The following is a 72,089-nucleotide window of genomic DNA, read 5'->3' as shown; positions in this document are numbered from 1 at the left end:
ATATATATTTAGAAATATTATTTCAATCATAGGGGAAAAATTTTAGGATTTTAACATTGACCGAGTCATCGCCAACGGTCGTTTCGTAGTTTATTCGTTACGAGATAAGTTTTTTATTAGATTTACCAACATAACCACATATTAAATTTAAACTTGTTAGAACAACAAAGGACGTTAGTTAACACCAAGTCAATCAAAATAACACTTTTATTCATTGAAACACATGTCTCATTAGTATTAAACGTAGCCGGGTGTCACAATTACTTCACAACATCCATATCAAACATAAACGCCACAACGGATTAATATATCCCTCTCTATACGAAAAATAATAACTAAATAATAAAAATTTAAAAACATGATATTTTATATTCTTATATAAAAATATATTTTACATTTTTTTGAATGGCTAACGTTACTCTCTCAAACTCCTATATTTACAAATAACTCATCCTGCTTGGGATTGAATCCAAGACCCCCCCCCCCCCTAAGAGGCAAGAGCCTCTACCTAGTGAGCTAGCCTCACTTGACAATATATACATATATATATATATATATATATATATATATATATATATTACATATAAATATTTTTTGATGTGAAAGTATAGATAAACATTTAGAACACGTGTAGGTCGGGTAGCGTTTTTGAAGCTTATTTCATTGCTGGCTTGCACAGGATACGCTTAGGTGGGTTTTCACAATCCGTTTTTGTTATTTAAAGTAGGGGAATTACATGTTTGGTACAGGGTATGGTAGCTGGGGATGGAATCTATCGGTCTATTATGTGCGCATAAGTTTATCGGTTTGAGCTCGGATGCCCTCGTGGTTTTATTTTATTTTAGTGACCAATAGTATGTCGAGACCACATAACAATCGAATAGACCCATTGGGTATAACAAGCCTTGACTTTACTTATTCGTAACCTTGAGTGGAATATTTTCCTACTTGTTATAGGTCACCATGTTGTGCGATGTGACGAGGCAACTTTGTTATGGTTTGGTCACGGGCTTATGTTTTAGCACATACGCAATGGTTTTGGAAGACTATGATTTGATCATCATGATTTCATTTGTGTCATTTAAACCATTTAAACCTGTGAAACTCATCAACTTTGTGTTGACATTTTAAGCATGTTTGACACATGGAGTCTTTGCATTCATCAATAGATGGTGCTTTAGGCCGGGGTGTTTGTATCTTCCGTGTATACTTTGGTCGTACGAGTCAAAACCCTTTTGTTATGTTAAACATATGTGTTGGATAATATTTGAACAATTTATCTTTATTTGGGTTAAGTAGACCTAACTCGTTACTATGGTTTGTAACAATCTAAATACTTTGGGAGCATTATAGACATTTTATTCGTTACTAGATGTTTGCAAATCGGATGCTTGGAAACCTTTCATCTCATGCCTCGTGGTTCCGCCTTCGGCAAGGTGTGACGGATTGGTAGGCTGAACTCGTTACTATGGCTTGTAACAATCTAAATACTTTGGCGTCGTTATAAATATTTGATTCATTACTAGATGTTTGCAAACCAGATAAACCATTCATCTCACGCCCCGGCTTCGTCGAAACCTTCGACGGGGTGTGAGATAATATGTCTTGGTTAATAAGAACGTTTAGTTATACAAGATACATGCGGTATCAGACGGTACGCGATCAAAACCATAAACTAGGGTTTTTAGGCATTTTAATTTAATTTTTCACTCATATACATTTAGAAATATTATTTCAATCATATGGGAAAAATTTTAGGATTTTAACATTGACTGAGTCATCACCAACGCTCGTTTCGCAGTTTATTCGTTACGAGATAAGTTTTTTATTAGATTTACCAACATAACCACATATTAAATTTAAACTTGTTAGAACAACAAAGGGCGTTAATTAACACCAAATCAATCAAAATAACACTTTAATTCGTTGAAACACATGTCTCATTAGTATTAAACATAGCCGGGTGTCACAATTACTTCACGACATCCATATTAAACATAAACGCCACAACGGATAAATATGTCCCTCTCTATATGAAAAATAATAACTAAATAATAAAAACTTTAAAAACATGATATATTATAATCTTATATAAAAATATAATTTACATATAAATATTTTTTGATGTGAAAATATAGATAGACATTTAGAATTAAATTCCTTATTCTGTGTGCCATCATGAAATTCAACAAATTCAAGATTTGGTTGAGGCACATCATGAAATTCTAGTAACAACTCCAGGTAAAACCCACCAAAATAGAACAAGATTTAATGCTTTAACAACATATATCTATAATATGTAAACTTTGGTTATTAATGCTTACACATAAGTTCATCTCAAACATAATATTAAGCTACAAACGCAATTAGATTTATAGAAACAATAGTTTTGATCCTCTATATTATTGACCAATTTGTCCTTAGCGCATAATAAAAGATTAGCAAATGAAAAACAAAAGATACACACACAGATAAAATAACATAAACAATTAATTTTGATATAAACGAACATATTAAAACAAACAACAAAAAGAATAAAAATACAGAAACTGAAAGTAATGTAACTAAAAACACGTACAAATCTCAAAAGTCAAAACTAAGAATTCAACAAGGCCTGCAAGGTCCAGCAGCAACGTCTAACAAAATATGGGCGCTGATATATTATATTCATTAACAGAAGTATAAATACAGCAACATCCTTTGGCACAACACACACACACCATCTAATAATGGAATTTCTTATAATAGTGAGTACTCTTCTCTTATCTTACATACTTATCTCGGTTTTGGGGGTAGGCAAACCCAAGAACTTACCTCCAGGCCCAACACGGTTGCCGATCATAGGAAACCTCCACTTGCTGGGAGCGTTACCGCACCAGTCGCTAGCAAAACTAGCCAAAATTCATGGCCCGATAAGCTTTTTATTAGATTTACCAACATAGCCACATATTAAATTTAAACATGTAAGAACACTTTTATTAACACCAAATCAATCAAAATAACACTTTTATTCATTGAAACACATGTCACATTAGTATTAAACATAGCCGGTGTCACAATTACTTCACAACATCCGTATTAAACATAAACGTCACCCACGGATTAATATGCCCCTCTCTATGAAAAAATAATAAATAAATTATTAAAAACTTTAAAAAACATGATATATCATTTTCTTATATAAAAATATATTTCACATATAAATATTTTGTGATGTGAAAGTATAAATAGACATTTCTTATTCTGTGTGCCATGCATCACAAGTTCTTACCCAACTATTCAACAAATTATACCAAAAACGGATTCAAGATTTGGTTGAGGCACATCATGAAATTCTAGTAACAATTACTCCAGGTAAAACCCACCAAAATAGAACAAGATTTCATGCTTTAACAACATATATCTATAATATGTAAACTTTGGTTATTAATGCTTACACATAAGTTCATCTCAAACATAATATTCACCTACAAACGCAATTAGATTTGTAGAAACAATAGTTGTGAATGGGGTAAAAAATGCATCCTGAAAATCATCACTTATCTTTTTTTCATTTGAAGATTTGTCCTTAACGCACAATAAAAGATTAGCAAAGGAAAAACAAAAGATACACACACAGATAAAATAACATAAACAATTAATTTTGATATAAACGAACATATTAAAACAAACAACAAAAAGAATAAAAACACAGAAACTGAATGTAATGTAACTAGAAACACGTACAAATCTCAAAAGTCAAAACTAAGAATTCAACAAGGCCTGCAAGGTCCAGCAGCAACGTCTAACAAAATATGGGCGCTGATATATTATATTCATTAACAGAAGTATAAATACAGCAACATCCTTTGGCACAACACACACACACCATCTAATAATGGAATTTCTTATAATAGTGAGTACTCTTCTCTTATCTTACATACTTATCTCGGTTTTGGGGGTAGGCAAACCCAAGAACTTACCTCCAGGCCCAACACGGTTGCCGATCATAGGAAACCTCCACTTGCTGGGAGCGTTACCGCACCAGTCGCTAGCAAAACTAGCCAAAATTCATGGCCCGATAAGCTTTTTATTAGATTTACCAACATAGCCACATATTAAATTTAAACATGTAAGAACACTTTTATTAACACCAAATCAATCAAAATAACACTTTTATTCATTGAAACACATGTCACATTAGTATTAAACATAGCCGGTGTCACAATTACTTCACAACATCCGTATTAAACATAAACGTCACCCACGGATTAATATGCCCCTCTCTATGAAAAAATAATAAATAAATTATTAAAAACTTTAAAAAACATGATATATCATTTTCTTATATAAAAATATATTTCACATATAAATATTTTGTGATGTGAAAGTATAAATAGACATTTCTTATTCTGTGTGCCATGCATCACAAGTTCTTACCCAACTATTCAACAAATTATACCAAAAACGGATTCAAGATTTGGTTGAGGCACATCATGAAATTCTAGTAACAATTACTCCAGGTAAAACCCACCAAAATAGAACAAGATTTCATGCTTTAACAACATATATCTATAATATGTAAACTTTGGTTATTAATGCTTACACATAAGTTCATCTCAAACATAATATTCACCTACAAACGCAATTAGATTTGTAGAAACAATAGTTGTGAATGGGGTAAAAAATGCATCCTGAAAATCATCACTTATCTTTTTTTCATTTGAAGATTTGTCCTTAACGCACAATAAAAGATTAGCAAAGGAAAAACAAAAGATACACACACAGATAAAATAACATAAACAATTAATTTTGATATAAACGAACATATTAAAACAAACAACAAAAAGAATAAAAACACAGAAACTGAATGTAATGTAACTAGAAACACGTACAAATCTCAAAAGTCAAAACTAAGAATTCAACAAGGCCTGCAAGGTCCAGCAGCAACGTCTAACAAAATATGGGCGCTGATATATTATATTCATTAACAGAAGTATAAATACAGCAACATCCTTTGGCACAACACACACACACCATCTAATAATGGAATTTCTTATAATAGTGAGTACTCTTCTCTTATCTTACATACTTATCTCGGTTTTGGGGGTAGGCAAACCCAAGAACTTACCTCCAGGCCCAACACGGTTGCCGATCATAGGAAACCTCCACTTGCTGGGAGCGTTACCGCACCAGTCGCTAGCAAAACTAGCCAAAATTCATGGCCCGATAATGTCTTTACAACTCGGTCAGATCACCACGCTCGTCATATCCTCAGCCACTGCCGCGGAAGAAGTACTCAAAAAGCAAGACCTTGCTTTCTCCGCGCGTAATGTCCCTGACGCGGTGCGTGCCTATAACCACGACCGACACTCCATCTCATTTCTCCATGTGTGCACAGAGTGGCGCACCCTCAGAAGGATCGTTAGTTCCAATATCTTCTCCAACAGCTCTCTTGAAGCCAAGCAGCACTTGAGGAGCAAGAAAGTTGAAGAGCTAATAGCATACTGCCGGAAAGCTGCTCTTTCGAATGAAAATGTGCACATCGGTCGTGCTGCATTTAGAACCTCGTTGAATCTTTTATCCAACACTATTTTCTCCAAGGATTTAACAGACCCGTATGAGGATTCAGGTAAAGAGTTTAGGGAGGTGATTAGCAACATTATGGTGGACTCCGCAAAGACAAATCTTGTTGACTTATTTCCAGTGTTGAAGAAGATTGATCCACAAGGGATCAAGAGAGGAATGGCTCGTCACTTTTCCAAGGTTCTTGGGATATTTGATCAGTTAATTGAAGAGAGAATGAGAACGGGCAGATTCGAACAAGGTGATGTATTGGACGCGTGTTTGAAAATGATGCAAGATAACCCAGACGAGTTCAATCACACAAACATAAAGGATTTGTTTTTGGTGAGTAAATATATTGTTCATTTGATGATCGATATGCATGATTTCTTTTGTCTCTTGTTTCAATGTTAACGTATAATTTCATTTGATGATCTAGGATTTGTTTGTTGCTGGCACTGATACAACCTCGATTACAATAGAATGGGCAATGACAGAACTACTACGCAACCCACACATCATGACTAAAGCTAAAGAGGAGCTTGAAAAAGTTATTGGTAAAGGTAGTATCGTAAAAGAGGATGATGTATTGAGGCTACCCTACTTATCATGCATAGTGAAAGAAGTCTTACGACTGCACCCGCCATCCCCCTTACTTCTTCCACGAAAAGTTGTGACACAGGTGGAACTCAGTGGATACACCATCCCAGCGGGCACACAGGTGTTTGTGAATGCATGGGCCATAGCAAGAGACCCAACCGTATGGGATGACTCACTAGAGTTCAAGCCACAACGATTTTTGGAGTCTGGGCTTGATGTCCGAGGCCATGATTTCGATTTAATCCCGTTTGGTGCTGGACGAAGAAAATGCCCTGGTTTACCACTTGCAACACGTATGGTCCCTATCATGTTGGGCTCATTACTCAATAATTTCGACTGGAAAATTGACACTAAGGTTCCATATGATGTTTTGGACATGACTGAGAAAAATGGAACCACTATATCCAAGGCCAAACCTCTGTGTGTTGTTCCAATACCATTGAATTAGCATCCATTCATCTTGTTGAATATAACTCAAGCTAAAGACCAGCCGCTTGAATGAAATCCATCATTATTTGAATTGTGATTAAACGAATAAGGAGAGCCGTTGATCATGTCGCTGTTCGCTTCCCAGCTAAACTCTAGGAACATTTGTTTATTTTTTGTCTTATTATTTGTTGTTTTGGTCTTTATATATTGAGTAATTAACTTTTGTTGATCAATAAAATAATCATTTCAATTCTCTGCATTGTTCTTAGTTTGTGATTATAAGTTCTAAAAACCAACATCAGAGCTTAGGTTTTATCCTAATGAGAAGAATGAAGATCTTTGAAATTCAAGAAATGGTAGATAAGTCACAAGCTTCAACAGTTAATCAGCTCATACTAATGGACGTTCAAAAAGAAAGATGCCAAAGCCACGGTCTACTATTTTCTGGTATTGATGCTGCTAACACTTTGGTTAGAGTTCCAAGGTCATTCACAAGTGCATGTTGCATGGATTAAAAAGGGAGTTCAAAAATCCCTCGATGAATGAAGGACCATATAATAGTGGAGAAGTTACATAAGAGTCTACACCAAGCTACTTTAAGTTTCGAAGAATATAATTTTGACACTAAAGAACAAGTTCTGTCTCGAGTAGTACGTGCACCATGATTCCAAAAGAGAATCAAGAGCTGAATCTCATATCAATAATAAGAATAGCAGAGTACATAATGATCTCCTTTATTAAGGAGATGGAATCTATTCAAGGGTAACAACCTAACTAACTGTTGGACCGATTGCCATACATAGACTGACGAAAGAGAACACACTGTTTTCGGAAGGATAAATCCCCTTAATACTTTTGAGCAATTTACGATTACTTTTGAGCATTCTCTGTGAAGGTCTTCTAGAAGCCAACTGTCTGATAAACAGTAAAGCTCCACATATGGGATCACTTGTTCTAACTTCCCTTGTTCGTCTAGATTGTTCCATAAACAACCGTATTTGGGTTTTGGCACGAGTTTACCAGAATAAAGCCAGTTTACTAGTCGAACTAGCTCGTTCCAACCAAGATCGATCTTTATAGTTTTGACTGGCTGCAAACAAATGATATATGATGAAACATTTTAATGAAAATTTAAAAACTGAATTCCAATTCCAATAAAATTCGCAAAAACTGATCCGAGCAAAGCTTATTCGAATTCGGATCACCAAATTAGCAACAAGAAAAAAAAACAAAAACAAAAATCTATAAGTATTATATAAAAAGTAATTGATTTTGAAGCCCAACTCAATAAATCATAAGTATATATTGTAGGAATCCGTTCGTGCAAAATTAAATAAAATTCTTTATTAACTTGAATTACAAGAACAAAACAAAATGAAACTGAAAGAATACAAATACAACTGAAACAAACAAGAAAAACCGGAACAAAATTCCGTACAGAAACACTGTTCGCAGCTGGGGATCGTGTTGAACACGGGTCCCTTCAAACAAATTTTGTGTCTCCCAGGAGAACACGTTTGTTTCCAGGATACAACATGTTGATACATATTATGTGGACGCGACTCGGTTCGGCGCGTCTCAACTCGACTCGGTTAGGTTCGGCTCAAGCCCGATGTCACGACATTCCTCCGTCGTGCGCCCCAGATTCCTCCGTCGTGCGCCCCAGAGAGTTCGACACGCGAAGCACGGAGAGCCGCGAACCAATTCCCGATGACACATCACCATGACATCATCATGATGATGTCACATGTTGATTAATCTTTGCAATATGAACTTTCAGAGATCATTTACGTAAAAGAATGCATGTTGGGCCACTCATGTTTTGGGCCTCGTTCTACTTTGGGCTTAATTGGTTTGGGCTGCTTATATCTGACGAAGTCTTCATCATGGCGAAGTCTCCTTTGAAGAAGTCCTAAGGTTCGTTGAGAATGGAAAGTGATGAAGGTTACAACCTTCGTCACATATGAAGGTTCGACACATCTGTTGTCGACGAAGGTTCAATCTTCGTCGACTTCCTGAAGCTTTGTCGCACATGTGTAAAGTTCATCGATGTGTTCTATTATATAAACAACAGACTGAAGACACAGATAGTTAGAGAGAAGTATGAATAGATTTCGGAGCGAACACACTGTAAACACACACACACTGAGAGTTTATGAGAGCATCTTGTAAACACCGCATTGTAACCGTTTCATAGCATTAATACATTGAGTATTAATTGTTGAATCTTGTGTCTTACGTGTTCGTAACTTGGTTTAACTTACCCGTTTGGATTCCGCACTCTCGGGTTTGTCAGAAAACAGGAATAGAGGTTGACTCGATCCTCCGGGTGGACCTACAATTGGTATCAGAGCATTAGCTCGATTCCTTGTTAAAACCAAGTTTGTGTTCTTGATTTTTCTTAGTTTTTAATGTGTTTTTCTTGAGTTTTGATCTTTAAAGTTCATACATTTACTAGAAAAACGTTGTTAAAATCTTGAAAGTATTGGGTTTTTGTTGAACTTTATTGCAAAAGTGTGTTCGAAAGGTGACTGGAATATTCATCAAGATCATCATATCTTCAAGTTGTTCTTGTTTTTGTTTTTGATAATATATGTGTTTGATCCTTATTGTTGAATTATTGTGATGTTGTTGATTATAATATTGATTGTTTGACATTTGTGTACACAAGCATGATGATGGTTGGTTGAAAAATATGGCTGAAAGCATGATAGCTTGAAAAAGAAGGCTTTGTGTCAGAGGATAAGATTTGAAAATCTCTTCTTGTCTGGTTCATAAACGAAGCTTTCTGCGACGAACTCCCATAATCAAGTTGCCATAATCTTCGTCGCATGTCATCATTGACAAACCCTTAACAACCTTCGTCACCTTGTATTTCGTCGAACCTTCTAACCTTCGTCGACAACACATCATTGACGAAGACTTTAACCTTGGTCGACACCTATTTCAGCCGAACCTCCTAAACCTTCATCATAACTATCTTTGACGAACCCCCATATACTTCGTCATACATATCATCAACGAACCTTACCAACCTTCGTCGACATTTACTTGATCTTTTTTAAACAGAAGCTTTCAAAATCATATTTAACTGTTTGATTTGATTTTCTTAACCAGGTACTCTTCATTATATATTTGAAATGAATCCGAGTTGGTGGGGTACTCCGTCAACTGCATAGAGCAAGTATATAAACACGCGTTTATCTCCGTCATGGGCCGAATCTCCCGCACCCGCATCTAATACGGAAAGTAAGTATACAAACACGCGTTTGTCGCCATCATGGGCCGAATCTCCCGCACCCGCATCTTCGCAAGCGAATCCAATGTCGACAGGTCAATGGGCGTTTGTTTCAAACCAAACTCCAAGTATTCAAAGTATACTCCTAAGCAAAAGCGAGACCGGAAGTCTAAATCGCCCACCGAAACTGATGCACATAAATGAATATCCTGGATGGGTAGATAGATTCCATACATATGTCCTTGGGCAAAACATGGAATTGTGGTTATGTTTTATTACAGATTTCGATTAAGCTCTTGAGGTTGCCGCTTCAACTGCCGCTACATTTGCAGATCTTACGGAAGACGAGAAAAAGGCATATGATTTAGAAAAGAAAGCGTATGCTATTCTAACTCAGGCATTGAGCAAGGAAATATATCATCAGTTTGTCAGCTTCAAGACGTCAAAGCGATTGTGGGATGCATTGAAGACAAGGGGTCTAGGAAATGAAAAGTCACGTCAATTGCGACATGATTTACTCAAGAAGGAGTTTGATGGCTTCACGGGTATGGAAAATGAATCTTTGGGAGATATGACAAGTCGATTTCATCACTTGCTGACTGAATTAAGTAATTTTGCGGTAGAAACAACTCCAGCACAGGTTGTCACAAAGTTTGCCAATGCACTGCCACCTCAATGGAATGGTTTCTTGGAAATCCTGAAATACAATGGCACATTGGCTACGACAAACATCAATGACTTCTGTCAGCTCTTGGAGAACAAAGATCAGGAAGAAACCCTAAAGGCGAAAAGGGTTCCAGTGCGACAAAATCTTGATATGTATTATGGAACTTCTAGCACTTCTGCAATACCAGTGCGACAAAATCCTGATATGTATTATGGAACTTCTAGCACTTCTGCAAGACCTGCTTCACATGTTCCACTTCAAACGGCGTTTGTCACAAGCACAGATTTGTATGGCAATCTGATACAAGTTCCTGTAAAGCCAGCTCCAACCACTGATTTGTATGGAAATCCACTTCCTGTTCAACAACAAGCTTGTTATGGAAGCACATCATCTGCTGGTCAGCCATCAAATTCAAATACAGTACGGCTTGACACGTCAAACTTCTCCAAAGTTAGCGTTGAAGTACCTAAAGATCATATGGAGATACTAAACACATTGGTGAGCTCGTATTGTGGGTTGATTGCAGGGCAGATCGGAAACATCAATCTAACTCAAGAAGATTATCAGCAGATCGATAAAGAAGAGATGGATATGATGGACATCAAATGGGCTTTCGCTAGTGCTGTTAGGCGAGCTAAGGACTTCATGGAATGGACGGGTAGAACCAGCTTGGAAAGCAAGAAAGATACCAAGTATGGGTTCGACAAGCAATCCGTCAAGTGCTTTAACTGTGGTGAACGTGGTCATTTCAAGCGTGAATGCACAAAGCCAGCTCAGCATGGGAACCAGAATCCTTTCCGAGGTCAAGGCAACCAACAGAATCAGAATCAAACCAGGAATGACGATCGCACCTTGGTCCCTACAAACAATCAAGCAGGACCATCGAACACCAATCAGGCTCTTGTGGTGCAAATAGATGAAGGTTGCGACTGGTCAATGCAATTAGGCATTGGTGATCAGGGAGGAGCAGCTTGTTTTACTGAAACTGCTAAGGATTTGAAGCACGCCAGTGATGGAGAATCTTCCGCCAGTGGTGGTGAATCTTCAGATGAAGAGAGTTCTGGTTATTCAAGGAGTTCAGATGAGGAAATCTCACCCTCAGGCGAAGATTATTCTGGTGATGTATCTAGTGGGAGAATCGAGGCAGATATTGATGAATTGTTAGGAGAAGCTGCAGTAAGGAATGATAGAAGATCTATTCTGGTGGATCAAGCTGCTTATTCTTCTTCTTCTTCTCTTCATTCAGCCTTTATGGCTAATGGCGGCAGTTCATCAAGCCAGGTATGTGTCGATGAACCAACTGTTGTTAATTATGATAATTGTGCTAGCTTAAGTGATAAATGTGCTGATTTGGATGCGAATATGAAAATAGAAAGGAATTAAAGAACAAGTTCTGTCTCGAGTAGTACATGCACCATGATTCCTAAAGAGAATCAAGAGCTGAATCTCGTATCAATAATAAGAATAGCAGATTACATAATGATCTCCTTTATATAGCTAAGGAGATGGAATCTACTCAAGGATAACAACCTAACTAACTGTTGGACCGATTGCCATACATAGACCGACCAATGAGAACACACTGTTGTTGGCAGGATAAATCCCCTTAATAAAGAAAGAGATCGAACGGAAACTCTTTTCTTCTATAATGAAATTTCGAATAACATCTGTAAAAACTAGATGGTTCAACGAGTACCGATGCTTTGCTTTGGCGTAGCATTCACGAGTATCTCTAAGGTTTTGTGCGACATCACTCTACACAATATGCACTCACAGCTATATACGCTAATAATTCCATTAAAAAACAAGATTCTAAAGACCATGATATGATTAGAAGATTTTGTACTATGTTTTTCCTGTAACCAATTAAAGATTTTGTGTAGATTTGTGTTTTTCTGGTAGTTTGGGCCATATATTCATCACATTCGCCGTTGTTTTCATCCTTAGGAGTCGTTAATTAATGAAAAGAACAACAAGTCACACTTCAAACTGTATTAAAACTTTTATGAACATGTGTATATAATCATTATCATTTGACAATCTAATATATGCTCTAGAAATTAGCAATGGTAGCAATACACAATTTTTGATAGTTTAGGGTTTAAGCAACCCCGTAGTTATTCCGTTTTATATGTAACATGTATCACTGTATTTAATGGCCTCCAGAATTTTAATGATGACCAATTGCCATACATACATAGACTGATGAAAGAGAACACACTATTGTTGCAGGATAAATCCCCCTATGACAGAAAGAGTTCGAATGGAAACTCTTTTCTTCTATTATAAGATTTCGAATAACATCTGTAAAAACTAGATGATTCAACGAGTACCGATGCTTTGCTTTGGCGTAGCATTCACTAGTATCTCTAAGCTTTTGTGCGACATGACCCTACACAATATACACTCACAGCTATAGGGTTGGGTTCATTTCAGAACTCTAAAGAGTTGCAGAGCTTTCAGGACTCTAAAAACAATCATTTTATATATATTTTTATATATTTAGGGTCTTTTTATAAATATTATATGTATTTTTACGATTACATACATGTTAAGAGTTGTTTACATGTGTAATAGCCAAATTATACATATGTGTAATAACTAGTTACATATATGTAAAAAAAACTAGTTTACGTATACATATAAAAAAATGATAAAGTTACTCTTTACATGTATGTAATCATAAAAATACATATAATAAATGATAAAATTATTCTAAATATAAAAATATATAATAAAAAGATTGTTTATTAGGAATTCTGCGAGTTCTGGAAATTTTTAGGGTTCTGAAATGATCTTCACCTCACGGCTATATGTTAGATATTTTAGTGTAATCGGAATTGACTTGGTGATCAAAGCAAATAGTAATACACAACAAGTAAGTTAGGAGGTGTGGGAGTGCACGCTTACTTGAGTTATTATAATTCGCAGTGTACGGGCGGAGCCCGTACTTTACGGGGGTTCCAAGGGTGCAACGCCCCCTTGTCGGGGGTCCGGAGGCAGCACCCTTAGGAGCAGTTCGTAGGGGCGGCAGCCCCTGGCGGGGTCCAAGGGGCAGATCCAAAATACGCACACCATAACTTTATTGATTAACAAAAATAATGAATTAACAATACTAATGCAACATGATAATGAAAACACCATGAGATGAATAATTAAAAACAGTTAACAACATAAATAATTAACAAAATATAACATCATTATGAAAACGCCATAATTAAGAAAACTAATGTTTACACAAATTAACAAATAGTAATAACTGATGTTTACAAATACTACTAAATAAATATTCAAAACTAATCAGATGTAAAACGCCAATGATCGTAAAAATATAAGAAATATAGTAGATCCCAAACAACAATTAAGAACTCCTTTTAGCCATTGATCTTTTAATCAATGGATGAAAATAGAATTGGGTAGAAAATGTAACTAAAAGCAAAATTGAGAAAAGTTTAAATTGTTATAAGGGTATAATCGTAAAAAACATTTATTGAAATTGAAAAGCCAAAAAATATCCCTAAATTCTCTCTAACTTCCTAATCACCTGATCCTCGTTTGTTTGTTTTTTATTACTCCAAATTTGCACCATGGTTTTTAGGGGTTTTTTTTCAATTCACTTTGATGGTTTGATTGTTACGTTTATAATCAATAATTTATGTAAATTACATATATGCCAATCAATATTCAAGTAAAAGAAAGTGTAAATTACATATATGCTTATTTACATATATGCTAATATATGTAAATTACATATATGCCAATATTCCATTAAAAGAAAGTGTAAATTACATATATGCTAATATTCAAGTTTATAACATATGTTCCATATGTGTAATAAATTATATATGTGTAATAAGTTAGTTTACACAGATGCTTATATTACAGTAAAGGAAAGTATAACAATCATCAAAACGATAGTCATTGAATTACATGTAGATTAAAATTAAAATATATATACACTATGTGATGAAGTATAAAACTATTAATCTATTAAGATGTAAATAAGCAAAACCTTTATAACTAAGAACTTACAAATATGAATATGATAAAGTGTGGAAGTTAATGTAGGTCAATCTCAAGAACACTGTGCATTCATACTTATCCGGTTTTTTAAATGTTAATGTGAGAAAAGATAGGAATTACTTCAAACTAGGACTTTTGAAATAGTGAGAAACCACGAAATATTAAAAAAAAATAATCTGGGATGTGTGAATTTTGGATAATGTGTGTAATTGAATATAGTTTGTATTTGATTTGTTTAGATCTAGATATGAGTAAATATAGGAATTGATTCAAAATCAAACTTTTGAAATTGAGATAAACCAGGATAATATAAGAAATGTGATAATTTTTTATGTGTAAATTTACTTTAGTGCCCTTTATTAATAAAACAATGAAAAAATTAAATAAAATTAAATGAGTGGTTGTAAAGAGTTCTGCAAGTTCTCTAAATTTTTTTGGTTCTGAAATGATCTTGATCCTATATATATATATATATATATATATATATATATGGGATAGATCATAAGAAAACTAGTTTAAATGAGAAAACCAAAAAACGAGCTAAAAAAGCCTAAAATACATACCAAAAAAAAATTATTTTTATAAAAAAATCACAGCTTTTTATGCATGGAAAAAAATTTCAAAAAAATAAATAAAAAAAGGTCTTTTGTTGTATTGCACATGTGCACTATTACAGATATAGTGCACGTGTGTAGTACACATATAATTAGGGCTGACAATTTTACACGAATACACGACACGAACCTACACGAAGTTAACAGGTATCGTGTAAAGCCTTAACAGGTATCGTGTACCAAACAGGTAGACACGAGATTACCTGTTAATTTTCGTGTATAAACAGGTTAAATACCTGTTTACCTGTTAATACCTGTTAGTACACGATAAGAAATTAAATTAAATAAAACTCATTAGTCATGTGTGTGTGGGTTCCTTAATTCCTTTCTATTTTCATTCCTCATTCAATTCAAAAAAAAAATAAAACCCTAAACTCCCTTTGTAACTCTCAGATAGCGTGTCGTGTTCGTGTTAACAGGTATTAACAGGTAATTTTCGTGTATAACCGTCGAACAGTTGTGTTAACAGGTAATTTTCGTGTATACCGTGTCGTGTTCGTGTATGGGATTTCGTGTATCGTGTCTTATCGTGTATGGGTAAACACGATATGCCAGCGCTACATATAATGCACATGTGCAGTACAACAAAAAAAATTAATTTTTTTATATATAAAAACTAACGATTTTTTTATAAAAAATTGTAAGAAAAAAAAAATTGGTATGTTTTTTAGCTTTTTTTAGGTTTTTTTACTTAGTTTTCTAGTTTTCTCATTTATATGTAGTTTTCTCATGATCTCCTATATATATATATATAGGGGAGGGTTATCTTGAGAACGCTAAATATTGCGAGAACCGTGAGAACGAATGAGAAAACCAATCAAAATCAATTTTTTTAATACAAACCTCATTGTAATCTAGATACAACATCAAAAAAAGAATTTACAACATCAAATAATTTATTTCTCCTTTCAAAATCACTCTTTTTAGATTTTTTACACATGTGTAAATATAACAGATTTACACATGTGTAAATGGCAAACTTACACATGTGTAAATTTTCTTTATTTACGAATTCACGTAAATTTAAACGTGTAAATTAAATTTCTAACATTGTATTCGAATAATAATGATAAGTGTAGAAAAAAAATTGAATTTGATTCGTTTTTGACCAAGTTCTCGAGGTTTTTTCATTTGTTCTCACGGTTCTCACAATATTTAGCGTTCTCATTTAAACCCTCCCCTATATATATATATATATATAAATTACTTCAAATGAGGCATAAAACTAACCCTTTTTAAGTACTAATGTTGGAAAAAGAGTGTTTTTGTCTTCCTTTTGTATTTTCAGGATTAAATGAGCTCAAATTAATAAAAGAGGCAAAAAGGCAGCTAAATCTAACATAAATACAAGAAAAGGAACATAAGTGGATTGCCCGACCCTCGACAGCATCCTCCCAAGCAAAACAGAGAAGGCAGAAGACTGAACACGCCCCGTGCTCAGCCAGCACGGGGCCGTGCCCAAGAAGCAGCAGATAAGACAAACCTATAGAGGCTTCTATTGCCCACCACGGGGTCGTGCCCAGTGAACACGGGGGCGTGGCGAAAGTACTGCAGGCGCATTAATTGTAATTGCGAATTACAATTAATGAGGAGAGAGATTGTCAGACAGGCACGGGGCCGTGCCCAGCGGACACGGGGTCGTGCCCAGGCTTCGGTTCAGCCTATAAATAGGAGTGCTTGGCTTCATTGCAACTCATCCCTTGGCACACCACCTCTCTCACACTTCATCCACCACCCACCACCATCACAACACCATCATCCACCACCATCATCCATTGTCCATCATAGAGTGTGTGAGTCATCTCGGGATCCAAGATTGATCGTAAGAGTTCTTGACAATCAAGGCCATGTTTGCCTAAGTCTCTTACATCACTTGGTGAAGACAAGTGTTTAGTATAATACTTTTTATTTTTAATCTTTTGCACTTTTTATTTGGTTTTGTATTAATGACTTTAATAACTAATTGCTTATGTTGAAGGTGACTTTTCCTTATCGTTTGTCCGTGGTGTCTTGGCATTATCTTACTGTCTATATAAAATAAAAGATTTTCACCATTCATATCTCCACGGTCTACATGGAGGTATGTTGGCTACCTGGTCGAGGGTTAAGGGAACGGTTTGGTAGGGGTCTTGCCCTTGTTCAGCGTTTAGAGGTCCTGCAAGGGACCTGGGTCAAATTTAGTAGGATCTCCTTCAATACCCAAAGGTATTGGATGGCGGGGATCCAAACTCTTTGACCCCCTCATAAGTTAATACTATTAATACTATAACCCGGCTATTTAGGACTGTATCCCTGCTGACTCAGACTACTTAGTCGAGGGTAACGTCACCTCCAAAAGAGGGGCCTACCATAATTTGCATTAATAACTTAATTCATTATTTTTCAATAATCCGACCCTTTAGGATTGTATCCTTGCTGACTCAAACTACTGGGTTGAGGGTAACGTCTCCTTCAAAAGAAGGGCCTACTACAATAACTAAGATAATATCTTAAACAAGTGCAAAAGTGCGAAAATAATCAAAGGTTATACTAATACACGAGTCGGATCCAAGTGATTCATCTTGTCTATCTGTTTTTTTTTTTATTTTATTTTTTAGCATTTAGTTAGTTTTCATTTTCTTAGTTTAAAAATCTTTTCTAACATTTTGATTTGGTTAGACGTTGAGGATAAACCGGTACTAAAAGCTCTTGTGTCCTTGGACGACCTCGGTATCTTACCAACACTATACTATGTCCACGATGGGTGCACTTCCCATATGTGTGTTTAGTGTTAGTAAATATCGTGTTTTATAAATTTAAAACTTGGCTAAAAGTGTAAAAAGGGCTTAAAATATACATCTAAAATATATACACAATAGCACGCATCAAGTTTTTGGCGCCGTTGCCTGGGACACAAGGATTTTAAGAAAGTTAGGAATCAACGGCCTAATCATATTTTTATTTTTCTTTTTAATTTTTTAGGATTTTCTTAGTTTTTCAGCTTCTGCAGAGCTCAGCACGGGCCGTGCCTGCTGAACACACCCCCGTGCTCAATCATTGGAACTGGCAATCTTGTTTTAAGTCAGACAGTAAGTTGAACACGGGGCCGTGCTCACTCAACACGCCCCCGTGCCCAAGATTCACTTACTGAAAACAGAACCGTTAGATCCCAGCGGTTGGTAATTTCTGACACAAACATGAGTGATGGTAATTCTTTTTACTTTCGGCACTCTTATGGTACGTGGTGTCAATTATGTGGAGGCGAACATAAAGATTAGAATGTTACTTTCTAAATTATAAGCCCCACTACATAGACCCACCGTCTCCCTATAACCTTAAGAGGGGCGAAAGTAAAAATAATCACTATCTCTCCCTCGAATGCGCCCAGCCAGATATTCTAGGAGAAATGCTCCTTGACGAGTTATTTCAACTAGAAAATCTAATTTTAAATTGGTTAAAAGAGCTTAGGAAGGATTTCATTAATCCACCCTAAGACGATGACCATGAAGAAATGTTGGGATCGCATTCCAACAACCTCGTTGCTCCCAAAAATACCTTCATACCTAGCAAAGACTTGGACGATAGTCGTCCCTGTGCCGATTGTGCCGTGAAGGACTCTCCATCGACTTCGTTCGGTGCATACATAGACCTGAGCGATTCGGCATATACCTTCTTTAACGAGAGCCCGGAAAAGGGTTGGACTTGTCCACCTAGAATAAAAATAGGAATTACCCTCACCGACAACCTCTTACGTTCTCGCCTTAGTCTAGGACAATTAAGGTATCTTGGGCACTTTGGGGTTGTTCCAACCATTCAGGAACCACCCGATACGATTAAGTTCCTTAAAAACTAGACAAACTTCATAACCAGCCTCTCGACACGGGGCCGTGTCCAGCCAACAAGCCCCCGTGTTCACCAAAAGATTCCCTTCTGACCCTTACGTCAGAATACAGACAAACTGTGTCAGAATTCTATCTGCACACGGGGCCGTGCCCACTGAGCACGGGGCCGTGTCCAGGATGCTGTCGTTTTCTATAAATGCAGCCAAGAATTCTACACATTTGGACCAACTTGGGACAGAGATTTGAAGGAATCTTCTCTCAACTATCCTAGGTATGTTCTAAAAGAAGGTTCCAACAACCCATCTTGTCCTTTCCTCTTTTAAACATTTCCTTCTTCTTCATCTTTCTCCAAGAACCTCCATTAAAGTTTGAATTTTCAAGCTTTGTGGTAGGGATTGTTGAGTTTTGTTCAAGGAATCTTAGCAAAAATATGTTGTATAACATTGTTTTAAGTTACTAATGTTTAAAAAGACCCCACAAGTTCAGAAAATAACTTAAAACTTCAAGTTTCCTTGCTCCAAAACTTTGCAGAAAGATGAACACGGGGCCGTGCTCAATGAGCACGGGGCCGTGTCCGGTCTACTGTTTCAGCAAATAAACTATTTTCAGTTTATTTTTCGTAGAATGTCGAGTGAAAACAGCGAAACATCTTCCGTACATTCATCAAACAGCCGAAGAGGAAGGAGGCCCTCCATTGAAGCTACACTTGTGCACTATGTCATAGCTTTAAGGGAGGCTCTCGACGAAATGACGTCAGTAGAGGAGGTCCTAATCGACCGTATTAACGATCTTACGGTGGGACTTGAGAGTAGCTTCCAAGAGATTAACCTCTTGCACCAGAGGTTAAATATTCTTGTAACACCCCCGATGGAACCGGTCCTCCCTCAAGAGGATTGGAACCTGGCGCTCGAAGTTAACAACCCTACCGGGTGGGACGACATTCCGGGGAACCTCTCATGGAGCATCAACAAGAGATCCCGGTGGAAATCGCAACTCCTCAAACTAACGCTAATGAGCCCTCTTTTCTCCTTCCAAGGGAGGTGGAGGAGTGGCTCGCCGACATGTGAGGAAAGCCACACCCGGAAGAAGGATTTCTATAAGGCCATATCTAACCAAGACTACTAGCTTCTTGGAAATTTTGCTAATTAAAATAACGTGTAGGCTAGAACTCCATGCTTTAATGCTTCTTGTGTTTTCTTATCTAGCTTAATATAAATTTAGGACTATGTAAGATCTCTCTATGGTTTTAATGGAATGATGGTTTTAAGGTTTGAATGGGTCATAATAAATAAAACACACTCATGGTGGTAAAGGATGATAAGGGAAACGAGAAACATGGCCCCATGCACAAGAACAAGGCCACCTGACAACAATTTCTCCATTACAGTAAGTTCAGCACGGGCCGTGCCCAGCCAACACGGCCCCGTGCTGAAAACCATGCAGAAAAATGCCCAGTTCAGGTAACTGGACACGGGCCGTGTTCACCGGACACGCCCCCGTGTCCAGGCTTCTATTTATTTTCTTTAATTATCGTTACTGGCACCTGAACACGGGGCCGTGCCCGGTCACCACGGGGTCGTGTCCAGCCTGCCAGTAACATAAATTTTTGCTTTTAACACCATGTTACACATTCAATCAACCTAAAAATTTATTTTTGGGACACATTGAGGACAATATGTAATTTAAGTGTGGGGGGATGCTAAAACCTTGAATTTTGCAAGGCCTAATAACAAGCCTTACACAAAACTCTATTGGAACCGCTAATCACCCCAAATTTTTTCAAAAAAAAAAAAATTTACTTGTCTAAAGTTTAAGTTGGGAATTCTAAGACTAATAAGGTTATATTTTTACAAATTTACAACCGATAGCGTCGTGAAAAAATGAACCAACATAAGAAAATTATGAAACGGCATGACAAGCTTAGTTAAAATTCGATTATATATGCTTGATCACATAAAAACCCATTCCCACAAAAAGTGAGTTTTGAGCCTTTATTGAGCATACAAATATACATCTTTACGCTAAATGCTCATTTTTCGTTTCTTGTGTGAATAGCCGCTTGGTTCTTACGACTCTAGAACTTGCCACGACAATTCATTCCCGGTCCTTACCAACTTAAACCCAAGTAAGTAAATGATGGAGGCATTAGAACTAACCCTTTTTCTTTCAAAACCATTATTTTTATTTTTATTTTTCTTTTCACCTACCCAAAAACTCCCCCTAGTTAACCCCTTTGAGCCTAAACCTTTTCATTTCTTAACCCAAAACCCTTTTTACCCACCAAAAAACCTTTTTTATTTTTACCCTTTTATTTTAGTATCAAGCTAGGTTTTCGTGTGACTAAAAAAAAAAGAGAGAGAGAGAATTTTACAATGAAGTTAGAAATAAACAAACAAACCTCCTAAAACAAAAGCTTGTTTGAAGAAATACTTCATTGAGAGTATAAAGTCACTAAAACAAAATGTTTTACGAAAACCGACGCTTTTTACGCTTTTCGCCCTTTTCTACTAACCACTAACCCAACTACCCACCTTTAGCCCAAGCCTTTACCCAAAAAAGTCCTCTTGATATTTACAAAGGTAAAAAGTTAAAAAGGAGGAGGATTGATTGCTTGGCAAGCCTATGGTAGGAATAAGTTCCATGCCGCTCTCGAGTGATTTACTAAAAAAAGACACCTTCGGCCGAGTGTGAGTGATTTCTCCCGTGAGGTATGTGAACTTGTATATATATGGAATTTTAAAAAGGCATGTTTTGCCCAAATAAGTAATTTCTCTTATGAAACGTTCTAAATAAATCATAACGAATAGGATTGTAAATAAATAAAAATAAAACCCAATAAAGATCTTGGATTCCCGACACTCTATGAGAAGCCAAAACCTTCTCTTCTACCCATTCCATTTGGGAGTGTAAGCCATATATTAAAGAATTTTTCTTGAGGACAAGCAAAAATTCAAGTGTGGGGATATTTGATGTGTGTAAAATGCAACATATAAATTACATCAAATGAGGCATAAAACTAACCCTTTTTAAGTACTAATGTTGAAAAAAGAGTGTTTTTGTCTTCCTTTTGTATTTTCAGGATTAAATGAGCTCAAATTAACAAAAGAAGCAAAAAGGCAGCTAAATCTAACATAAATACAAGAAAAGGAACATAAGTGGATTGCCCGACCCCTCGACAGCATCCTCCCAAGCAAAACAGAGAAGGCAGAAGACTGAACACGCCCCGTGCTCAGCCAGCACGGGGCCGTGCCCAAGAAGCAGCAGATAAGACAAACCTATAGAGGCTTCTATTGCCCACCACGGGGTCGTGCCCAGTGAACACGGGGGCGTGGCGAAAGTACTGCAGGCGCATTAATTGTAATTGCGAATTACAATTAATGAGGAGAGAGATTGTCAGACAGGCACGGGGCCGTGCCCAGCGGACACGGGGTCGTGCCCAGGCTTCGGTTCAGCCTATAAATAGGAGTGCTTGGCTTCATTGCAACTCATCCCTTGGCACACCACCTCTCTCACACTTCATCCACCACCCACCACCATCACAACACCATCATCCACCACCATCATCCATTGTCCATCATAGAGTGTGTGAGTCATCTCGGGATCCAAGATTGATCGTAAGAGTTCTTGACAATCAAGGCCATGTTTGCCTAAGTCTCTTACATCACTTGGTGAAGACAAGTGTTTAGTATAATACTTTTTATTTTTAATCTTTTGCACTTTTTATTTGGTTTTGTATTAATGACTTTAATAACTAATTGCTTATGTTGAAGGTGACTTTTCCTTATCGTTTGTCCGTGGTGTCTTGGCATTATCTTACTGTCTATATAAAATAAAAGATTTTCACCATTCATATCTCCACGGTCTACATGGAGGTATGTTGGCTACCTGGTCGAGGGTTAAGGGAACGGTTTGGTAGGGGTCTTGCCCTTGTTCAGCGTTTAGAGGTCCTGCAAGGGACCTGGGTCAAATTTAGTAGGATCTCCTTCAATACCCAAAGGTATTGGATGGCGGGGATCCAAACTCTTTGACCCCCTCATAAGTTAACTACTATTAATACTATAACCCGGCTATTTAGGACTGTATCCCTGCTGACTCAGACTACTTAGTCGAGGGTAACGTCACCTCCAAAAGAGGGGCCTACCATAATTTGCATTAATAACTTAATTCATTATCTTTCAATAATCCGACCCTTTAGGATTGTATCCTTGCTGACTCAAACTACTGGGTTGAGGGTAACGTCGCCTTCAAAAGAGGGGCCTACTAAAATAACTAAGATAATCTCTTAAACAAGTGCAAAAGTGCGAAAATAATCAAAGGTTATACTAATACACGAGTCGGATCCAAGTGATTCATCTTGTCTATATGTTTTTATTTTTATTTTATTTTTCAGCATTTAGTTAGTTTTCATTTTCTTAGTTTAAAAATCTTTTCTAACATATTGATTTGGTTAGACGTTGAGGATAAACCGGTACTAAAAGCTCTTGTGTCCTTGGACGACCTCGGTATCTTACCAACACTATACTACGTCCACGATGGGTGCACTTGCCCATATGTGTGTTTAGTGTTAGTAAATATCGTGTTTTATAAATTTAAAACTTGGCTAAAAGTGTAAAAAGGGCTTAAAATATACATCTAAAATATATACACACTAGCACGCATCACATATCATCAACGAACCTTACCAACCTTCGTCGACATTTACTTGATCTTTGTTAAACAGAAGCTTTCAAAATCATATTTAACTGTTTGATTTGATTGTTTAAACCAGGTACTCTTCATTATATATTAGAAATGAATCCGAGTTGGTGGGGTACTCCGTCAACTGCAGAGAGCAAGTATATAAACACGCGTTTATCTCCTTCATGGGCCGAATCTCCCGCACCCGCATCTAATACGCAATGTAAGTATACAAACACGCGTTTGTTGCCATCATGGGCCGAATCTCCCGCACCCGCATCTTCGCTAGCGAATCCAATGTCGACAGGTCAATGGGCGTTTGTTTCAAACCAAACTCCAAGTATTCAAAGTGTACTCCTAAGCGAATGAAATCCATCATTATTTGAATTGTGATTAGACGAATAAGGAGAGCCGTTGATCATGTCGATGTTCGGTTCCCAGCTAAACTCTAGGAACATTTGTTTATTTTTTGTCTTATTATTTGTTGTTTTGGTCTTTATTGAGTAATTAGCTTTTATTGATCAATAAGATAATCATTTCGATTCAATGCATTGTTCTTAGTTTGTGATTATAAGTTCTAAAAACCAACATTGCTTCATCATAGCTTAGGTTTTATCCTAATGAGAAGAATGAAGATCTTTGAAATTCAAGAAATGGTAGATAAGTCACAAGCTTCAACAGTTAATTAATCAGCTCATACTAATGTACGTTCAAAAAGAAAGATGTCAAAGCCACGGTCTACTATTTTCTGGTATTGATGCTGCTAACACTTTGGTTAGAGTTCCAAGGTCATTCACAAGTGCATGTTGCAGGGATTAAAAAGGGAGTTCAGAAATCCCTCAATGAATGAAGGACGATATAATAGTGGAGAAGTTACATAAGAGTCTACACCAAGCTACTTTAAGTTTCGAAGAATATAATTTTGACGCTAAAGAACAAGTTCTGTCTCGAGTAGTACGTGCACCATGATTCCTAAAGAGAATCAAGAGCTGAATCTCATATCAATAATAAGAATAACAAAGTACATAATGATCTCCTTTATATAGCTAAGGAGAAGGAATCTATTCAAGGGTAACAACATAACTAACTGTTGGACCGCTTGCCATACATAGATCATAGATCGATGAAAGAGAACACACTGTTGTTGGCAGGATAAATCCCCTTAATACAGAAAGAGATCGAACGGAAACTCTTTTCTTCTATAATGAAATTTCAAATAACATCTGTAAAAACTAGATGGTTAAACGAGTACCGATGCTTTGCTTTGGCGTAGCATTCACGAGTATCTCTAAGCTTTTGTGCGACATGACTCTACACAATATGCACTCACAGCTATATACGCTAATAATTCCATTAAAAGACAAGATTCTAAAGACCATGATATGATTAGAAGATTTTGTACTATGTTTTTCCTGTAACCAATTAAAGATTTTGTGTAGATTTGTGTTTTTCTGGTAGTTTGGGCCATATATTCATCACATTCGCCGTTGTTTTCATCCTTAAGAGTCGTTAATTAATGAAAAGAACAACAAGTCACACTTCAGACTGTATTAAAACTTTTATGAACATGTGTATATAATCATTATCATTTGACAATCTAATATATGCTCTAGAAATTAGCAATGGTAGCAATAAACAATTTTTGATAGTTTAGGGTTTAAGCAACCCCGTAGTTATTCCATTTTATATGTAACACGTATCACTGTATTTAATGGCCTCGAGAATTTTAATGATGACCAATTGCCATACATAGACCGATGAAAGAGAACACACTGTTGTTGACAGGGTAAATCCCCCTATGACCGAAAGAGTTTGAACGGAAACTCTTTTCTTCTATTATAAGATTTCGAATGACATCTGTAAAAACTAGATGATTCAACGAGTACCACCGATGCTTTGCTTTGGCATAGCATTCACTAGTATCTCTATGCTTTTGTGCGACATGACCCTACACAATATACACTCACAGCTATAGGGTTGTGTTCATTTCAGAACTCTAAACAGTTGCAGAGCTTTCAGAACTCCAAATAAACAATCATTTTATATATATTTTTATATATCTAGAGTCTTTTTATCATTATCATATGTATTTTTATGATTACATACATGTTAAGAGTTGTTTACATGTCTAATAGCCAAATTATATATATGTGTAATAACTAGTTACATATATGTAAAAAAAACTAGTTTACGTATACATATAAAAAAATTGAGAAAGTTACTCTTAACATGTATGTAATCATAAAAATACATATAATAAATGATAAAATTATCCAAAATATAAAAATATATAATAAAAGGATTGTTTATTAGGATTTCTGCGAGTTCTGTAAATTTTTAGGGTTCTGAAATGATCTTCACCCCACAGCTATATGTTAGATATTTTAGTGTAATCGGGATTGACTTGGTGATCAAAGCAAATAATAATACACATCAATTAAGTTAGGAGGTGCGGGAGTGCACGCTTATTTAAGTTATCATAATTCGAAGTGTACTGGCAGAGCCCGTACTTTACGGGGGTTCCAATGGGGCAACGCCCCCTTGGCGGGGGTCCGGGGGCAGCGCCCTTTGGAGCAGGGTCCAAGGGGCGGCAGCCCTGGCTGGGGTCGAAATGTTTAAACAATGGCCGTTAATTGGCAGTTTTGTCCTAAAAATAGAGTTAACTGCCATTAGGCAGTTACACACTAGAAACCCAAATTCGTAGACTGTTTTTTGGGTGCATTCTTCTAGTTCAGACAATTCACAGGCAAAACATACCCCGGTTCAGTTTCTCGAAATCAGAGTTGTATCTGATTGAATTATTTGGGTGAACTACCGAAATAATTTGATCTGAGAGTGATTACACGCCTCTCTGATCATCCGGTTTTCTGAAATTCCCGAAAAAAGATCAAGTTAATTTCTGTGAAGATGGCAAGCGAATCGATGAAGGATATGACAAGCAAGTTTGACAAATTGGAGAAGTTCGAAGGGCAGGACTTCCGAAGATGGCAGAATAAGATGCACTTTCTTCTCACAACGTTGAAGGTTGTGCACGTGTTGACTACTCCAATCCCGGAGATACTGAAGGAGGGCAATCTGGAGCAAATCCGGAAGACATCGAAGTGGGAGAACGACAATTATATATGTCTTGGCCACATTCTGAATGGTATTTCTAATCCCTTATTTGATGTTTATCAAAATATTGAAACTGCAAAGTTATTGTGGGACACTTTGGAAGCCAAATACATGGCAGAAGATTCTTCTAGCAAGAAGTTTCTTGTCAATAATTTTATCAATTACAGAATGGTTGATGAAAGTCCAGTGATGGAACAGTATAATGAATTGCTACGAATTCTAGGGTAGTTTGCCCAACATGATACGAAGATGGATGAACCCAACTCTGTTTTGAGTATCATTGACAAGTTACCTCCTTCCTGGAAAGATTTTAACATAATCTAACACATCAGAAAGGAGAATTAACTTTGGTTGAACTTGGAAGCCACTTCAGAATTGAAGAAGGCTTGAGAGCACAAGAAAATCTGTTGGTCAATGATGAAAAGAAACGGGTTGGATCAAGTTTTGTGAACATGGTTGAGACAGGTGAATCATCCAAAGGAAACAGTAAGTTCAAAAGGAAACGGAAGTTTCAAGGAAACAACAATTCGGGTTCAAACAAAAAGCCGAATCACCCTTGCTGGAAATGTGGTAAGGTTGGTCACTTTAAAAGGGACTGTAAGATGATGAAGAATAACAACAAGTCCGGTTCAAAGAACAAGAATGAGGCTGGTTCCAGCGGGTCCAAGGACCTGGGCAAGCAAGGTCAGAATTTAGTACAATTTAATAATTCGGTTCAGAATTATGTGTCACTAATCTCTGAGGCATTTTATGTGCAGGATGATGACATTGCTTGGTGGATTGATTCGGGTGCAACAAGCCATGTATGCAAGGATCTTCGTTTGTTCAAAGACTTTCAACCAATCGAAGACGGATCTATCATCAAGATGGGGAATGTTGCAACTGAACCAATCAAAGGAATAGGAACTGTGAATCTTGTTTTTACTTCCGGAAAATCTTTACTTTTGAACAATGTTTTGTATGTGCCCGGAATTCGAAAGAATCTGTTAAGTAGCATTGTGTTGAATAACTATTGGTACAAACAAGTATTGGAAAGTGACAAGTATATCTTGTCAAGACATGGTACATTTGTAGGTTTCGCTTATCTATGCAATGGTATGTTTTTGTTGAATATTGATGTCTCATTTATGAATGAATCTGTTTGTGTTGCTTCAACTAGTAATGTTAATGACATAGCTTCAACTAGTAATAGTAACCACTTGACTGATTCGGAATTATGACATGTACATTTTAAAAGGATTAAGGAAATGTCTAAAATGAGCTTAATTCCACCTATTAACATAAACAATGATAATTGCCATATTTGCAAGTTGAATAAGATAACTAAAAAGCCTTTCATGCAACATGTTCATAGGGAAACTAAAGTGTTAGATTTGATACATAGCGACCTGTGTGATTTTCATGCTACACCGTCTCTAGGTAATAAAAAGTCTGTAGTAACGTTCATAAATGACACAACTAGATTTTGCTATGTGTATTTGTTGCATGCTAAAAATGAAACTCTTGAAAAGTTTAAGATCTATAAACAAGAGGTAGAGCTTCATCGGAGTGGGTTGATCAAAACCCTACATACGGATAGAGGTGGTGAGTATTTTGATCCGGTCTATTTCCAATCGACTGGAATAATACACCATACCACAGCTCCTTACACACCGGAACAAAATGGTGTGGTAGAAAGGAAGAATAGGACTCTAAAGGAGATGGTCAATACCATGTTGTCCTATTCGGGCCTAAGTGAGGGCTTTTGCGGTGAGGCTATGTTGACAGCCTGCTATTTGCTAAATAGGGTTCCAAATAAAAGGAACAAAACCACCTCTTTTGAGTTTTGGCATAAAAAACCACCTGAGCTGCATAAACTGAGAGTTTGGGGTTGTAAAGCCGTGGTAAGGCTCACTGATCCCAAGATAAGGAACATAGGGGAAAGAGGTATAGACTGCATTTTCATTGGGTATGCAGAGCATTCATTTGCTCACATGTTCTATGTTATAGAACCAAGTGACTACATGTCTGTGCATACAGTAATTGTAGCAAGAACTGCATATTATGATGAGAATAGATTCTCTTCAATACCTAGGCCTAGGGACATGGTTCCAAGCTCTAGTAACTCTCAAGTGATTGATACTCCTCCGGAACCTAGGAGGAGTGGTAGAGCAAGAAAAGCTAAATCATTTGGTGATGATTTTCAACTATATTTGGTTGAAGGATCTAGAGATGACATTAAAATTCAGTATCAATATTGTTTCAATATTGAGTAAGATCTTAAAACCTATAGTGAAGCCATGGCATCTCGGGATGTAGCTTTCTGGAAAGAAGCTATAAATGATTAGATGGACTCTATCATGCAAAATAACACTTGGAAACTGTCTGATCTACCCCCTGGGTGTAAACCACTTGGTTGTAAATGGATCTTCAAGAAGAAGATGAAAGTAGATGGTTCAATTGATAAGTTAGCCCGATTGGTTATCCAAGGCTTTGGACAAAAGGAAGGAATTGACTACTTTGATACATATGCTCCTGTAGCAAGAATATCCACTATTAGATTGTTGGTTGCCTTCGCTGCAATACACAATCTTGTAATTCACCAAATGGATGTGAAAACCGCTTTCCTGAATGGTGATTTAGATGAGGAGATATATATGAAACAACCAGAGGGTTATGCCTGGCAATGAGCATAAGTTGTGTAAGATAGTTAAGTGATTATATGGCTTAAAGCAAGCACCAAAACAGTGGCATAAAAAGTTTGATGATGTGGTTTTGTCTAATGGTTTTGTATTAAACCAAGCAGACAAGTGTGTATATAGCAAATTTGATGATTCTAGGAAAGGAGTCATAGTTTGTCTATATGTAGATGACCTGTTGATCTTCGGTACTGACCAGTATCAAGTTGATAAAACAAAGAAATTTTTGTCATCTTGTTTTAACATGAAAGACATGGGGGAGGCGGATGTCACACCCCCAAAATCCACCTGCGGAGTATCACCGCTTGGGAGCGTGACTGACCAGGATCAAGCCACCAATCATATAGAACAATGTAAATAGTAAAAGTAAATGTAATTAAACCAAACCAATCCATATGAAAGGTGTTACAAAACATAAGTATAATAACAAAGTCTAGCGGAAGCATCTGAGTATAAGCCCAATCATAATTAAAGTATGTAATGTCATAGTGTTTAAGTCAAGCATTCACGATCCTTGTCCACAACGACCGCGCCTCCCTGTGCAAGCTCCAGGTATACCTAACGACCTGCAAGGCATGTAACAGAGAGTCAACAACTAGTTGAGCGAGTTCACAGAAAGTAAGTTCGTAATAATAAGTTCGTTTGTAACATGTGGCTCTACTGGGACGGTAGTATGTTCTATAGGTAGGGGCTTCCCATGTTTGCATATATACTAGACTATTCGTAACCATAAGTGTTCTTCATAACCCGAGAACAGTAGTACGTACAAGCTTTACGTAGGTCTTACGTAAGTATCCTTCACAACCGAGGACGGGGGTACGCTGGGGTTTACGTAGGTTTTACGTAAGTGTCCTTCCTGACTCCAGAAGACAGTAGCATGTGTGAGTTTACGTAGGTTTTACGTAAGTGTCCTTCCTGACTCCGGAAGACAGTAGTATGTACTTGTTTATGTAGGTTTTACGTAAGTGTCCTGCTTAACCCGAGGACCATGGTAGATAGTCTAGTAACCGTGTAAGTATGAGAAATCATTCAATTCCATCATTCCACCCATTCCCAATCCCCGGGAATCCCATGCCTTGGTAAAGAGTGTGAACTCACCTTGGTTTGCTCGGTATGCTAAACTATGTGCTCACAAGAAATCAGTCAATCAATCAATCAAGGCCTATGATGGATTATAGGGTTTGAAAGATCAAGTCTTATGATTGGTGTGATGTGCAGCCAAAGTAATTTGGGAGTGATTAGAGAAGAATGATTTGCAACTGCCGTATAATGATTTGGGAGGGAGAGTTTAGGGTTAGGCAGTGGTTATTAGGGTTTCAATTATTAACTTTAACCCCCTTAACTAATTAACTTTCACATGAAGCTCATAACATATTGTGATTTACAAATAAAGCATATATTTCGCGTATTTGTCAACACACAGGTTTCATATAAAATCATCTGTTTACAATTATTATTCACAATGGTTCCCCGAATTACCGACGTAGACTCATTTAACTAACCCTAGTTAAATGCAGTGTTGTGAATGTATGAATAAATTAACTACAGGTAGGTTAAATTAATAACTTGAGGTTGCGGGTTGTCACATCATCCCCAACTTGAAAGAAATTTCGTCCCGAAATTTAGCATGCGGTTACTGAGGAAGCTAGTTAAGTTGCATCGTTTACTGGTTTTCCTGGGGTGTCACATCCTCCCCTCGTTGATTTGGAATTTCGTCCCAAAATTCTGTAGTAGCTTCAGCCTCAGTAGTGGTTGCACGGTTTTCGAATAACTGGGGATACTTGAGTTTCATTTGGTCTTCGCGTTCCCGGGGGAACTCTGGGCCACGACGGGAGTTCCAACGAACTCGTACAAGAGGTATTCTAGTGTTCTTGAGGACCTTGACATCCCGGTCCGTGATTTCTACTGGTTCCTCGACGAACTGCAACCGCTCGTCGATAGTGAGTTCCTTCAAAGGAACTATGAGGGTCTCATCTGACAGACATTTCTTCAGATTCGACACGTGGAAAACGTTGTGAACTGCACCGAGTTCAGCTGGTAGGTTTAATCTGTAGGCTACTTTGCCTATTCTTTCAATGATCTCGAACGGTCCAACGTACCGCGGATTGAGCTTGCCCCGTTTACCAAAACGAACCACACCCTTCCAGGGTGACACTTTGAGTAGCACTCGATCCCCAACTTGGAACTCGAGCGGTTTCCTGCGCTTATCAGCGTAGCTTTTCTGACGGTCACGAGCTGCCGCCATGCGTTGTCGTATCTGTGCAATTCGTTCAGTAGCATCAACTACCATTTCTGGACCTGTGATCTGACTATCCCCCACCTCTGCCCAACAGAGAGGTGACCGGCATTTACGTCCGTACAATGCCTCGAATGGAGCGGCTTGTATGCTGGTGTGGTAACTGTTATTGTATGAAAACTCCACTAACGGAAGATGGTTTTTTTTCAGCTGTTGCCAAAATCGATAACACATGCCCGAAGCATGTCTTCTAGAGTTTGAATCGTGCGCTCAGACTGCCCATCTGTCTGAGGGTGATAAGTCGTGCTCATGTCTAATCGAGAGCCAAAAGATTTGTGCATTGCTTGCCATAGTTCTGAAGTGAATCGTGCATCCCGATCCGAAATAATGGAGGTTGGCACTCCGTGCCTCGAAACAACTTCTTTCAAGTAGACGTCTGCTAAGGTAGAGAACTTATCCGTCTCCTTAATAGCTAGGAAGTGAGCAGACTTTGTGAGTCGATCCACGATCACCCAAATGGTATCGTTCCCACGCTGAGATCTAGGTAGGCCAGTGACAAAATCCATGGAAATTTCTCCCATTTCCACTTCGGTATCTTTGGTTGCTGGAGTAGGCCTGATGGTTTCTGATATTCAACTTTGACCCTTGCACAAGTCAAACATTTGCTGACGTATGTTGCGATGAGAGCTTTCATGCTTGGCCACCAATACGTAGTTTTAAGATCGTGGTACATCTTATCCGAACATGGATGTACCGAGTAGCGAGACTTGTGTGCTTCCTCCATCACAAGTTCTCGTAAACCGCCATATAGTGGGACCCAAATACGTCCTGTTACATAGTAGGCGCCGTCTTCCCTTTGTTCTAATCGTTGCCTTGAACCGCGTAAGGCTTCAGCCTTGACATTTTCTGGTTTCAATGCTTCTACCTGAGCATCTCGTATCTGTACGGGAAGACTATACTGAATAGTAAGCTGCAAGGCTCGTACACGCCTAGGTGTAGTATCTTTCCGACTGAGGGCGTCAGCCACAACATTGGCTTTGCCTGGATGGTACTTGATGGCACATTCGTAATCGTTCAGCAGCTCGACCCGTCGTCGTTGACGCATGTTCAATTCCTTCTGCTTGAAGATATGCTCGAGACTCCTGTGATCGGTGTAGATCGTGCACTTGGTACCGTACATGTAGTGTCGCCATATCTTAAGCGCGAAAACAACAGCTCCCAGCTCTAAATCGTGCGTCGTGTAGTTCCGTTCATGAACTTTAAGTTGCCGCAAAGCATAAGCAATAACTTTATCCCGTTGTATCAATACACAACCAAGCCCCTGTATCGATGCGTCACAATAGACCACAAAATCGTCTGTGCCCTCTAGCAATGAGAGGATAGGTGCACTGCAAAGTCCATCCTTTAAGTGCTGAAAAGCGGTTTCCTGAGGATTACCCCCAACGATAAGTGACACCCTTCTGTGTCAGTAGGGTAAGCGGCTGCGCCATCTTTGAGAAGTCTTTAATGAATCGCCTATAATAACCCGCCAAACCCAAGAATTGGCGTATTTTCGTTGGTGTACGCGGTGCAGGCCAGTTCCTGATCGAATCTACCTTGGATGGATCAACATGAATCCCATCCTTGTTTACCACATGGCCTAGAAAGTGGACTTCACGAAGCCAGAAGTCGCATTTTGAAAACTTGGCATACGTTTGTTCCTTTCGAAAAAGTTCCAAGATAAGTCGAAAATGCTGCTCGTGTTCCTCCTGACTCTTGGAGTAGATCAGAATGTCGTCGATGAAAACAATCACAAACTTGTCTAAATAGGGTTTGCATACCCTGTTCATAAGATCCATGAAAACTGCAGGCGCGTTCGCTAGCCCGAATGGCATGACTAGGAACTCGTAGTGGTCGTAGCGAGTTCTGAAAGCCGTCTTTGAGACGTCCTCATCCCGGACTCTCAGCTGATGGTAACCTGACCTCAGATCAATCTTGGTGTAATAGCTCGACTCTTGTAACTGATCGAATAAGTCGTCAATACGAGGAAGGGGGTAGCGGTTCTTCACTGTGACCTTGTTTTTCACAAATAACACTGGAGCTCCCCAAGGCGAAGAGCTAGGACGAATAAAGCCCTTATCCAAGAGCTCTTGCAGTTGCTTTGACAGTTCTTCCAGTTCGGTTGGAGCTAGACAATACGGTGCGCGAGCTATAGGTGCTGCCCAGAACTATAGGAATGAGGTCGATAGAGAACGTCTGACCATCGAGGATAAGATTACAACCCTGAATTATATGTGGCCTCTAGACTTTTACCATTAACTAACACTACGACATGTTTGGTGTTCAAGGGAGTTGGTGCACGTTTTAACATCTGACTAACTTTCAAGGACATAAAATTGGTATTAACACCCGAATCAAACAAGACAGTAACATAAAAGTCGTCGAGAAGAAACTTACCCATTATTACGTTAGGATCGTTCCTTGCGTCACCCTGACCAATCACGTACATGCGGCCACGGCGTCATTATTTCCATTGCTTCCCCCAACGCTATCCCCATTGTCGTCCCTGTTTCCATGGTCGTGGTTCTGAGTCTGGTCCTGATTTATTTGCGGACAATGTCTCTTGTAGTGGTCTTTAGCATCACACTGGAAACATCCTTTAAAACTCTGTTGTTGCTGCTGATTCTGTGGAGACTGTGGCGGCCGTTGCTGTTCTTGAGTTACAGGACGTGAGCTTCGACAATCCTTAGCTTCATGATCTATCTTGAGACACCTCTGACAACGACCCTTGTTACACTGGCCGCTGTGGTGCCTATTGCATATGTTACACTTTGGATGATTTCTTTGATATCCACTCTGCCCACGACTACCAGAAAACTGCTGACTGGGACTCTGGTAGTCATCTATCTTCTGCTGCTGCGCCAAAGGCTGAACCGGAATTAATCCTTTGCTTAGGTTTCCATCCCACTTGCGTTTGTTGTCACTAGAAACACATGTAGTAGCAGCTTTAACACGTTTCGGTAGTTTGTTCTGTTCTACTGCCTGGTCTGTGAGACGATGAGCAAGCCGAGTGACTTGCTGGATAGTGCCAAGATTAGCTGCGGTCACATGCCTCTGAATTTATGGCACCAGACCCTTGAGATACAGCTCGATGCGTTTGGTGGGAGGGTCTACCATAGTGGGACAAAATGTGGCTAATTCATTTGATCTCTTCGTATAAGCCTCAATTTCAGACCCCGCCATTTGTAAGTTGAGGAACTCTACCTCTAGTTTGTGGATGTCTTCCCGATTGCAAAACTCTTCCTTAATTAGGTCCTTGAACTCGTTCCAGGGGGTGGCATTAGCAGCTGCCAGCCCTAACATTTGAACCTGTGCTTCCCACCAGGTTAATGCAGCACCTTCGAGTGTTCCAGTAGCAAACTTTACCCTACGAGACTCAGGGCAATCACACACCTCAAAGTCAGTTTCGAGCCTCTCGAACCAATGGAGGAGGCCTACAACTCCCTCAGTACCACTGAAGGTACTAGGTCGGCAATCCTTGAGATTTTTGAAGGTGTAGACAGGTGGCTGAGCGTGTTGACCTATTGTGTATAAGAATAGGACAAGGTTAAGCACAAGAGTTGGGTTAGGAGTGTAGGATCTAAAGATCCTAGTTACGACTGCAGGGTATACCTCCTGCTTGTGTGGCTGCAAGTGCCGCAGCAATTCGTTCGTTGATGAGAGCCGTCAACTGGGCTTGAGTCAAGTTGATACGTCCGGCCATGATCTTCATAGCAAATGTGACGTAAGTGAGAGAGGTTCGCGAATAGTGCGATGACAGAAGAGAGTAAGCACACAAGTGTTTTCAAGCAATAACAATTAGTAAGCAATGTAATCTAAGCATACCACGAGCAAAGTTCTATGTAATTCTAGCATGTAGGCAATAAACATAAACCTTATTACCTAGGATGTCGAGTCTTGCACGTGGAGCGAGGCGTCGTTGTGGATCGTTGAGCACTGTAGTGGTTATAGTCTGGTTTTAATAAAAACATTTTTCCCTTATTAAAACCGAGTTCTCTATAACCAATGGCTCTGATACCAATCTGTCACACCCCCAAAATCCACCTGCGGAGTATCACCGCTTGGGAGCGTGACTGACCAGGATCAAGCCACCAATCATATAGAACAATGTAAATAGTATAAGTAAATGTAATTAAACCAAACCAATCCATATGAAAGGTGTTACAAAACATAAGTATAATAACAAAGTTTAGCGGAAGCATCTGAGTATAAGCCCAATCATAATTAAAGTATGTAATGTCATAGTGTTTAAGTCAAGCATTCACGATCCTTGTCCACAACGACCGCGCCTCCCTGTGCAAGCTCCAAGTATACCTAACGACCTGCAAGGCATGTAACAGAGGTCAACAACTAGTTGAGCGAGTTCACAGAAAGTAAGTTCGTAATAATAAGTTCGTTTGTAACATGTGGCTCTACTGGGCCGGTAGTATGTTCTATAGGTGGGGGCTTCCCATGTTTGCATATACACTAGACTATTCGTAACCATAAGTGTTCTTCATAACCCAAGAACAGTAGTACGTACAAGCTTTACGTAGGTCTTACGTAAGTATCCTTCACAACCGAGGACGGGGGTACGCGGGGGTTTACGTAGGTTTTACGTAAGTGTCCTTCCTGACTCCGGAAGACAGTAGCATGTGTGAGTTTACGTAGGTTTTACGTAAGTGTCCTTCCTGACTCCGGAAGACAGTAGTATGTACTTGTTTACGTAGGTTTTACGTAAGTGTCCTGCTTAACCCGAGGACCATGGTAGATAGTCTAGTAACCGTGTAAGTACGAGAAATCATTCAATTCCATCATTCCACCCATTCCCAATCCCCGGGAATCCCATGCCTTGGTAAAGAGTGTGAACTCACCTTGGTTTGCTCGGTATGCTAAACTATGTGCTCACAAGAAATCAGTCAATCAATCAATCAAGGCCTATGATGGATTATAGGGTTTGAAAGATCAAGTCTTATGATTGGTGTGATGTGCAGCCAAAGTAATTTGGGAGTGATTAGAGAAGAATGATTTGCAACTGTCGTATAATGATTTGGGAGGGAGAGTTTAGGGTTAGGCAGTGGTTATTAGGGTTTCAATTATTAACTTTAACCCCCTTAACTAATTAACTTTCACATGAAGCTCATAACATATTGTGATTTACAAATAAAGCATATATTTCGCGTATTTGTCAACACACAGGTTTCATATAAAATCATCTGTTTACAATTATTATTCACAATGGTTCCCCGAATTACCGACGTAGACTCATTTAACTAACCCTAGTTAAATGCAGTGCTGTGAATGTATGAATAAATTAACTACAGGTAGGTTAAATTAATAACTTGAGGTTGCGGGTTGTCACAGCGGAAGTGATCCTTGGTATAAGGATCAATTGGGAGAACAATGGCATATATATTTCTCAATCTCATTATATTGGGAAGATATTGAAAAAGTTTAATTTTCATGATAGTTCTTCGGGTAGCACTCCAATGGATCCTGCTTTTAAGCTCTCACCTGATGAAGGTGTAGTTGTAAGCCAACTTGAGTATTCAAGGGCCTTTAGATCTCTCATGTATGCCATGATTAGCACTAGACCGGATATAGCTTATGCTGTTGGAAAGCTTAGTAGGTATACTAGCAATCCAGGTGCAAGTCATTGGCAAGCAATGAATCAAGTATTTTTGAGTTATACTGGATTTCATTCGGTTTTAGAAGGTTATTCGAATGCAAGCTGGATTAACAACAAGGAAGATCATTCTTCCACAAGTGGATGGACTTTTCTGCTTGGAGGAGGTGCTAGATCTTGGGCATCTAAGAAACAGACTTGCATAACTGATTCAACAATAGAGTCTGAGTTTGTTGCATTAGTCGCAGCTGGCAAAGAAGCTAAGTGGCTAAGAAACTTAATTTAGGAGATTCCATTGTGGCCTAAACCTATATCACCAATATCCATTAGATGTGATAGTGCTACTACCTTGGCTAAGGCCTATAGCCAAGTGTATAATAGGAAGTCTAGACACTTAGGTGTTAGACACAGCATGATTTGTGAGCTCATCATGTATGGGGTGATATCGGTGGAGTTTGTGAGAACTCAACAGAATTTAGCCGACCTCTTAACCAAAGAGTTATGTAGAGATCTTGTGCACAAGGCGGCTGTAGGGATGGGATTAAAGTCCACATAAGATTTCTCGTGTTAAGATACCCAATTCCCACCTAATATGACGTTAGGTGTTGAATTCAATGTGGAAAGCTTAACATCTAGAAATTGGAACACATAAGTAGCATCATCCCAAGGTATGTGTTTAGACCTGCAAGTTAAAAGAGGCTGAAGGTTTTCTTCTTAATAGTTCTTTGAAAAATTGTATATGCAAGTGCAAGAATAAAGAGCTACCTATATGAGCATGGAGTTTAGCCACTTCAAGAAGCTAGGACTTGGCTTTGATATGCTCATTGAAGGATGGGACACAGGCTAGTAAAATAGTGTCAAGAAAGAACATTAGAGTATGTAAACTTGTGTTTATATTATCTTCATGTATTCACTGAATAGAAAGGGTTCAATCCTTAGTGACACCCCTATATTCGTATATTTGGAATGTGTAATATACTAATGTGAAATTCAATCGTCGCGATATTTTATTTATGCATAAGTTTGATTGTTGTGAATTTGTTTAAGTTAATTAAGGATTACGCTAAAATGGGGGAGGAATGTTAGATATTTTAGTGTAATCGGGATTGACTTGGTGATCAAAGCGAATAATAATATACATCAATCAAGTTAGGAGGTGTGGGAGTGCACGTTTGTTTAAGTTATTATAATTCGAAGTATACGGGCTGAACCCGTACTTTACGGGGGTTCCAAGGGGGCAACGCCCCCTTGGCGAGGGTCCGGGGCAGCGCCCTTGGGAGCAGGGTCGAAGGGGCAGAGCCCCTGGCTTGGGTTTATTTTCTAGAAATTGCCACATTTTCGAAATGTTTAAACAGCGACAGTTTTGTCCTAAAAATAGAGTTAACTGCCATTAGGCAGTTACACCCCAGAAACCCAAATTTCTCAAAATCAGAGTTTTATCCGATGGAATTATTCGGGTGAACCACCGAAATAATTTGATCTGAGAGTGATTAGACGCCTCTCTAATCATCTAGTTTTCTGAAATTCCCCAACATTATATACCCTAATAATTCCATTAAAAGACAACATTCTGAAGATCATGATATGATTTTAAGATCTTGTACTGTGTTTTTCCTGCAACCAGTTACAGATTTGTGTTGTTCTGGTAGTTTGGGCCAGATATTCCGAAAAGTATATGACTATTTGAAAGCTTTTGTTTCCTCGAAAATATAAAATCTCATAGCAATTAAAATAAATATAGTTAACTATAGTCATATTAAACACACTATCTATCTATATATCCATGGGAAATTGGCCTGTAATAATCTCACCTTAACCTTATTGGCCATTAATAATCTCACCTCAGAATATTCCCCCCACCAGTCCCACATTTCACTTATTTTTCCTACAATGGTCCCCCGTTAAAAAAAACTTAACGGAGTTAATCTTTTTTCCAAATTACAAACAGATTTTTTAGGGCTTTTGATCAGAACGATGATACGAGTCCATTGATATAAAACTTACTTCGAAATGGTACTCCAAGTGATTTGATTTTGGTTAATTTAAAATTTAAACACCCGAATTGAAGCGCCGTTTTCATCATTTGGAGCACCGTTTTGAGGCAAGTTTTACATCAATGGACTCGTATCGTCGTTCTAATCAAAAGCCCTAAAAAATCTGTTTGTAATTTGGAAAAAAGCTTAACTCCGTTAAGTTTTTTTAACGGGGGACCATTGTAGGAAAAATAGATGAAAGGTGGGACTGGTGGGGGGAATATTCTGAGGTAGGATTATTAATGGCCAATAAGGTCTAGGTGGGATTATTACAGATCAATTTCCCTATATCCATATATATAACCTTTCTCTATAATTTATAAACTCAACATATGATGGCCTCATTGAGAGAGTCTAGCAACAGATGCAGCGCGTACGATATCCACAAGCTGTTCATCAAGTTCTAGAAGCTTCCCAGAGTTCCGAAGATGATGATAAGACGGTGCCGTAAACTTAGCAGCCAACTCAACCAAATCCCACTGGCAACAATCAGCGCCGATCTGAATCAGTTTAACTGCCATGTTAACTGAATCTAAGCAATTTACGATTACTTTTGAGCATTCTTTGTGAAGGTCTTCTAGAAGCCAACTGTCTGATAAACAGTAAAGCTCCACATATGGGATCACTTGTTCTAACTTCCCTTGTTCGTCTAGATTGTTCCATAAACAACCGTATTTGGGTTTTGGCACGAGTTTACCAGAATAAAGCCAGTTTACTAGTCGAACTAGCGCGTTCCAACCAAGATCGATCTTTATAGTTTCTGACTGGCTGCAAACAAATGATATATGATGAAACATTTTAATGAAAATTTCAATACTGAATACCAATTCGAATAAAATTCGCAAAAACTGATTCGAACAAGCTTGTTCGAATTCGGGTCACCAAATTAGCAACAAGGAAAAAAAAACAAAAACTAAAATCTATAAGTATATTATATAAAAAATAATTGATTTTGAAGCCCAACTCAATAAATCATAAGTATATATAGGGGAAGGTTAACGCACAATAGCCCCTTAACGTGCGACGGTTATAATACATAATTACGCACATTATAATACGTAATTACGCATGTTATATTGGTGGTCGCGTATGGTCGCACGAGCCTTTTGTATTTAAACCTTTCACTATTTATATAATGCGAATTCAGGTTATTTGAACCGGTTCGATTTGAGATACCATAATTTGAATTCGAATTATAAATCCAGTTTGAATAAGGACCCAATTCCAATTCCTATTCGAATTCGGTTCGATTCGAATTTCGGGATATTCGAGTGCAATTCGAATAATGAACACCCCTGATTGTGACCCATGCGTGCATGAGACACCGCTTCAAGGCCCTGAGACATTTTACATATCGCCTCGTGATATAGGCGCGCATTTTAAAAACCAAGAATATATTTAAGTAATAAGTACCTTTCTTGCATTCCAGAACAAAGCAAAGCGCGCATGTGGTCAGAACTTGCACATAAAATGGCCTTATGAGCATGTAAATGCGGTTGTGATAAAGCACATGATTCGCACTTCCAATTCTCAAATGCGTTACCCTTTGCTTCAAGAACAATGTCCCTACAAAATATAACTAAGTTAGATATAGTCAATATAGATATATAATTAAATTCAAATGAATGTAACTAAGTTGAGCGAAATATATTCTTACGAGAAACAAAAACCGTTCGGTCCAAGAGCTGAAGTAAGATCAAAAGTCGGAAAAGGAGTTCTCCATTTGGGACGATTTCTACAAAGCGTTTGCAATAAAGGCTGCAAGTTACAATGTTTAGCCAATGTTTTTAGTCTCTTCACAAGGTCGTCGGTTGCTGTTAGATGTCCCGAGTACACGTATTCCAGTAATTTCAACAATGCCTGGTGATTCACGTGAGCCGAGAGCCGAATTTCTTTTCTTCTAGAAGTATACCCTTCGGACGGTAAGAGTGATGGACAACGAACGCTCAGGATGATACCATGAACATTCACATGTTCTTGGTTAGCAAGAACGAGCGTCAAATTCGTACTTTCATCACCGCTAAGAGCGTTCCCGATAGTATTACCGAGTTTCGACGGAAACCCGTAAATGCCAAAATAGCTAAGAAGATACACACAGTACCATTTTGGTCCGGAAGCGAAGGAGTTGACGCAAATTTCCCGCACTTGCGATATTAGTTGACCCTCGGTTGACTTCGACCAAACATGATCTTTGAGTGAACCCGAATGGTGTACCAATTCCGCTAGCCCTAACAAACCGAAAACGAGAAACATTTCATCACCTACCCAATCGTCTTCAAACTCGTAGCAACACATCTTCATGTTATGACCACAATAATGAAATGACGTGTTCATCCGTAACATCCGTTCTTCATGAACATGGTTTCGTGATAACGTTTGTATCAACGATAATAGTATGTATACTCCTTGATTCTTCATAACATACCTACGATATTGAGGTAGACCCGAATAACAAGCCAAGCTTATTAGGTGAATCGCTTGAAGATTATCGGACATTGTACCGGTAATACCTGATGACGTGGCGTTAAGGGTATTTAATAGGTACTTAATATCCTCCTTGGCGAGTGGCTTTAAAATTCCCAACAATGTTGATTTTGTTTGTGATGAAATGTACTTTGAAGGAGAGTAAATCATTAATAAAACCGCTCTCGACGCTAGCTCGTTTTCGACATTTGGGCAACGCTGACGTGCCGAACGCAATGAAGCCGCAAATCCTAAGCTGTTAGAAGACATTAGCAAACAAATTAGAACTATCAGAAGTATGTGGAGATTAATGACAATAATAATACATATTAGAGTAAAGTACACGGATGGTCCTTGTGATTTGCCAAAATTTTAGATTTGGTACCTAGCTTTCCAAAAGTACACAGATAGTCCCTATGGTTTGCACTTTGTAACACATTTAGTCCCCAGCCAACAAATCTAAAGGTTTTAGCAAGTCCTAGTTAGGGACTAAATGCGTTGTAAAGTGCAAACCTAAGCCACCATTCACGTACTTTTGGAAAAAAGCTGTTACATGGTGCAAACCACAGGGACCATTCGTGTACTTTTGGAAAGTTAGCGACCAAATCCAAAATTCTGCTAAACCACGGGGATCATCCGTGTACTTTACTCTATATATTAAGATGCACAAGAACATTACCACACACATGTGATGAGAATCTTAAGGTAGAGTTCACTTTTAACCATTTGCGCAGTAAAATCTTCAGCACAATGTGTGGCAAGCCCACCAAGAATATCCCACACGTGCGGTTTAATCGCAGGTAGAAAATTAGCACTTAAACCATCGCGTGCAAGGGCTTCCACTTCGTCTAACGAAGAAAAATGCTCGGATATTTGCTTGATATGAAAATCATCTAGAAGTAACTTAAGAAGAACACTCTCGATTCCGAGTTTCCAGAAGTAATTATGATGCTTCCCGGGCCAACAAACGATCTTGCATACACAACAAGCACCCTTGATTAATGACATTTGTTCCTTCATAAGCTTCCCTGTATGCATACTCCAGTTGCTTAGTCCACTAATGACGGACTTCGCTAACGGCTCAACGTACGATTCAATCATTTTTAGTCTTCCTTCTTCACTTACCTAAGTGACACAATAGGTTTTGTACATGTTACAACAAAATTCAACATAAAATCAGTATCATATCTTGGTTTAAAAAAGCGCGAAGAAAGCGTAGGTGTTAGGCAAGAGCTCCACGTACGCGAGGCGTTTCTCTATGTACAACCAAAAGCTGCATTTGTCTCGTCTGTTTTACATATATCAAGTAAACCATTCATAATTTCTTTATCCCTTTGGTTTTTTTACTTATCACCATCCTACAGACCCCATTTTTGACCAATTTTCACCCCTGTGCATGAGTCAACGCCTCAAGGCGCTGAGGCACTTTCTGATCGGTTCAAAACACTAATCATGCATGCCTTTTATTTTAGGGATGGCAATGGGCCGGGTTCGGGCCGAGTAATCCCATACTCATACCCGGCCCAATACCCATCGGATAATTACCCTTAGGGTATCGGTCATACCCGCGGGTATCAGGTATACCCGTTAATTTGTTAAAAGATACCAATTGGGATTTCCAAATACATTTCTTTTTAACTGTTATAATTATGAGTTAAATGCCTGGTTGCTCCTTGTGGTTTGCAATTATTGCACAATTGATCCTCGTGGTTTCAAAATTACATAGTTGGTCCCAATGGTTTGAAAATGTTCACGAGTGGACCGGATGACTGCATTTTCACAACATGGATGGACCTCATCAGCTAACGTCGTTAAATTTTTCAGTAAAGTCTATGTAAAATTACCAAACTTCCCATAGTACTAAAAAACACAAATTAATTTACAAATTAATTACAAAAAGAGCTATTTATAAAGTGGGGCCCATATTTTAATTTAACTTAATTATCTCTTAACCAACCCCCACCCCACTCTCACCCTAATCGCTCTCAGTCGGCTCTCTCTTTTTCTTTCTCAAACCACAACAATACAACCGCCACCACCACCACCACCTTGGATTGCCTCCATAAATTCATCGATAATCAACTGGAAAACTCGAATCAGATCTAAATGTGCCATTTACAGATGGGAACTAAACCGGAGGACATAATTTCTCCGTCTCCGGCGTTGTCTTTGTGTGCATCTTCCTCCGCATCCCTGACTCCGACGTGTGCTTGAATTTGAACGGCAGACTCGTGTTCAACGAAAGACTCAGTTTAACAGTTCCAGCAGGAGAATAAAACAGATTAGTAGAAGAAAGACTAAAATTTGAGTCAACTCCCCATCCACATTCCATGAAGTTCTTATCCCTGCTCATCATCCACATTTCACACTTAAAAACATCAGAATGGTTGATTTTGATCACCAATTTCTCGTTGAATTCTGGGTTTTACCCCCACTAATGATGATATCAGTTGAGAAGGTCTCATCAAAGTTCAGATCAGAAACCCACAACATTACAAATCGTATGGTCCGTTCAATATTGTCGGAGAAGGTGGTAGCCGGAAACGCCGCTGGAAGAAATTGGTAAGAGTGGGATATGATGAAGATGACTGGATGACATGGTCTGGAAGAAATTGGTAAGAGTGGGATGTGATGAAGATGACTAGTGATGGTGTGTGAAGGTGGTGGTTTGTGAAGGTGGAAGAGGAGGAGGAGCTGGTGGTGGTGGTGGTGGTGGTTGATAGGTGAAGAAGTGGGGCCCACATGAATTTAATATATTTTTTTGTATGGGATTTTCTTATATTCTTTTGTTTAATCTTTAAGGGTAAACAAGCAATTTCACACGTATTTAACTGAAAATTTAACGACATTAGCTACTAAGGACAACCATCGGAACCAAGTGTGTAATTTGAAACCACGAGGATCAACTATGCAATATCTGTAAACCAAAGGGACCAACCAGGCATTTAACTCTATAATTATTGTATAATTTTTACATAGATAACAACTATTATAAATTGAAATATATACATTACATATAAGATTTATCATAATTAAATAATAACATTAAAATGTTTATATAGTTTTATTTTTATACTTCAAACACAGAATATGAAAATATAAACAATATGCCAAAACATTTTTTTCACATAATTAAACCTACTAAAATAAGTCGGCAAGTCGCTAATAGATAAGGATTAAGGGAAATAGAAATAAAAATATAAATACAAAATTTCGGGTATATAGTTTGGGTAAACGGGTATGTGGTTTCAGGTAATCGGGCCGGGTATCACCTTATCCCATACTCGTGAAATTTTTTAAAACTAATCCCATACCCATTGGGCTTTGGGTACACTCATTGGGCTCGGGTTTTGTTGCCATCCCTACTTTTAAACCAAGAATGATATTAAATGGTAAGTAATGACTAATGAGCATTGAATATCGTCTATTACCACGAAGCTTTCAGCAAGTGTAAATCCAGCAAGCTGTAGGTAATTATGGTTTACGTCATCCATGGATTCCATCATCATTTGTAAAGGAGCGTTTCCAATTTCTAGAAGCTTCTTAGCTCCATTTCTACATAAAGCTGGTACCCAAAGTTAGAAACTGTTTAGAAAGCAATCTCGAAAAGAAAAAAAAACACTTAAAACACAAAATTTGCATACCTATGGCCGAATACAGTTGCAAAACCGCAGCCCTCACGGAAAGCATCGGCTCAAGACTAAGAGAACTTAATACTTCCATTAATCCATTATTATTCCAAACACAAAACCTAGAAGACGGCCAACGCTGAAGTATATTACTCAAAAGCGAGATTGTTTCAACGAAGAATTCGGGTGGTTTACTCCCGCCACACTGTATTTGTTGGATGATATAACTAATCGTCTCTGTTTCTTCTAGAACTTTCCATACGTCTCTATCTTTTTTGGAACTTAGACATGATAGGATCGCGTTCAATGCAGTGGCGCATAATGTTACGACTGGTACGTGACAGGAAGATAGAGAAGATGATAAGGGGTGGACTATATCCGACAGCAGAGATTCGGTAACAGAATATGGTATAACATTCACAAGTTTTACAAACACTTTTGAAGCTAATTTCATCACCGCTTCGTTTTTCTGAAGTAGTGTTGTTCCCAATGCTGGTACAATATCAGCAACTGAGTCCTAATATTTGGGATAAAACATGAAACCCGGCATGTAATGATTTAATGGTTTCTGAATTAAATTGACTGTGGTATGCAAATACCTTTACTAAAGGGTGTAGTGACATGTCACTGGATATACACTCAAGAAACGCATCAATGGTACGAACAACATGTCTTTGTGTCTCGACATCGGTACATGACCATCTCCGTCCTCCCTCCTCATTTCTGTTATATCACATCATCATAATGGACAAACGGCTTCTTAAAAACACATCATGTATAGTTTTGAAGCAGGGTCTTTGGAATAAACATATTTTACTTTGATTATCAGTTTATTTAGGGTTAAAATAACCAGTTTTGGATAATCGATTTCGTATTAGCTACAACAAGATGATTTAAAAAAAAAAAAAAAAAAAAAAAAAAAAAAAAAAAAAAACATCATGTATACTTTTGAAGCAAGGCTTTTGGAATAAACATATTTTACTTTAATTATCAGTTTATTTAGGGGTAAAATAACCAGTTTTGGATAATCGATTTCGTATTAGCTGCAACAAGATGATTATTCAAGTCATCATCATCATACTCAGTATATCCACCAATAGCAAAGCTAAGGTAAGGGTGAGATGTCGACAGTCTTACCTCTACCCCATAGAAATAGAGAGGATGCTTCCAATGAGACCCCCGGCTCGATTGTAGTTTTGCATCAAGCCTTGGACATAAGGCACATAACACTCAGCAATTGAGACAAACACCGATTAGTGCACGTACCCCCTTGTCTTTCGGCTATCAACGCCACCACATGATGCATGATTAACCATCCCCCTCTTTTCACGTTATTTTCACGAAATTAGTAAAATAACGTTAAAATTAGTACACTTTCACTTTTGCCCCCCGAGCGCCCACACATGTATACATTATATGAGCATACCGCAAGCGGGGCGTAACAAGATGATTATTCAAGTATAAACTAAAATTAATTACCAAGTAACCAGTAACAAATTCTTACTCTCATTTCAGATTATGTCTATCTATTTCACAAAAATATTCAGAATTTGACAAACATTAAGCATTATTACAACTTCAATTCTTCAAGCAAACCCTAAACCCTAAAAACACATTCAAAAAAATATCTATATATTATGTAAGATCACAAGAAATTAAAGTTCAATTTTTTAAACAATCACATTGTTCTGATTATCAATATTCCCGAATAGAACGATCGTTCTTCCATTAAAACCCCTAAAAATCCAGCTTAACAATTTCATAGAAGTGAAACACAATTGGGCAACATAAGTAAAGAAATTGAATTGAAATGGCGAAGAAGAAACCTGAGACCGAGAGCTAAGGCGTTATAGAGGCGGCTACGGAGAGTGAAGAAGCGGCCGTTTAAACCTCGATTGTTCTCTGCAACCTGCTTTGTTGACGATGATCGCATTTTTATCTTTTAATTGGGGGAAATCACTTGTTCAATGATTTTGAAGCTTGTTTTGGATTGAGACTGCCAGTTTGCATTTTGGGACTTCTAAAGTGTTAAAAAGTTGTTTTATATGGAAAGGATAAATTGTCATTTTACTCCGTATGATTTGTACCAAATTCCTATTTTAATTCAAATATTTTTTCTTCTCATCTAAGTATCTGAGTTTTTTATTTTTTTTCACTTTAATCCACCCTCTAACTACATCCAAAAACCCTAGTCAAGTCTTCGGGTATTCTTGTCACTTTATAATTATCTTTTGTATTTTGCCATTTTTATCTAAACCCTTTAAATAAAAAATACAACAAAATGTTTAATATTAATAATATAATTAGAATAATAATTGTTATTATTATTTTAACTAGGTTTATCACCCTAGCCGCGTTGCGGCGAACTTCTTTTATTATTTAGTTTGTGTTTACATGTGTTTTGAAATCACTATGAGCGCGTTACACGCGGAACCACTAACAAAAATAAAAAGAAAATGTAAAAAACAGTAAAACATAATCGAAAGAAAATCAACCAAAAAAGTTGTATGTTAATGATGTTATTCGTATAAAACCCGTGGTCAGAGATGAGCAAATAATACTGGGTACCGGTACCGAATTTCTCAAACCGAAGGATCCTAAGTACCAATTCGGTACCGACTTTTGACGTTCCTAGTACCGGTTCGCTACCGATTTTACTTTCATATGTCGGTACCGTAAATGGTATTTTCGGTGTCGGTTGCCACCGAGCTCATCCCTACCCCTGAAACTAAAAAAAGAATTCATTAAAAGTTAAAGTTGAAGAAAATCAACAATAAAAAGTTGTACGATACCGTTGTTGTTTGTATGGCAACCGTGATCAGGGATGAGCAAATAATACCGTGTAGCAGTACCGAATTTCCCAAAATAAAAGATATTCAAAGTTAATCCGGTACCGACTTTTGTCGTTTTCTGTATCAGTCTAGTACCGATTTTTACCTTAATGCACCGATAGTGAACCAAACCGTACCTGTATTTTCGATACCAGTATTGGTTAACACCAAGCTTATCCAATTGAGAAAGCAAAGAAAATAATAATAATTATTATATTACTATATATATATATATTAATATAATATATTAAAACAACTGTTCATTCAGTTGTATTATTATCATATAGTAAAGTAATAATAATAAGTATTATTATTAGTATTATTTTATTATAGTATTATTATTACTATTATATTAATAAGCATTATCACTTTCAATTTTATCCACCATTTTCATCAACACAGAACAAGTTTCACAACCATTGACCACCACCATCTCTACCTCCATTGTTCACCACCATAATAGACCACCGTTGCCAGAACAAAATCAAACCAAAATCAAAGCACCGCTCCTCTTGGATGCCCTCTTTAGTGTAGGATCGTGTTCCGACCTGTTTGAGTCGTTCAGAGAAGCTCTCGTTCAGATTAAGAGGCGGAAACTAATAATCTGATGCTATTGTAGTCGTATTCACTTTAATATCGCTGTTGTATTGATTTCCAATGCAATTACAAGGTTTCACAGCACTTCAGCAGCACTTCGTGGCTTACCGGAAGAATCTACACCATCCTTTGTGTTGTGGATCGCCCCTAGCTATTTATAGACATCATGGGTCGCTTATATGGCAGTCCATATAAGCGAACCAGACATAATGCCATATAGGCGATCCAGACATGATCATATAAGCGATCCAGAACATTAATGACCTAAAAGCGATCCTAGAACAATGACATAAAAGCGATCCATATACAAATAACCTATTCTAGGATTCTGTGTCATCTCTGATCTCCTCAATCTTCATGACTTGATGAAAGACGTAGTCAGCAGACGTAGGTGCACTAACAAACTCCCCCTCGGATGTTGACGGAGTTTTCATCAATGTCTTCATTCCAGTCTGCAATCTACAATCTTCATCAGTCACAATCTGCTTCTGAAATATTTGTCAATCCAAGAATCCTGGTTCTCTATTTCCATCATCAACAAATTTCTTCTCTCTTGAATATTGGCACTGTGTCTTCAGACTCCCCCTCTCACATAGCTGGGATCGTAGTCTGGAATTCAAACTTCATTAGGTTCTAAGATCTTTAACAGGCTCCCATCAGGTTCTGGATTGAAACCTGGCTTTTTAACACCTGCACAATCTCTACCCATCCATAAGTTTCTACAAAGATTAAAACTTTTCAATATTTTTAGAAACTATGACGAACCAATTAGCAATAATGATTTTGCATTCAAGAACATTTCTGGTTTTTATCAAAAACAACTTCATCATTTAACTCTCAAACACTCCCCAAACCAGTTCTTCAAGTTTAGCACTTTGAATTTCGAAAATCAGCATCTCAACATCAATTGTCGAAAATCTTTTTGATTTTTCAAAATTTATGCTAAAACACACTAAAAATATTTTTGGATTTTCAGGAATGAAAGTAAATTCGGAAAATGAAATATTTACAGACAATATTTTTGTGAGTTTGTGCAAGAGGATCATATCAGTTATGAAACATATCACAAACACCGTTAAGCTTGATTACATATTAAGTTCTAAACAATTTACCTAGATTGTCAGTATGTTTGTCCACTTAAATTTTCAACACAAATTTCAATCGATTCGAGATACAATATTAATGTTTTAAAGACTTAACCTTAATTGTGTATCACTCCACTTGAATATACTCCCGTATCCAGATCCCAAATATTCAGTCTTACAGGTGAGTATACCACAGATGATATCTGTAAAGGGGTAATGTGCGAGGGCCGTGAGAGCTCAGGTCGATACTTCTGTATACGCAGAGAGATGACGGCTTCGACTTTTGGTGGGTCCCCTTTAGAGGATCTTTTGTTTCAACAGCAAAGATTACCAATTTTATTGTTTAATCAGTTTGCTGAGGGCGGCGCTTATATTTCAAAGCTTTTTGCAGAAAGTATTATTCGGGGACTAGGTCAGTATTTCCATACAGCAGAAGTCCCGGAATAATACCCCAGATATCACTGAGCATAAAGACCTAGTATCTCAGAACACGGGACCTTTCAAACAAGATTTCGGGGGTTACCCATATATCCAAGAATAGTTACCCACGAATTAAGCAAGTTTGATTTAGGTTTATATCTCGTTTCAATCTACTAAATGTGTGAAAATCTACTGACACATCCACAGTAAGATTGTTTATCACATTTTGACATTACAATTCTTTAGCGTGCTGTGATAGTTCACTGATGTACTATCATTTCCTCTTTTACGCAACAAGACTCATTTTTGATTTTATCATGTTTTTGGCTTTTTCAAATTTTCTGATGTTTTTGGATTTTCTAAAATTCTTACTCCCCCTAAAATTCAAATACATCTAAAGAAAATTGAAAACAAACTGTACAGAACATGACAACTGATATCAAAACACTTCAATTCTCCATCCGTTTGGCTTAAACAATCAGAACTCCCCCTCACAACAAACTATTTTCCCATAATGATTTCAAAACACTTAAGTTTGTTTTAATCAGAATGGTTTTTCCGGAAAATAAGTTTAGTTGTTTTTATCTTTTGTAAAATGGGGTTCAAATCATCACTTTGTTTACCAAATTCTTGAATGATAATTAAATCAAGTCCAATTTAATGACCTTGATTTAACCACTTGTAAGATTTACACCAATCACTACCATACAACCACTTGTAAGTTTAGCAATTCAAGCTCTTCAAACCTGTTTTTCAACCAATTACCATCTTTAGGTTGAATTCTCAAGATGCCGATTCCTACTCCTCGCTTACAAACCTGGGAGTTCCGGCAAGTCCTGCAACTACACAAACAGATTTAGAAAGATGCCGATTCATGATCCACAATACCATCTTGGGATCTCCGGCAAGTCAGGATTTTATTCTTGGAAAAATATATCCACCCAAGCCTGACCATCCTTGGGTGTAACCTCATCATTTTCATCCCTCTTTTCAACCGACCTGTAAACCCATCCTTTGGAAGCATAAAACTCCTGAATGCTTTGTGCCTTACCACTGGCCATTTTTCCAAAGATGCGTTTTACATTGCCGTTGAAAGTTTTTCCAACATCAATTTTCTTCTTGTCTGAATAAAATTGATTTGGAACATCAACTTTTCCGATTTTAGATTTGTAATTGTTAGCATGTAGTGGCGGAAAATTTACATCGTCCACTTTCGGAATTTTCTTTACAACCTTTCCTTCAACACATGGCTCCTCTGATTTTATGGAATCAGATTCATCACCAGAACGGTTACCTGAACCTTTCACAACCCATTTCTGATTTGATTCTTTGGCTATGCGTTTGGAAGCACTCTTTGAAGATTCTCCTTTTTCATAAGTTAAATTCTCAAAGCCTGTAAACTTCCGGGTTGATAGTTCAGTCGTTTCAACAACTTTTACTTTCATTTTTCTCGAGATTTCCTGTTTTGGTCTGAATGTCTTCGGACAATCCTTCGCAAGATGACCAACAGCTTTACACTGAAAACATGATCTCTTTTCAACCTTCTTCAGAACTTCGGTCTTCTTTGGTTCTTCTTGCTTCTTGGCAAGGAATTCCTGATTTGTCTGATTTCTGAATAATTTTTCTTTTTCAGCTTCCGAAGTTTTCCCTGAAACAAAAACATTTTTTTGTTTATAAAATTTTTCATTTTTATAGTTTTTCGGTGGAATAAAACCGAGACCTTTCTTTTTGAAATTACGATTATGGTTTGATTTCTGTTGAAAACTGTAACCACAATTGTAACCCATTTTCTTGTTAATTCTTTGTTGATCTCTTGAAGTGTACTGTTTAGGTTTTCCGTTAAGATTAAAATCTTTTATTTCAGAAATATTAATTTCTGTGATTTTGAAAACCTTTTGAATCATTTCAGTTCTGACACTTCTTATTGGAAAACTTTCATCTGAATATAATTTGTCAGAACCCTTCAAAGTATATGCTACTTTGACTGATTCATCATTCAAATTAGATTTCGAAAGTAAAAACTCTTTGTCGTAAACCCGTTTGTCCTTTTTGACTGTTTGCTTTGACGCACTGGACCCAGACTTTGACTCGGGTTTTGACTCCTCATTGTCATCTTTGTCTAACACCTGATCGACCACACTTTTTATCAACTTTGACTCATGATCAGTGTCTGATGACGTGTACGTGACATCGATACTTTCTGGCAAGTTATCCGACAGCCCAGACTCCCATTTCAGATTGATCGCTTTATTGACTCTTTCTGAATTAGGATTTCGGGGTGAATATCCATTTTCGACCGGGGGCGGACATCTATTGTAGGATACACTCGGTTTCTTACCAGAAGCTTTCACTTTTTCTTCATCTTTTGTCACGGATTTTTCTTCTTCAAAAATCTTCACTTCTTCGAACGTCTTCAAATCTTTCACCACCGGATAAATCCTGTCAACAACAAAAGTAGAACATGAGTAGCTGTCCAATAATTTCTTGACTTTCTCAGTTTCTATCTTTTGTGTCGCTAACTGAAGCTCGAGATCTGCACACTTCTTAATGTTATAATTTGCTGTATCAAGCTGTCTCAGATAAGCTATTTTCAAAGTGTTCATAGCTTCAGCTTGTTCACCATCAGAATCTGTATATTTGTTGATCTCTCTGTTCATTGTATCATACGATTCCTTCAACTTGTGAATGTTGTGCAACAACTCATTGTTCTGCTTTATCAACTTTATCAACGAATCACAATTCATGCATTTTTCTGGGACCATGACCGGTTCAGCCTCTACTTTAATCTCGAATTCAGGAACCTCTTTGACTGTCTTGCTTGAATTTAAAAATCGAGCTCTCCTCAATTTTTCCGCTTTTTCTTCTTCCTTCAATCTCTTCTCCTCTTCAGCCTCCTCTCTGATCTGTCTTCGTCTCTCTTCAGCAGCTTCCATTACTTTTCTGCACCTTTCTGCACATTTCAAATCATAAGCATTAGCAAAGAAAGCATGAGAAGTATTTTTGGCCATAAAATCTTGATCTTGACAAAAATCATCCCAAGTAAATCCTTCAGCCATCTTCTCGTCATTTTGTTCAGCTACACATACTTTGCTTTCTTTTGGAAGATACTTTTCCCAAGTAAAATTATCATACTTTTCCTGACTAACAACACAAGCCTTTTTATCAATCACATCTCTTCCATGAGCTGTTTGTGCCTGATGCTGTGGTGCTGGTTGAGTGATTTGATGATAGATGGCCTTCTTGTGATAATCATTGTTTCCGAAAGGATTCTGGGCACCGGTAGCTTCACGGTTTTTACATTCCCTCTTGAAATGCCCTTTCTCCCTGCAACGAAAACATGTAACTTTAGATTTGTCAAAACCTAAAGCTGAAACATTTGCATCACGAAAATCATCACGGCCAGTAATTTGTTTGAACTTTTCAGCACGTCTCATCACACTCGCCATACACCATTTTATATCCATCAACTCCATTTCTTCAGCATCAATTTGATCGTAATCCTCTTTCGTGAGCATTGGATTACCGATCTTTCCTGCAACAAAACAACTATAAGATTCCAGAATCATCCCTAACAAAGACATTTGGTTTTTAGCAATATCTTCAGAGTAATTTTGATCATTTTCAAGACTCAACACAATGTTACACTGAAGTTTTCTACCACTCTTTGTTACAGAGATGTTAGGATCAAAAGATGAAAATCTTGTGCTGCTGCTTGATCCCTGAGATGTCTTCACTTCAGTAGAATCTTTAACGCTGTAGGCAGTTTCGATCTTAGGTGAAAACTTTGTTGAATCAGTAGCACCATGCTTGTAGTACAGACTGATATCCTGCTCTCCATCGTAGTTCTTCATCCTAGCGATCTTTCTCTGCTCCATCTCTTGTGCTTCTAAATGCTTGATGAAGTCTCCTAGTTTCATCTTTTTGTATTCTTCTTTGTTTGACTTCAGCATCATTAAGAATGTTCCCCAGATTTCATATGGAAGCGCATCTGCAAGTTTTTCAATTAACTCATCAGTATCTTTCTTAACACCCAATTTTGTCATATTTTTCACCAAATTACAATATCTGTCAATAATTTGTTTGGTGGTTTCATTTTTCAATCCCCTAAACAGATCAAATTCCTTTTTCATGAGCGACATTTTGTTTCTTAACATTTCATCACTCCCTGTAAACTTTGCTTCTAACTCTGTCCAAATTGAATATGCAGTTCCGTCATGTTGAAGCAAGATCAGAATATCTTCTTTTATCGCCTGCTGAAGTAGACTCACCATAAGCTTCTCATCTCGATATTTCTTCTTATCCACAGTACTCATTTCCCTAAGTGTTAGTGGAGTACCATTCACAACATTGTCTTTCGTGGGTTTAGTATATGGTACTTCAGTATGTTCCCACGCATCAAGATGATAAGCTTCTACCCAATTTCCGAATCGTTCCGACCACACGTTGTAATCATCAATATCCATGAGTTTCGGTGGTTTTTGAGACGTTCCGGTTTCATTTTCGATCAAAGCACTTTGAGTAATCGAGGTTGGAGTAGCAAAAGCATTATAAAAATCAGTATCCATCTTTCAAATGTTCACTAATTCACAAAGATTTTCAAATTTTTCAATCTGTTCACAAAAGCGGTCCAACGACTTTTAATTTTGAGCGATCCAAGTAAGATGTCGGTTCGAGCGGTCCAAGTAAGATGTCGGTTCGAGCGGTCCAAGTAAGATGTCTGTTCGAGCGGTCCAGGTAAGATGTCTATTCGAGCGATTCACAATCAGTCACAAGAGCGAGTCAATAATAACAGTTCGAGCGGTTCACAAAGGTCAACTCGAGCGGTTCACAATCAAGATTTCGAGCGATTCACACATCAAAATTGATACTTGGAGCGATCCAGACAAACTATTTTGAGCTATCCAGATGATGACATCACCTTTTGAGCGATCCTGAATGTACAAGTCACCTAAAATCTCGGTTTCTACTTCGATTTTAGTTCTGAAAACTTCAAGGATTAGTTAATTCATGATTCCGAGTTTATAGTGTGATTTTGAGCTTGTTTTACCTTGAAAAATTTTGAAAAAGTGAAGAAAGAGTAGAAAATCAGAAGAATATCAGCTAAAATGGCAAGAACTCCTCCTCCTGAGCTCTGATACCACTTGTAGGATCGTGTTCCGACCTATTTGAGTCGTTCAGAGAAGCTCTCGTTCAGATTAAGAGGCGGAAACTAATAATCTGATGCTATTGTAGCCGTATTCACTTTAATATCGCTGTTGTATTGATTTCCAATGCAATTACAAGGTTTCACAGCACTTCGGCAGCACTTCGTGGCTTACCGGAAGAATCTACACCATCCTTTGTGTTGTGGATCGCCCCTAGCTATTTATAGACATCATGGGTCGCTTATATGGCAGTCCATATAAGCGAACCAGACATAATGCCATATAGGCGATCCAGACATGATCATATAAGCGATCCAGAACATTAATGACCTAAAAGCGATCCTAGAACAATGACATAAAAGCGATCCATATACAAATAACCTATTCTAGGATTCTGTGTCATCTCTGATCTCCTCAATCTTCATGACTTGATGAAAGACGTAGTCAGCAGACGTAGGTGCACTAACATTTAGCACCGTGATCACCAACATCAGCCCACGCCCCTATCACCTCCACCAAATGCCGCCATCACCATTACCGCCAACAAATACAAAAACAACAAGAATCAAGCAATAGAGGCCCAAAATGGGGTCAACGGTGTCTAACCATACCTTAGTCGCCGAAAACAACCACGATCGGAGATGATAGGAACTCACCGGAAATAGGATCAATGGTGGCGTCGGAACCCTAGTTGCCTATGTTTCACCAAATATGTCAATATAATGATTGCATGTCACCAGATTTGCCCATATATCGCCACTGACGCTTTTGATGGTGGTGGTTCCGTGGCGGAAGTTGGCGGTAACTGGTGGTAGTTTGGTGGAGCTGTAGAGAGAGAGTATGTGTGTGTGAGAGAGAGAGTGTGTGTGTGGAAGAGTTGAGACACAGTACATGTGTCTGTATATATAATGTTATATGTTTGTTTATATATATTATTTTATGCTTTATGTTTTTTAATCAATGGACTTTTAAGTTAACAAATAGAAAAAGTAAACCAATATTATTAATTTAATATGTGTGCGTTTTTATAACATTAACTTTTTTTATTTATTTTAATGTAAAATAGGTTTTGAACTAAAATGGCAAAAGTATATAACGAAAATGTTAAAAATACCCCTGGTTAAAACTGGGATTTTTGGACGGAGTTAGGCAATGTGATCAAAATTGTAAAAAAAAAATGGAAATCTCAAGGACCCAGAGGAGAAAAAAAACTATGTGGACTAAAATGGCAATTTGAGACAAACCTCAGGGATTAAATGTAACAACTCGCGTTTTTGAAGTCAAAGTACAAGTCAAAGTCAAATTCAAAGTCAAAGGAAGAAAGGATTGCTAAATGCGATCTGTCACTCATTGCTTAACTATTATGTGGAGTAAATGCTAATAATCGCAGTTTATCGCTAATCTATTTAACGCTAATCTCATTGCAATCGTGTCGCAACCTGAATCGCATGTTCTGGATATTGTTTTATGTGTGTGTGTTATCTATGTGTTACTTGTGCATGTTTGATTATATGTTTGTGGTGATTAATCGAAAAAACAATCGTATCTCTATCGCAATGCAATCGCATCGCGAACTGGAAACGCAAGTTTATTTATGTTGATTGAATGTAGGTTATGTTATTTGTGTGGCTATTATTTAAATCTATTGCATCACTTAATCGACACTCGCTTAACCGCATCACAACGCCCAACGCACGAAACGAAACATCGAAACCCAACACACTCGAACCATCCGATTGGATTGCCCTCCGACCGCACACTCACACCGCCTTTCTCACCCTCTCACCTATAAATAGCACCTGTCACATCACTGTTCATGTGATGTGACAGCTCTCGTTCGACCAGCACACTTTTGGCTCTATTTCTCTCGATTCCTCGCGATTCTTGTAAGTTCTTGACTCAAATCTTGTACATTCTTGATCTACACACACTCCTTCATCTTTTTCACCATCAAATCTTAACTTTTAACCATGAAATCGGCTGATTTGGGCTGTTCTAGGATGATGTCATCATGGGTTCTCATGAACTTCAAAGTGTGACCTCATTCCACCAAGAACAACTCAGATCTAAGAGATTTCAACATGTTTAAACACTGATTTCACCTAAATCTAAACATTTTCAAACCGATTTAAACTTCTTTCAACCCTTTTACACTCTTGCACTCAAAACCGATAGAATTGGAGCTCATTCAGGCCTTCCACTCATTCTCTAGTGAAGTGTCGGTCTGAGAACTGATTCTTATCGACGAGATAACCGACTTAGCGGGTTGAACATGAACAACTGTCATGAACAGTTAACTGATCGAATGGGGTGATTCCCATAAGATCGGATGACTTGGACTTGATGGAGGTCCCGTTGTTTAAACACGTTCAAACCGCAAACTTTTCAGACTTAACAAAATTTTGTAAGTTTCAAACGATCAGGTCGCTGAACGGACTGCCGTCCGATCGGATTGCCATCTAATCGAACGACAACCCAATCGGATGACTTATGGGCTCAAATACTTAAACAATTTACAATAAATGTCAACAACCAAACGAATGGTCATCAGATTGGACGACCATCCGATCGAATGACCATCCTACTGTGAACTTTTTTTTGTGAAATGTCTCACTTGGAACGGATCACCATCCGATTGAACGACCATCCATCCGGATGACCGTTCGATCGAACGACTTGAAAGGTAGAGATACTTCTCTCATTTTAAAATGCTACAACGAAAACTTCAAAGACATCACACACAAACACATCCATCCCAAACGAATGATAATCCAACCGAATAGCCATCTGACCGGATGACCATCCGTCCGGATTGTCATCCGATCGAATGGCCCTTCGTTATTCAGTTCACGCGACACCGTTTCACTCACTGTTCATCGCGTATGCTATCGTTCTGTAATCAGGCTAACTTTCCAGCACTCCCTTCAATCCAATCCAAGACTGTGTTTATTTTAAACACGATCTGTGAGTATACTCGAACCCTTTTTGCTTTACGCACTTTTGGGTGCTACATATGTTACCTATTTGAAATCACAATCGACACACAACGCAAACACTTTTATGCGCTGGCCGTTATTGCATGTTATACGTGTTACACGATGAATGCTTGTATGTTATGTTTACACAGTGATTGTTGCCTGCCACCTTAGCAACGATAGTACTATAGTTTGGACTCAGCACCTGTCGTGGACAGGGGTTGTTAAGGGTTTTACTTCACGTGTCACAGTGGTGATATGTGTTGCGCATTCTACAACTCGCAGTCATGTCTGTCCATTTTTCATTGTCGATAACCTACTTGCTTCGCATTATTACGTGTTACACGCTAGTTATGCGTAAACTCGCTTTCGCTACTATATATACTATTAAACTTGTATGCTCACCTTTACACTATGTGTATTGACCTCTATTTTAACGTATGTGACAGATGTTTAAGATGCTAGGATTGCTGGATGATTTGAAATCAAGCTTAGGAGAGTCTAGAAACAAAATAATTAATTCATGAGTTGTCGGAACAACTTTTATTTGTCTTTGAGATACTATGTCTGTAATAATTATTTTGCTGGATATGTTATGGTATGGGGCGTAACTTAAAAATATTTGGTAATATTAGTTGTTATGGATTTCTTCTGGATAATCTGTTTCGCTCAGTGCCGCGCCCGGATGATTCCGCCATCGGTTGGAGTGTGACACTAAAATGGCAATTTACTCTATGGAAAGTGATAACTTTATTGATACCATGGGGGTGTTTGGGATTCATTCTCAAAATATATAAGTTATAAGTTACAAATACTAACTTATCATTCTCAACTTTTCAACACACAAAAACAACTTAAATAAGCTAACCCAAACACTATAAAAACAACTTATTAACTTTTAAGCTAACCCAAATACAATAAAAACAACTTATTAACTTTTATAAGTCAATAAGTTATAATTTCTTCCAAAATAAGCTAACCCAAACAACCTCCATATTTATTTATTTATTTATTTATTTATGATTAAAATGTTAAAATGATCCCTGAGTTTAGGTTACTTTTGTCATTTCAATTCAAAAATAAATTTTTTTGTATCTGGGTCCCTAAGGTTTTATTTATGTTGTCATTTCCATCCAGTTGGCAAAAGTGATATAAACTCAAGGACCATTTTGGCATTTTACTCTTATTTATTTATGACAATCAAACAAAGTTTTGTGTTCGAACTCAAACTTATATCGACACGTAATATACAATAGAGAGTGACAATGAGATATTGTATAAACTTTACATAAAACGTAGGGAAAAAGTGACAACAATAAAACTTTATTAAAAAGAAAAAACTAATTACTAAAAGTCGAAAAATATGGAGGTGTCTTTCAACTCTCTACCTCTAAGGTACAAGAGATACTTTATCATCACATGATATCGATGGCCTTGTACCATAGTTATCTAGAGATTGGTTACTGTATAAGAGAGTAATTTTTCTATATTTGAGTAGGTTATTGTTATAGTTTTCTTAATTTTTAATTTTTTAGAGAATACGTGATTACACATTCAATATAAACCAATAATGAAACTTAAGTGTTTATGCATTATTACATGATTAAATTTGTAATATACGACAATTATAGGTTGATAGGGTTAATGTTTGTATTGCATTCATACTTAATTCATTATTAGACCTAAAATATTAGCCTATATATTATATGTTTGTTTTTTTTATTACAGTTATGGTTAGTAAGTAATCAGTTAGTGAGTTTTCAAGTAATCACGTAGTAATGGTACATATTCAACTATTGTTACGTAATTACGTGTTAATACATAATCACGTAACGTTACACTTATTTCATAACGTTACACTTGTTTTATGAATAATACATGTTACATAATTATGTACCAGAACATAATCACGTAACTTTATAGGTTGTAAAATAAAAAATTTCAAAAATTAAGAAAACGATAGCAATAGCCTACTCAAATTAAAGAGAATGAAATGTTCGTTAATATGGTATAATTTAAAAAAAAAATATTATCGTATGAAAAAGTTATGGTCTTTTGCAAATCGTAAGAAAATGAGTTTATGAGTCACCAATATGGGATCTTACTATTTTGTCCTTCCCCACTTGTTTCACTTATTTTTTCTTATATGGTTTATATATTTTGGTACCACTCAACCTTAACAATTAGATTTGCTTGATCAAAGGCCAAAACTTGCTCCTACACTTGGTACGAATTATGGCTCTTGTATATGATCATTTATCTAGTTATTTGATTAAAGAAAAAAAATAATAAAAATATATATATACATGTGTGTGTATACACACATAAAAATATATCTTTTTCATTAGCTATGTTGTTGTTTTTCATATATGTCTCTTATAGACATGGTGTGGTGATACATATCACCCCTCTATTCATATAAGTATTTAAAAGTATATTAATTTGTCATTATGATTATTTTACTTTTCTATCTTTTGTTACACTTTAACACTTGATACGAATTATGGCTCTTGTATATGATCATTTATCTAGTTATTTGATTAAAGAAAAAAATAATAAAAATATATATACATGTGTGTGTATACACACATAAAAATATATCTTTTTCATTAGCTATGTTGTTGTTTTTCATATATGTCTCTTATAGACATGGTGTGGTGATACATATCACCCCTCTATTCATATAAGTATTTAAAAGTATGTTAATTTGTCATTCAAATAAAAGGTACATTTTATATGATTATTTTACTTTTCTATCTTTTGTTACACTTTAAACTTTTTATTAGGTTTAGCAATTTTAGACACGAAAACGAAAACATAACACATATTTAACAAGTTCGTGTTTGATTGTTGTTATTATTATTATTATTATTATTATTATTATTATTATTATTATTATTATTATTACTACTTTTTATTATTATTATTATTATTATTGTTATTATTATTATTATTATTATTATTATTATTATTATTATTATTAGTTACTGTCATGGGAGATCTTGACTTTGATATTATACTTTCTGAAATATTCCTCCTCTCATGCGCTCCCCTACTAAATCATCTTCTCTTTTGCTAAAGCCCCCGACCCCTGCCCCGGAAACGGGCGGCCGCGAGCCAATACAGAGCCGGTGGTATCAGTGTTTATTAATTTGGCAACGAAAATGAGACGTCATGACCGTCGTTAGAAAATATTTATGAGAGTTAAAACACCAAACTTTTTATATATAATAAGTAGATGGGATAAAACCCAAGTTTTCCATTACAATACATTTGTAGGGATAAACCCTAATTTATTGAAAACAGATATCCTTTTTATTTAGGTAACTTTTATAGCCACATCTTTAAGTCTTCACTTCTCTCTAGCTAACTTCTATTAGCTTCACATTAAGTTACCTGGACGCGTTTTAAAAAGACTGGCGAGTGCATTCCAGTTTAATCAAAACAGTTTTATAACTTTACAACATTAAGATTTACAATGTTTGTATCTATCCAATTATTCAATACAGCATTGCTACTGGGCAACTTTTGTCCCCCGTGCTTGCGGTCATGCTACTATTCGCAATAGTAGCGAGTACCAAGTAATGTATACAAAACCCCACATACTGATGATAATTGTAGAATTACAAAAACTCAATCATTGTAAGTATTTTGATAAATATTTAGGGTTTTGTAAAATATTTGAAACACTGGCTCACAAATGGTGAGAAAAGAGAATGAACTCGCATTGCTGACTTAGAATATATAATAGCTTCCTGATGATTCTCCTGGTTATTATCTATTAAAAGTTAAACAATGCACACGTGTTAGTAAGATAACCCAAATCACATTAGCCATACAACACGAGACAGAACTCCAACGAACTGAGTCAGGCAGAGCCTTGACATGCGTTACGGAGCCCTAGATCAATCGGATAGGGTAACAAATACGTGATCGGGGGTTATAATACTTACAACAAGGCAGGGTTTCGCTTTTTTAGGGGGTATTATTCCCGTAAATTTCGCACTATAATTCAGAGAAAGAAAAGAAATTGAGCGACGATTGAATGAGGCATCGGCCTCCTTTTATAGGGATGACGAGAGGTGGCTCGCGCCCCGCGACGCCCATTCATATCCCCTTCGCGGCCCGCGAGGCTAGTAGGCTAGGCTCTAGCCTTGTCGACTCAACCCACTAGACCCAACACGCACAGGACACGTGGCGCAAAAGGGTGCCGCCTGGTGTCACTGGGTCGCGGCCTGTCGCTACTCGCAAACCCAAGGGGGTCGCGCCCCGCGAGAGGTGGTATTTCTTTGTTTTTATTTGATTTTTATAAATATAAAGGTATTTTAGGGTCGTTTCTCATATACAGGGTATATTAGGAACTTTTAGGGTCGTTTTAAGGAGGTTTTAAGAGGGTTGTTATAATCCTATTAACCATAAGTTTTCATGCCCAATATCTTGCACACATATGAATATTTTAATGGGAAAGGGTGTGGGGCCACCCTTGGGGCCGGTTATGGCATGGGATTTGTAAAAATTTAGAAGTTGTGGGTAGAAAATGTAATTTAGAAAGTTAAATGTGAAGTTAAGTATATTTAATGTATTTTTGATTCTGGACCTACATCTAGGCCCTAAATCTACTACATGCTGAAGCTGTGTTGTCACAGCTTATCTATCCGGTGAGTTTACTAGTCGTTTCGACGCAACGCTTAATGTAATGCACAATGCGATAGTTGAAGTATGAAACATGCATGAATTCATATGTAAAGCAAACAAGCATATAATGTTGACGTTTAAACACATAATTGCAAGAAATAAATAATTATTAAAATAGTACGGAAATTACCGGTTTTGTGCCAGTTGTCACAGTTTTAATTCTAATTACCGTTGTATTTTTTTATTTGGCCTTTTGTCCTTTGTTTTTTTACCTCATCCCCTCAACTTTTATAACTTTTATGACACTTCTTCTGAACTTTTTAAAAACTTTGTAAAATGTTATTTTGAGTCTTTGACCCCTCGAGTTTTTTAAAGTTTCAAGTTTAGCATTTTAAACTTAAAATACACTATTTTCTTATGTGGTTATTTTTTATGTACGTGTCGATATAATTTCAAATTGATTTACGTTATAACGTAATAATTTTTTTTTTCAGAAATGATTCAAGCCAAATATAATACGTTTTCATTTTTATTTTTATGTACATTTTCAATTGTTTTACGTTTTGATTTCAATTTTGTTTGAAAATAAGTCAGATCAAATATAATACGTTTTCATTAAACGGTATAGAATCGAGTTATTTTTTTTGTTTCGTCGCTGCAACGGCTAGTTTGGACGTAAAAACCGGGTAAATCCAAAAGTGTGAGGGGCAGAGTTGTTTTAGATAAAATCCAAGGGTGCAAACTTTAAATTATTCTTTTGTTTAAATATCTTTTTCTAAAGTCAGTCTGATTCTCACCCTCTCAACGATAAGATTTTTCACAGCACCCTCATCGTGTACACAACTCAACCCAGTAGCATCCACCTTCTTCTTCTTCTTCTTCTTCATCAAACCCTAACTTCATCTCGTACGTTCATCTTCATCTCCTATTAATATTCATCTTCATCTTCAAACCCACAATTCACTTCAAAACCACATCATTTATGCACCAAAATCCACAATTTCCATTCAAATCCAACATCATTCATGGCAATTCTACTAAATTCAACACCCCCAATAACAAACCACTCCAAAAACCCTCAAATTCTCCCCCAATTTCACCACTTTCCCGCCAAATTCAGGTTTTCTAGGGTTTTATTAAACTTAACATCCTTAGCATCAACACAAACAGCAGCATTAGCTTCAAAAGAATCAGTGTTCACACTACCTAATTGGAGATCAGGTAAAACAGACTCTAAAACCAAAGATTATAGAATAAATGATGCTTTTTTGTACTTAGAATACATGTTTGGAAAAGGTCATAAACCTGATGTCTACCAAGCTACACAGTTATTATACGATTTATGTAAATCGAAACGCCTCCGAAAAGCAACTAAGGTTATGGAAATGATAGTCGATTCGGGTGGGGTCCCGGATGCGGCTTCGTATAACTTTTTGGTGAGTCAGTTGTGTAAGAGAGGGAATGTTGGGCATGCTATGCAGTTGGTTGAGAAGATGGAGGATCATGGGTATCCGACGCATACTGTTACGTATAATTCGTTGGTTAGAGGGTTGTGTATGCTCGGGAATTTGAATCAGACGTTGTTGTTTATCGATAAGTTGGTTGGGAAAGGGTTGGTGCCTAACGCGTTTACTTATTCGATATTGTTGGAGGCTGCGTATAAGGAGCGAGGGGTGGATGAGGCGATGCGGCTTTTGGATAATATTGTGGCGAAAGGCGGTGAGCCGAATTTGGTGAGTTATAATGTTTTGTTGACCGGGTTGTGTAAGGAGAATCGGACCGATGAGGCATTGTCGTTTTTTCGGGAGTTACCGTCGAAAGGGTTTGCGCCGAATGTTGTGACGTATAACATTTTGTTGAGAAGTTTGTGTCGTGAAGGGCGGTGGGATGAGGCGAACGGGCTTTTGGCTGAAATGGTGGAAGCGCAGTTGTCACCGTCGTTGGTTACGTATAATATATTGATCAGTTCGTTGGCTTTTCACGGTAGAACGGATAACGCGCTCAAGGTTCTTAATGAAATGTCTAAGGGAGAGTTCAAGCCGATTGCGGCTACGTACAATCCGATCATTGCGCGTCTTTGTGAGGAAAAGAAGGTGGAAGATGTAATGAGGTGTCTCGATTTGATGACGTATCGCGGTTGTAGTCCAAACGAGGGAACTTATAACGCGATTGCGGGGCTATGTAAAGTGGGTATGGTACAAGAAGGTTTTTCGATCATTAACAGTTTAAGCAGTAAACAAAACTCGTCGAATCATGACTTTTACAAGAACGTGATATCGGGATTGTGTCGAAAAGGGAATACTTTCCCTGCGTTTCAGCTTCTTTATGAAATGACGAGATACGGGTTTACACCCGATTCGTATACTTACTCGTCGTTGATTAGAGGGTTGTGCTTGGAGGGTTTGTTACATGAAGCAATGGAGGTGTTTAGCATCATTGAAGAAAGTAATTGCAGGGCGGATATCGACAATTTTAACGCGCTTATACTCGGGCTATGCAAATCTCAGAGGACGGATTTGTCTTTGGAGATTTACGATATGATGATAGAGAAAGAGTATATGCCGAACGAGACGACTTATACGATTATCGTTGAAGGGATTGCGCATGAAGGTGAAAGGGAGCTGGCGGCTTTAGTGTTAAGAGAGCTATATTCAAGGCAAGTGATTGGTCGAAGTACGGTAGATAGGCTTCTTATGCAATATGATTTTGAGGATCTCACTGGGTAAATAGCTGCAAAAAAAGAAAAAAAAGTTATAAAACTTTTTGGGGGAAAACAAGCAGATTGAACGGATCAGAGAAAAGTTAAGGCGTTGCTGATCGCATTTGCAGGTGCAGGATGCAGTTTTTTAAGGTTGTTTATCGGGAATTTATTCTTGAAGTTGTTGCTTTTGGCAAGCTTTGAGGCATGCTATATTGCTAATGTTGTTTTGTTCATGCCACATAACTTCACTTATAACCGGCTTTAGGTTTTATAATACAGCATCATCTCTATTGTATATTTTATCTAATATGCTAAAGTGATATCTTTTAAAATGCAACCAGTTCCTGCACTTGTCTTTCATGTCATACCTGTTTTCTATGCTTATGAACTGTGATTCCTTCATGTTGCTTTCAAGGAGGATAAGGGCCGGCAGAGGACCAGTAATGAATGATCAAGTTAATAGGTTGAAGTAATAAACAACCCAACGAAACATCCAAGAAGTGGATGTTAAAGTACCACATGAATCAATGCAAAAGCAGAAAGATTTTAAATAAAATATTACTAAATAGGTACCAGTTTGATTTAAAGCTTTAACTTCATTAGATTTCAGTTGATCGAAGGCCAACAAAGTTGTTTCTTATAGATGTATTGTTACATACCAAACGAGAGAACTCAACCCAAAAGACTAGTGTGGTGGGTGAGAGAACCCATTTGGTATATAAACCCGACATCAGTTGCCCATACAACCGATGTGGGACAAGTCCCATACCTTGCTATGGTATTAGTCCATAACATATATACTCCAGATTGGGCTCGACATCTTGGTCCATGCCTGAAGAGGTTCGGTCTATTGAGTTTGACACGGCCGTCACGCCTAGAGGTGCACATTTCGGGTTTTAGTTATATCCTATTCCAGGTATGGAATCGGGTTCAGGTATGGTCAACAAAGTCAAAGACCGGGTACCGGAGAGGAAGTGCTCGGGCCTTTCGGTTCTGAGTTTTTTTTTATCAGGTTTTGATTGGGTATATCCCGGTTGGATCCTGTTTTAAATCAAATGGTACATATGCGGTAAATATCTGCATGGTAGGGGCGGGTATGAAATCGGTTTTAGAATATCTAGTTTAGGTAAATCCCACCAATAGCAAAACTAAGTAGTGTCTGAAGAGGGTAAGATGTAGAAAGCCTTACCTCTACTCCGTAGGAATAGAGAGGTACTTCCAATGAGACCCCCGGCTCAATAGTATTTTTGCATAAAGCCTTGGACATAAGGCACAGAACACTCAGCAATTAAGACAAAGGCCAGTTAGTGCATGTATTCCCTTGTCTTTCGGCTATCAACGGCATCACATGATGCATGATTAACCCCCCCCCCTCTTAATGTTATGTTCACGAAATTAGTAAATAACGTTAAAATTAGTGCACTTTCACTTTTCCCCCTAAGCACCTACACATATATACATTATATACGCATTATATAACACATCCTTTCACCGCTTTAGGGACTCCTCCTTCCTCTCCTCTCTCAACAATTTTTTCCCTCTCTATAGTCTAGTCTATACGCTAGCCTCTTTTATACGTGTGCGCGCACCCACATGTTGAATTTTAACTAATTTTAAGTAGAATATTGTGGGGACCATATAAACATTTATATGGTACTTATAAAGAATCAAAGAATTGTGTATTATGTTTGTTTTCGTAATTCTCTACTTAAAATTGGTTATATGTTGAGGGTGCTTGAAAATCTTGAATTTAATTAGTTTCTCATATGTGTTAATGTGTTATAACACTATAATGAGACAACATTTACGCTTATCGGAAACAATGTCTTATATCTTTTTTGTTTTTGAACGGCCAACGAATCTTCCAAATGGGCTACTGGCGAAATTCACCACACATTGGGATACACTCGCCTTCGAACCGGGGAAAACCCTCACCTAGGGCCGAAGCCCGTGAACACTTGCCTGAAGGCACGACAGTGCAGTGAGGTAAAACCCGCTCAGTTCAAGGATCGAACTAGCGATCTCCACCTATTCGCCTAGTCTCCCATCATCACTAGGTGCCCCAGAAAATAATGGGAAAGACATGAATCGAACTTGGGTCCCTTAGAACACCAAGACTCTCCCTTATCACTCCAGCACCACATCGTTGCCACAATGTCTTATATATACTTTTACAGGCTATATCATAGGCGAGTCAACAATCATGTTTGCCACGTAAATTTTTGGTGCTAAAATGAAGATGATTTCAGAACCATATATAAACAACTAGGTTATCACCGGGGATTACTTCCCGGGCTAGAGAAAGTTATTTATATTATTATAAATTTTGGTTAATGCATAAACTTGACGGTAAGGGTTTTGTTATGCGAAACCCACAAAAGATGTCAAACGACAGAAAGAAAAAACAAAGAAATGGGTCTCTGATAAAGATCAAAGCATCTTCATTTCCTTCCGACGATCACAACACGTGGCTTGGCTTACACCTCGGACTCGTAACACACATAAGGATAACTTATGTAATTAAATTACAATGAACTTACAAAATAATACTAAAATGAATTAATGTTGTCTTGCGTGTTGGGTTTCGCATACTACATACATAAAACAACCAACGTTTATGTTTCATGGAACCCTATAGTCGCTGGAGTTGCCGGCTACTCCCACCGATATCAACACCACCGCCCATTCTTTGACCAAACCGACACCACCAAAGGCGTCCTTGTTCTCCAGTTTGCAACCTTAGATAGTTTATGTGTCGGAGTATGTAGCATCAACGCAGAGTACGACCGCTAACCACCACTAGAAGGTTCAGTCTCTCTTGAAAACAAACAAAAAGTGAAATAAAGGAGATTTGGATAATCATTAATAGACACACAACTGACTGACAAAAAAAGTTGTAAAAAAGATCAAATTGCGCAGATATACCTTTGGATTCAAGCATTCTAACTCAGTTGCTTTCTTTGCATCAGAAACAACTTCTGCTCTAAAAAAGTTGTAAAAAGGTCAAATACGTGAATAAAAGCCATGCATATGAACATGAGTGCTAAAAAGGGTTAAATACACCTAAATGTAACGAACTTGACATGAACTTTAACTGTATAGCGAATTATATTCTTATTTTCTTATAGGTTAACTGCACCAAAAACTGCTGAACTCAACATGTATTGTAATTTTGTGTAGCAAATTAAAAGGCTTACTTTTTGATTGCACCAAACCTGTAAATTTCCTTATTTCCATTAAATCCCTTGTTTTTTGTATAAATAACCAACAAATAATCACACAAACGTCAAAATCAATGATGATCGATTTAAATAAAGCAAGAACATGTAGAGATAACATCTTCACCAGTTGATAACCATCCACTGGCTACTGACCAGCCTTGAATTTTACTTGTTGACTTTAAGCTTGCAAAACCAAATCTTCATCTTCCCACTCCTCACGATAATTCTCAGGGGGAGCTTTTCTGTTCAAAGAAGCCGCGTTAATTATTTTTATCTTTTCTTTTTAGGTTTTTCGTTTTTTTCCTTAAATTTTTACTTTTTGCAAAAGTGACACCGAGTCGTGTGTGATCTACACGGGGCCGTGTCAACTCTCTAATAACCTCAAAACTATTTTCTGCCAGATACAGACTGCAGCACGGGACCGTGTTACCTTGACACGTGGTCGTGAGAGATCAGCAGTTTGTAGGAAAATAGTAACCTCCTGATCCCGACGGTTAAAAACTTTCTAGAAAACATGATTTTTTTATGATTATTTTTACCCCTGCCACTCTTACGGTGAATGGTGCGATTATTGTGGGGAGGAGCATGAAGAATCAGAATGTGGCATTCTAAACTTCACTCCCCACTTCTTAGCCTCATTGTTTTCCTATGATGATCACCTTAAGATGGGCGGGAGTAAAAATGATAATAACGTCCATCCACATGAACTCCATCAACTTACCTATGAGACTTAGAATACGTAAGTCAGATAGAAAAGAGGATTCTCCAACAACTCAAAGAAATAGAATCCGTGATGAAGGCGCGATGTTCATCAAGGATCTCAACCGAAGGAGAATCGATGGTAGAAAAATTAGGTACAAACAGCACCAATGCCAACAAGCCTACAATAGACGCTTGCGAAGACGAAGGCGATAGCCGTCCCTGTTTCGACTTCGCGATGACAGTCCCCTTTACAGAGTGTGAATTTCACACCGATGGTTTGGACAGGAGCGAGCCGACTCGTACCTTCTTTAACAAGAGCCCGGATAAGGTAAATAAGGGATGGTTCCGTTTTCCCATTTTTAAGTTAGGATTCTCTCTTTCCGACAACCTCTTGCGTTTTCGTACCTCTCGCTGGAGCCTAAGGTATATCTGGCAATTTGGTGTTGTTCCAACCAGTAAAGAACCACCCGATAACGAACAAATCCTTAAAACCTTAGACAAAACTTCATAAATTCCCTTGACACACGGGGCCGTGTTCTCCGAACATGGGGCCATGTCCAACTTTCTTCCAAAACATGGGGCGTGTTTGTAACACCCCAAAAACGGGTTTGGTAATCAAACCACGTTAATACTAATGATGGGTAAATACCGTTAGTGGTGAAAAATTTACCCGGTAAATATTAGGATTTAAATAAATAAACCTAATATTAATTAAAAGGAGGATAAACACTTTGAGAAAACAAAGTTTACAAGAAGCCGAGTTAACGGGACTTAAAAAAATAATATATAAAATAATAAAACGGTTTATGACTTCCCTAAACCCACTAAGTAACTAGGAATGATTAACCTAGTTAGTTAATTGTTTTAAAACAATTAACGAAGCATGAATTGGTAGTCCTTTTTATAAAAAATAGAACTAAAGGGATCAAAAAGGAAAAATGGTGGAAAGTTATGAAATAAAATTTAACAAAAACCAAAAACACACACATAAATGTGTGTTTTGGTCAAACATACAGGAGAACAAAAAGGGTTTCTATTTGAAACCCTAAACTCACAAAAACTCAGCAAATCGAAGAGAAATTGAGCCGGGAAATTGGGGCTTTCAATAAAATAGTGATCACCAAGCTTAGGGGATCACAAGGTATGTTAAATTTTCATGTTTAGTGAGGTTTTGATTCTTGATGAACTTATGAAATCGAAAATTCGAGCTTGAATGATTGAGGTTTGGGTGAAACTAGGATAAATCCATGTTTAGGAGCGAACCCTAGTCAATAAATTGATGAGCTGATGTTCATAATTATGAACTTAATAATCACCCACTTAAGTGTTAAATAGGTTTTGTAGGATGATGACGAACACTAGAATTTTGATCATGAAATTAGTGTTGTTTGATTTCTAAGAAGTGAATCTAGGTGTTGTTATGCACGCTAGATATAATGGATTTAAAAATGATGTTAATCTTGACAAAAATAACTAGTTATGAACTTGTTTGTAAATATGTAAAAATTATTCCCATTAGGTGTTTGTTAAAAATGCCTAAATGAAAGCTAAAATGTTAAATTTCGAATAAAACGCGTATTTGAATAATATGGCAAATTATGGGAATATGAAGCGATAAGGGTTCTAAAGATGATGTTGATTTAGACTTAATTTTGTATATCATGAAATCAAAGGTAGTTAACTTTTGGGAAGTTAAATTAACCAATGACGAAGTCGAATAGTAGTTTCGACATAGAAAATACGTAAGGTGGAATAGTTGCAATTGTAAATGACTAATCTAACCACCTTGTAAATGATGACAATAGTTTGACGCTTAACGAGCTAGATGGAGGCTTGGGAAAGAAGCGGGTCAAACGGATCGAGTACGAGGAAAAGAGCATAACCGGATGCAAGGTAAGCGAAACTTACACCTTTTTGTAGAATACGTGCCAATTCTATAAGTTGTAAATACAATAGAGATAATATTCAAAATATGGTTTCCGACGCGAAATGTCGCAACCCCCGACCCCTGCCCCGGGAGGCGGGCGGCAGCGGCCTACTCAGAGAGCTGGTGGTATCGGTGTTTATTAGTTTGACAGCGGAATTTTCATCAGGACCGTAGTTAGGAAATATTTTATCAGAGTAAAACTCCACATTATATAATTAATAAATATATGGGAAAAACCCAAGTTTCCATTACAAACATGTTTTTAGGGATAAACCCTAATTTATTAAAATAAAACTTCTTCTTTATATAGGTAACTTTTATAGCTACTTTTCCAAGCCTTCAGTGCTCTCTAGCTGGCTTCTAATTGGCTTTCACATTTCGTTACCTGAAACGCGTTTAAAAACATTTTATCAGCAAGAAATACTGGCGAGTGAATCCTAG

The 72,089-nt window shown here is 37.5% G+C and overlaps 4 protein-coding genes across 5 annotated transcripts; 3 read left to right on the top strand and 1 right to left on the bottom strand.

The window, feature by feature from the left end:
- Positions 1-5,025: 5,025 nt before the first annotated feature.
- On the top strand, positions 5,026-6,724 carry LOC110939472 (7-ethoxycoumarin O-deethylase). Its single transcript, XM_022181065.2, has 2 exons — positions 5,026-5,889; positions 5,984-6,724. The coding sequence occupies exons 1-2, from the start codon at positions 5,026-5,028 to the stop codon at positions 6,590-6,592; spliced, it is 1,473 nt and encodes a 490-aa protein (XP_022036757.1). The 3' UTR covers positions 6,593-6,724.
- A 30,424-nt stretch (positions 6,725-37,148) lies between these two features.
- Positions 37,149-37,571, top strand: LOC118485836 (secreted RxLR effector protein 161-like). Its single transcript, XM_035982321.1, has one exon. The coding sequence runs from the start codon at positions 37,149-37,151 to the stop codon at positions 37,569-37,571; it is 423 nt and encodes a 140-aa protein (XP_035838214.1).
- Positions 37,572-39,494: 1,923 nt separating this feature from the next.
- LOC110942206 (BTB/POZ domain-containing protein At1g04390) lies at positions 39,495-47,458 on the bottom strand. Of its 2 annotated transcripts, none has more exons than XM_022183953.2 (8): positions 47,237-47,458; positions 46,010-46,133; positions 45,426-45,927; positions 45,213-45,346; positions 42,461-42,906; positions 40,976-42,037; positions 40,732-40,884; positions 39,495-40,086 (listed from the first exon to the last, which is right to left on the bottom strand). In XM_022183953.2, the coding sequence occupies exons 1-8, from the start codon at positions 47,341-47,343 to the stop codon at positions 39,660-39,662; spliced, it is 2,955 nt and encodes a 984-aa protein (XP_022039645.1). In that variant the 5' UTR covers positions 47,344-47,458; the 3' UTR covers positions 39,495-39,659. The 2 variants fall into 2 exon arrangements, with proteins under 2 accessions (XP_022039645.1, XP_035837385.1); XM_035981492.1 differs by lacking the exon at positions 47,237-47,458 and adding an exon at positions 46,548-46,608.
- A 16,434-nt stretch (positions 47,459-63,892) lies between these two features.
- On the top strand, positions 63,893-66,135 carry LOC110942208 (pentatricopeptide repeat-containing protein At1g79080, chloroplastic). The gene has a single exon (XM_022183954.2). It carries the CDS (start codon positions 64,123-64,125, stop codon positions 65,821-65,823), a length of 1,701 nt encoding a protein of 566 aa, XP_022039646.1. The 5' UTR covers positions 63,893-64,122; the 3' UTR covers positions 65,824-66,135.
- The last annotated feature ends 5,954 nt before the right edge of the window (positions 66,136-72,089 follow it).

The sequence above is a fragment of the Helianthus annuus genome, chromosome 13, assembly GCF_002127325.2.
Source record: "Helianthus annuus cultivar XRQ/B chromosome 13, HanXRQr2.0-SUNRISE, whole genome shotgun sequence".
NCBI lineage: Eukaryota > Viridiplantae > Streptophyta > Magnoliopsida > Asterales > Asteraceae > Helianthus > Helianthus annuus.
Note: the sequence above shows the minus strand (reverse complement) of the source record. Positions and strands in the feature narration are given on the sequence as shown.

Bases quoted from the DNA above. Each gene is read 5' to 3' on its own strand.
- LOC110939472 (XM_022181065.2), top strand. From the start codon at position 5,026: ATGGAATTTCTTATAATAGTGAGTACTCTTCTCTTATCTTACATACTT. The intron at 5,890-5,983 runs GTGAGTAAATAT...TTGATGATCTAG, and splicing joins ACATAAAGGATTTGTTTTTG to GATTTGTTTGTTGCTGGCAC.
- LOC118485836 (XM_035982321.1), top strand. From the start codon at position 37,149: ATGGATCCTGCTTTTAAGCTCTCACCTGATGAAGGTGTAGTTGTAAGC.
- LOC110942206 (XM_022183953.2), bottom strand. From the start codon at position 47,343: ATGCGATCATCGTCAACAAAGCAGGTTGCAGAGAACAATCGAGGTTTA. The intron at 46,134-47,236 runs GTTTCTTCTTCG...GTGATATAACAG, and splicing joins GCCTTAGCTCTCGGTCTCAG to AAATGAGGAGGGAGGACGGA. The intron at 45,928-46,009 runs GTATTTGCATAC...CCCAAATATTAG, and splicing joins CACTACACCCTTTAGTAAAG to GACTCAGTTGCTGATATTGT.
- LOC110942208 (XM_022183954.2), top strand. From the start codon at position 64,123: ATGGCAATTCTACTAAATTCAACACCCCCAATAACAAACCACTCCAAA.